The sequence below is a fragment of the Lathyrus oleraceus genome, chromosome 4, assembly GCF_024323335.1.
Source record: "Lathyrus oleraceus cultivar Zhongwan6 chromosome 4, CAAS_Psat_ZW6_1.0, whole genome shotgun sequence".
NCBI classification, from domain to species: domain Eukaryota; kingdom Viridiplantae; phylum Streptophyta; class Magnoliopsida; order Fabales; family Fabaceae; genus Lathyrus; species Lathyrus oleraceus.
In genome coordinates this window covers 423,086,263-423,158,351 of record NC_066582.1, presented here as the reverse complement: position 1 = coordinate 423,158,351, position 72,089 = coordinate 423,086,263, and the positions used below count along the sequence as shown (strand labels likewise).

The 72,089-nt window shown below is 35.7% G+C and overlaps 3 protein-coding genes across 5 annotated transcripts; 1 reads left to right on the top strand and 2 right to left on the bottom strand.

Moving 5' to 3' along the window:
- Positions 1–1,047: 1,047 nt before the first annotated feature.
- LOC127075822 (glyoxylate/hydroxypyruvate reductase HPR3) lies at positions 1,048–5,427 on the bottom strand. Its single transcript, XM_051017309.1, has 2 exons — positions 4,823–5,427; positions 1,048–1,713 (listed from the first exon to the last, which is right to left on the bottom strand). The coding sequence occupies exons 1-2, from the start codon at positions 5,273–5,275 to the stop codon at positions 1,189–1,191; spliced, it is 978 nt and encodes a 325-aa protein (XP_050873266.1). The 5' UTR covers positions 5,276–5,427; the 3' UTR covers positions 1,048–1,188.
- A 9,194-nt stretch (positions 5,428–14,621) lies between these two features.
- LOC127075821 (glyoxylate/hydroxypyruvate reductase HPR3) lies at positions 14,622–41,016 on the bottom strand. 3 transcript variants are annotated; one of them, XR_007786677.1, is made up of 3 exons: positions 40,360–41,016; positions 39,617–40,192; positions 14,622–14,733 (listed from the first exon to the last, which is right to left on the bottom strand). XR_007786677.1 is itself a non-coding variant. In XM_051017307.1 (3 exons), exons 1-3 carry the CDS (start codon positions 40,858–40,860, stop codon positions 14,791–14,793), a joined length of 1,020 nt encoding a protein of 339 aa, XP_050873264.1. In that variant the 5' UTR covers positions 40,861–41,016; the 3' UTR covers positions 14,740–14,790. The 3 variants fall into 3 exon arrangements, 2 of the variants coding, with proteins under 2 accessions (XP_050873264.1, XP_050873265.1); XM_051017307.1 differs by lacking the exon at positions 14,622–14,733 and adding an exon at positions 14,740–14,978 and having other exon boundaries at positions 39,862–40,192; XM_051017308.1 differs by lacking the exons at positions 14,622–14,733; positions 39,617–40,192; positions 40,360–41,016 and adding exons at positions 14,740–15,309; positions 17,149–17,692.
- LOC127137797 (protein FAR-RED IMPAIRED RESPONSE 1) lies at positions 40,939–42,511 on the top strand. Its single transcript, XM_051064218.1, has 4 exons — positions 40,939–40,950; positions 41,166–41,236; positions 41,645–42,051; positions 42,153–42,511. Exons 1-4 carry the CDS (start codon positions 40,939–40,941, stop codon positions 42,509–42,511), a joined length of 849 nt encoding a protein of 282 aa, XP_050920175.1.
- Positions 42,512–72,089: the final 29,578 nt, after the last annotated feature.

Sequence of the window (72,089 nt, the reverse complement as noted above, 5' to 3'; positions counted from 1 at the left end):
CACATGAGTACATGGGTAAGTATTCATCCACTACTCTTTATGGTCTTTCCATATAGGTTTTGTCGTAAGGGTGGCAAAACGAGCATGTTCGACGAACTAAGGTTTTAGACCCACATCTCTAACGTGTCTGCCTCATCCACATAAACTTTTGTAATTTTAGGTTTAAAAGTTACAATGCCCGCGAACCCGTTCCACTCTGCCCTTTTTTTTTGCGAAGCGAGACAAAGTTTTAGACTTACACCCTCAATTATTTCCGTCTCACCCTGCCCCATAATTTTTGCGAACTCTTACAAGATGGGATACCCATTTTCCACCGCTACTTTCTGATTGTCCATGAAAGACTCCAAAATAATAAACTATCCTTGCCCAGTATATGAGATGTACACGCCCTAAAAAAAACTCCTTCACCTTGGATTCATATTGAATACATAACTAAAACTCACCATCACACGAAACTACTTCACTTTGGCTTTAGTAGTGAATATAAAGCTAGAACTCACCATCTTATCAAAGAATAAACCTAGCCTCGTGTCTACATAGGCTATCATCATATAAACAAAATGTAAAATATTAATGAAAATAATGTTAACATTCATATTTTTTCAATTTGTAAGATTTTTCAAACATAGTTTATGTCTCTTTTAATGGCTAAAGGAAAATTCTAAATTATTTATACAAAAAGAAATATATTTTTTAAAATCTGAAACAACCAAACTTTTATTCATCGCATATAAAACCATCAAAACTCAATAGTTATTGATAATTTCTCAATTCTTCTCGCATATTTTTGAATCTTTCACAATAGTGAACCGGCTATCAAAAGCTACTCCAAAAATATGTCATATTTTAGAGACTAAAAAGTCATCTTATTCCTTAAGATTATTGCATCCCATTATACCAAAACATCAGGATTGTCGCTGAGATAATTTTAATATATATATATATATATATATATATATATATATATATATATATATATATATATATATATATATATATATATATATATATATATATATATAATTTCTTAAAATTCTCATTATAAAATTGAAACAACCGCAAAAGAAAATTTAGCATAACAATTGTACAATTTTGTGACAAAATATAATTGAAATAAAATGAAAAACAAATTAAAATCTTTGGCTACATAAACCTCATACAATCATAATCCCATGAGAAAATAAGTTACTAACCCAACATCACTGGAGTAATTAATGGCTTATTCAAGAAGAAAGCTTCTAAATTCTCTGCCGCAACTTCACACAATTTCAACATAGCTTCACCAGTGTAAGCAGCTGCATGTGGAGATAAAACCACATTATCCATTGCAAAGAGATCTTTATCAACATGAGGCTCATTCTCATACACATCCAAACCAGCACCTCCAATTTCTCCTTCCTTCAAACACTTGATCAATTGCTTCTCATCAATGAGACCACCTCTTCCAACATTGACAATAAACCCTTCTTTTCCTAAGGCCAAAAGAACATCCTTGTTTATCATGTGTCGTGTTTGGTTATTTAGTGCGCAACACACGACAAGTGCGTCACTAGAAGTTGCAAGATCGATAACGTTGGAATAGAAAGGGTAAGAAATTGATGGTTTTTGATGTTTTGAGTGGTACATGATGGTGCAATTGAATGACTCTAATCGCTTTGCCACTTCAATGCCAATATTTCCCAATCCAACAATCCCTACTCGCTTGCCTGATAACTGAAATAAGAAACTCATTCGTCTTCATACATGTATGTATCTAGAGTTGTAGGATAAAATGAAGGATTTGAACCTTAAAATTGCAATTATATTTATGTTGGTATTGAAGGGTCATTGCAGATTTGCAGTACATATTTACCATAAATAATTTCAATATTGAATATATAAAAATTCTTACTTACAGTTTTAATAGCATGATGTTTTTTTTTTTTGAAATTAGAAGCTGTTGTTGTGTGACTCACATACTCTACAACAATTCTAATAGATTGTTGATGATCATATTATAATATCATTTTAAAAATCTGTTTGCAGTTCATACAACAATCAAACAGTGAATATAAGTCACCTTTTGCATAGGATTTGTTCTATAATTATTAAACTCTCACTGTTTATATTCTTTGCTTTTTCTTAGTAAATATCATTTTAAAAACTATATTGGTATATTTATGAATGGTCTAAAAGGGGGCGACGTGGGGAAGTCTACGAGATAATATCTCGCCCACAATGCTTTCCTTATCGTCCGTTTTCTAGATCGATCGTCCATTTAATAGAATTGACGTCAATATCTCAAATATATCGCCCATTTCTTGAACAACTCGTCTAAAGCGTGAGAATATGGGAAGTGATGTGTCATCAATCCACAATGGTACGGAAAAGGAGTTAGAGAAGTTAACCACACACTCCTGAATAATAAGGGATTAACTACCCCACTCCTCGAAGCGGTTGTTACTTCTTGGCAGTCTAAAATGCAGGCCTAAGAACTCTAATAAATACCCCAACACTCGGGGGTGAAAAGAAGAATCTCATTTACATAGATATCATATATACATAATTTATCACCTCCCAACGTGAGTTACCTCTAAATCCTACAATAAACTCTAAAGTCTCTGACAATCCTTAATCGCTATGGATTGTTACGTATTGTACTTTTAACAAGTCCAATTGACGATCACCATGGAGCCCGATAAAACTGACTCGAACCACCATCACCGCATCCAATCAGATTGCTCTCCTTCCGTTCAATTCCTCTATCCATCATGGTAAACAAGAGAGTAGCAATCTAGAAAGCACGAGCTACGACACAAACACCACACAAACACCTGGACACTAATTCTCTGACACTATATATGACACTGACACTACTACATATTTCCTGAATCCCAAATTATAAGACATTATGTATCTTTCATGCAAATTAAGAAACATAATTATTATTGTATGGGAAAAAGAAATTATGCACGATTTTACAATATTGTCATTCATTTATTATACTCCCTCCGTTTTTTATTATAAGTCGTTTTTGACTTTTCACACGTATTAAGAAATGTAATAATTGTGGTATAAAAAAGAGAAATTATAAAGGATTTTACAAAATTGTCCTTCATTAATGATATTGGAAAGATAAATTGATATAATTGAAAAAAGAGAAAATAATAAATATTTAAGGGTATAATAGGAAAAATAACATTAATGACTCATTGATATTATAAAACGACTTATATTGTGTTACAAAATATTATAATAAAAAACGGAGATAGTAGATGAAAGAGATATTTAAAGAATTGGAAGAATAAATAGTAATAAATAATAGAGGTATGTTGGGAAAAAAAGTCATTAATGTTGCATAGGAATTGTATAATGACTTTAATTTGAGACAATTTATTTTGACAAAATGACTTATAATTTGAGACAAATGGAGTATATGATAGTATTTGAGTTTCATTTATCTATCTATTATTTAAAGAGTTAAAAATACTTTAATCAAAATTAATGCTTTTAAATCTTCATTGATAACATTGCTTCAATACATGTTTAACCCTTTTAAATGTATGTGAGATTTGTTCGATAAATGTATAATGTGTGTTCAAGGAAAGAAAAAAAATAATTTCTTATGAAACACTTGTCGAATTGTCCGACACGTGTTGTATGAGTGTCGGACACCGATTTAAAGAGTGTCAACTCAAATAAAAAAGTCATTTCTAGGGGGAACACTTGTTTGATTTTTCTGACTCTTGTCTGAATTTTTCAACATGTATCATACAGATGTAATACAAGTATCGGACACCGACGCATATCAGACACCGCAACACACCTACTTCTAAGAGTGTTCGTGCTTCATAGGCAGCAACTATGACTAATAGTGAATTTGATAGCGAGAAGGATGTATTGGCAGAGATGCGAGCTGACATATCGCTAAAATCAAACTTTGGAGCATAACGTTCTCAACATCCAGCAACGCCAGCAGAGGTCGATCCTACAAAAGAGGTTGAAATATTGGACTCTCATCCTCTCTTTGATGAAATATGGGAGACTTTGATACCCGAGAATTTTAAGCCGTCTTTATTGGCTAAGTTTCATGGGTGCAACGACACGTTTGAACATGTCGTCTCCATCAACACAGAGATGATAATCATTGGAGCTCTTGACTCCTTGAAATACAAGCTTCTCTCTGGCACTTTCAGAGATGCGGTCCTAAGATGGTAGATGGACTTGTCTCGACTCTTCATCACCAGCTATCAAGACTTGATGAAGAAATACTTCTCCTATTTTTAAACTTACATTCCATATTCTTCATCTTACTTCTACTTAGATGAAAGTCATGTGTTTCTAAATCTGGTCTCCAAGTCTTTAACCTCATTTAAATCCTTCTTTAACTCTCTAAATACTATTATATTATCAGTAAGAAGCATGCATACTGGTGCTAGTTCTTGAATGTGTTTTGCCGGTACATTCAAAATTAAAATAAAAAAGTAAAGATTTATGACTACACCTTAATACAAATCTATTGTAATGAAAAATCTTCTATCTCACAATCTTGTGTTTATACTTCTTATAAAAAAATATATTTAATTTTAATAATAAAATAAAATATAATGACGTTTTGTATTTTTTAGCTTAAGTGTTGTAAAAATATTTTAAAAAATTAAATATTTATTAATTATGAAAAAAATAAATTTATATTTCATTTTATCTTTGAAGATAAACTTTTAAAATTAATAATTAAATACAAAAAAATCTTGTAATTTAAAATTAAAAAATGAGCTTTTTTTTACTTATAAACTAGTGGGACAAAAAAGTATAATAATATTAAGATAAGAAAAATCCAAACCTTGTTGCCAAGTGGGAAATCCCAAGCGTCAGAATGGTTTGGCCGCGTTCTCAAATATCTATCAGCCGCTGTAATTTTCCTCATTACATCAATAAGCAACGCCACCGCCGCATCAGCCACATCCTCCGACAAAGCCCCTCCAGATCCGGCAACCTGAATGCCGCGACGACGGCACTCTTGAAGGTCGATGCGGTCAGTTCCAGCACTAGTGCTGACAATGAGACGGAGCGACGGGAAGAGACTGATGACGTCGGCGGAAACGAGAAATAAGCCACTACAGAGTATTGCGGAAATTGTTGATGGGTCGTGGTGGTTGGCGAGCATGAATTGTTGCAAGGGAAGTCCTGAGGATTTGGGGTTCAAGAAATTGAACTTGTGAGAGTAAAGTGGTTCGAGAGTTGAGAAGCAGGTTGGTGGACCAAGAACAAGCACTATTGGAAGCTCTTTCGCCATTGAAACTCAAAGCAAATGCGTAGCTAGCAGTAGCAGTACATAAAACATCTATCTTGTTTTCTTTTCTGAGAATTTAAATTGATAAAGAATAAAAATATTGGGAGAGTAATTTGGCCCGAAATTATTTACATCAGACATTTTTTTTACATTTGGATATGTAGCTAAAATGTCATAATCTTTATTGGACACGTGTGACCAATTAAAAGGTTGATTTGTTGTCAAGTTTTAAAGATCAATTAATTAAACATCTATGACTTAACCAACGTGATGGAGAGAGCAAGATGTGATAGCAATTTATAATCTGCATGTGTTAAGCATTGCTTTAGGTAGCACTTTTTATATATATATATATATATATATATATATATATATATATAGAAATGATATTCCTACGCCCAAAAGTTATATCTACATCGTATTTCAATATTCACCAAAAAGATGAACAGTATAATATTATAATAATATATTCTTTTAAAAATAAAATATAAAAAAATATTATTTTTTATTTTTAAATTAAATAATATTGATATAAAATTATGTGATTAATCAATTTTATAATTTTATTAATCAACTTTTTATATTGGATTAACCAATTTTGATGTTTGCTCAAAATTTATTTGGATAACTAAAAGTTTATTAACTAACTTTATAATTTTATTAATCAATTTTTTTATTTTTATTAATCAATTTTGGTATGCTAATAAAAATTATTTTTAATATCTACACGCGTATTAACTAACTTCATCACTTTATTAACCAATTTTTTACATTTCATTAACCAATTTTATTTCATTAATTTAAAGATACTATTTATGGTTACTATTCACGGGTATTGTTCATACTCTGTTCATGTACTGTTTATACACCGTTCACGCACTGTTTTTTTTTTAATTTAAAAAAAACATTGTTCACCGTATTTATACGATTTATGTATTTTATGTAAGATGTGGTGTATGAATAGCAGTTTTGCTTAATACCCCTTCTGTTTTTAAAATGAATGTATGTTTAAGCAAGTAGTAACATTTATTTTTAAATGATTATTTTTGTCACTTTTTCATATAAAAATGATTGTTATTTTTTATACATATTATTTAATTATTATTTTGTATACTATTTTTAGTATATTTATAAGATTAATTTAATAAAAGTTTAATATTTTACGGCAACATTATTATATTCTTTAATTTGTATGCAAAAATTTTAAACCACAATTGTTTAAAAAAAAGGTGTATTATTAATATTTTCTTAATTGAGAGAGTTGTCATTCAAGTAATGTGTCTCTCTATCTCATTGAAATAATTCATATATATATATATATATATATATATATATATATATATATATATATATATATATATATTATATATATATATATATATATATATATATATATATATATATATATATATATTTTGTATATTTAAGTTAAGTTATCTTTTAAACATTTTTAATAAATTAAGTTATCTTTTACACATTTTTAATAGTGAGGGGGACATAGCCCAATCTAAGAACTATACTAAATTCTTACAGGGGTAGAAACCCCTAAATTAGCTAACAGTTACTCCCTCCGTTCCTTTTTAAGTGTCATTTTTTGACTTTTTATAAATACCAAGGAAGCTAATCATTATTGTTACTTTTTAAATAATAATTCTTCTTTTACCTATAATACCCTTAATTATTTATTACATTCACTTTACTTTTTCTCTCTCTGCAATCATTATCTAAAGGTAATTTTGACAAAATTGCAATTAATACTACCTTGAATTTTACAAGTGACAATTAAAAAGAAATAATTTTTTTGCAAGAAAATGAAACCTATAAAGGAACAGAGAGAGTAATAAATAGTATGAATCATAGAGACATCATATCACTAGTATCTACGTGAATCCTAAATTTGCTATAATCCCAACACGACAATCCCTTTTAGGGTGGGAGGGGAGGTCAAACATTTGAGTTAAGGGTTAAAATCATCATTGTTTTTAGCATGCGTACTACTGCACAAAATTCAAAGTTTGTAATGGTTAAATAGAGTCTAATAAAATATTTTAATATCAAATTGTGATTGAATATGATCTTATTTTATTTTGTTATGATTAAACTGTAACTACTGACACAGAACCTTCAAAAATTTGAAATGACTTTGATTATAAAAAGGAGTTGAAGGTGGAGGATTCAAATTTTAAAAAAAGTATAAATATACTAACAATACTAAATTAGGATTTTAAGATTTTGTTTACTCCTAAAATAAAAATAACGCAATTAATGAAAATACAAATAAATGATATTATTCTCTTACATCAAGCTATCAAGTGTGTGACAAATGCAAAATTTTGAAAATTAAAGTTAATGAGTTGTAATATAAGAAAGAACCATTAGATGAATGATAGAAAAGAATTAATCCCAAGGTTGAAGGAGAATTGCGATCCAAAACGCAGCGGAAATTAAAATTTTCTCCTTTAGAGATCCTTACGAATGGTCATGATCAGTGATAGAATATTTACCTCTTGTGACGATTGAAACCTTTGGTGCAGATCTCTTGTGACGATCAAAACCTTTGATGCAGATCCACGGAGCGATCACGAACGTTGAACGATGACAACGTCTCTACTCAGTCCACACGAACGGATTCCTTCAATCTCAGTGCTAGCTGGTACGAATGAAGGCTTTGAGTGAGAGAGAGAGAGAGTGAGAAAACGAAAATATTGCAACCGCAATAAATGCTTCTGCACAAGGGTTCTATTTATAGAACCACTTGTGTGGGCTTCAAGCTAAAAAGCTCACTTAAGTGTATTTTGGCCCATATCTTATAATATGCCCAAAATCACTTAAGCTCATGGTACCTTACCATATTTCGTATTCTACTTAAGTACACCGTACCTTTACAATGTTTTACAATTCACTTAAGGGCACCGTACCTTACGGTGTTCCTTAGTTACTCTATCTCTCATCAATCTGTCCTTTGTGTGTGACCCTGTAGGTTTTCGCGGCATTGGCAATTATATTAAATCATGTATTTAACATAATAAACAGTGAGCGGTATCTAGCAACACATCATTGCTACCCAAGACACGAAAATGTCATGTGATCTGACAATTCCTTCTGTGATAATACTTATGTGTATAATTATCCTTTTGCCCTTATGTCTATATTGAACACAAGGCATAGACTGTGTCATCCTTGTCCAGTTCAATATTGGGCCCATAGACATTTATCCTGTTATAGAGGATGGGCAAATTCCATCTAGGTCACTCATGTCCCTCAGCATGCTTCGTGGAGTATCCATCAACTGTCTTTATGGTTATCCAGTTACGGACAATGTTTGATCAGCAATAAAGCACTCGACTCTACATCTAGGGTCCATAGTGGTTTCAGGTCGAAGAGTGGTATACACCATTATCACCATGAGAATAACTTATGACACTTTGTATAACTTTCTATATAGTATTCTCATAGCGGGTCAATCTGGTATAAATATTACTCATAATATTCATACCTATGTTTAAGACTTGATAACTCTTTATCCATGATCCATGAGATGTGATCATCAGTCTACAAACATAATAGTCTTAATGCTTTAATGTTATCCCACTTCACACTAAAGCTCGACTACGGATACTTTAAGAATAGTGTCCTTATGTTTAATGTGATCTCATGATTAAGTCATACTTGATACATTAAACAGACTAGCTATTCTAGGGACTTTATTAAACAAACGTAATAAAGAAAAAGCCTTTTATTATTAATAAATAATTCGATACAAGTACCAAAAGTATTAGCCTCTAGGGCTTACACCAACAAAGGTAACCATGCATCATTCTAATACTGAAGGATCTAAAATGATTTAAATACCAAAAGTTTAGATTTGATATTGCCATGCATGTGTGTTTGAAATACAAAATAATTGGTAGTGATAGTTTTGGTAAGAGTCTCAATTTTGATATTGAATTGTTTGTTTGTTGAAGGTTTAAAATAAAATTTACTAAGTATTAGTCAAGTTGTACGTGTAACAAAGGTAATGAAGTTGTATTTGATATTTCTATATATAGGGTCAAAAATTCTGAAAATAAACAAAAAATTATTAGTCAAAGATTTGAAATTAACTACAATGTCGGTGTATAATTTATTATGCTATTTGACATCCCTACTTTTGTCACTTATCTTGATCAAAAAGCCATTGCCTATGCCAAATGAAGTATGAGTACAAGAATGGAGTCCAAGTGCAGAAAGGCACCAGAGAATTGGGAGTTCTCGACGTCAATAAGCTCCAACTCAACAGTGTGTAGGCTCATCAAACCTGGAGGATTTCAATATGATATTTCTCAAACTCCGTCAATTGAAGCTCTCCTCAACACCATTATCAAAAACCAGAAAGTTCACCATAGAATAGTAAATTAGATAAATGCCAAAGTTGATTATGCGGCTTGGAAGCTTGTTGAAACCAAAATTCCTCTTCTACTTGGGATCCTTGATGGTGATGATGATGACTCTTAGTAGCTTGTTTCTTTGTTGTTTACCTTGCTTTCCTTTTTTTTAAACTCCTTTTTGTAATTATATCTCTTATGAATGATTAATGTTTGAATTAAAATGCATGATCCTTCTTTTTTTATTTTTTATGATCAATCTTCCAAGTTTGTTTGCTCTTAAATTTTATGTCTCTTTTATTATGATATATGTGTTTGCACTATTTATTTTCCAACCTTTTTGATAATGTAAAAAGGTGATAAGTATATTCTTAGTGGGAGTAGAGTATACTCTCTTTATTTGTGAGGGAGAGTTTAATTACTTCAAATATTACCCGTCGTTTTCCTTGTTTAACACCTCCTTGATAGATGTATTATCATCATCGAAAACAGGGATAATTTGTATTCATTTTCTTGTGGGTATAATCGTCATTTAGTTTTGATGGTGATAATTGATAAAACAACTTTAAAAATGAAAACTCCATAAGGCAAATAACTTTTAGATGTTGAGACTTTTTCATGACAGGGGTGTTGATCATAACTTTCAAGTAAGGCTCCTGATGGTGGCACTTGATCAAGAAAATATGTCAAACATCATGAGTCATACAATTGAATATTTCAATTGAAGTTCTAATCAAGTTGATGAATCAATCAGATGATATTGAATTCTAAAAGAGAGAAAGTGTGAAAGTTCGCATGCTCGCGCGCTTAGCATCTTAGAGTGATCAGTTTAATTGTAAAAGGTCAAGAGTAAGTCTTGAAGTACTAAGACAATCAAACACATAGAAATTTTTTTCAAACCCTCTCGAATTTCATAAAACTTCTTTAAAACCTATCAAGGTTTGTATGGAATTAGTTAATAAGTGTTTCTAATCAATTAAGTAAGTTTTCATACTACCAAATCGATAAGGACTTTGTCAAGTTGATTAGAGAAAGGAAAATGAATCATTAATCGATTAGAAGAGATATTAATTGATTAATACATATATCCGTTTTAGGGTTCCTTTTTGGGATTAGGTTTGCCTTATTTTGAAAGCTTTCAATCAATTAACTGCTAGGGTTAATCGATTAACTCAATTAATTTGGCCCGTGTATCATTTCCTTTTTTAGCCAAACATTTTTTCATATATAAAGGAGGTTTCTCCTCATTTCGCCAATTTTAGAATAGAAACTACTTTATATATCTTATACTCTCTCTCTATTTTCAAAATTGCTTTTTCACGAGAATTATCTTAGTGTTAAAAGATTGAAAAGTCCTTGTGAGGTTTGTGTTATAATTGGTGTTATGATTAATTTTCCTCATTCAATAGTGTGACTTTATTGTGAATTATTTTGTAAAGGAATTAAAAAGTTGCAAGTTAAACCTGATAAAGGATTTTTTGTAGGGTCTTGAGGTTGACCTGTGTAAAAGCTTTGGTTGTAGGTTCTTTAGCTTGACTTGTGTAACAATTTTAGGAGTCATTGAGGAAAAAGATGAAAGCACCAATGATAAGTGGGTTATGCAGCTATTACCCAAACTAGGGTTTCACCATTAGACTTGGAAAACAAAATAAGAAACAAATAAAATAAAATTTTAAATGTTCATATCCTATTAATGTCATCCAATACACTTTAAATACTAGGTCAAACTTAATGGATCTAGTGACTAATGGACCAAAGAAAATAACAACTAATGGACCTAAAACCACTTTGAGAAATTCAAACAAACGTGTGCTACAATAAAATGGTTCATGAATAATTAAGGAACAAAATTCTCTAGTCAAAAAAATCATCTTCTGATTCTTTTGTGCCCAATCTAATTGCTAACATAAATCTACTCCAAAAAGCATTTTAGCCCTAAATACCAACAAACCCTCCATCCAACTAGAACATTCATTCAAAGGAGATCCGAAAAACAGGTCGGGCCAATCGGACGGACTTAAAAGCCCGTACAAAAATTCGAGTTTGAAAAAATATTAGAGCTTGTTTATTATTCGGATTTTTAAGCCCGACCCATTAAAATCTCAATGTTTAAGCGAGCTAATCCGATCAGATAGCGGTAACCCGTTTATTTTTTTTAATGGATTTTATGGATTTTAGGCCATATTGTTAATTTAATTTGTAGAACTTACCGTTATCATTGAGAAATTCACTTTCTTTTGAATCTTAATTCAAACTAAGTGAAATGTTATAAGTTGCATTTTGGTGTGTACAGTACTATTATTTTCTAAGTGAAATGAAATGTCATAATGTTGCCATTGATACTATAATAGAGAGTATGATGTGTACAATGAAGTAATGGTATCATATTATTTTTTTAAAATAAAAAAACTCACTTTTTAATTTTATAAAATAAAATTATAAATATAAATTGGGCCGATTCGAAAAACCGTAGCCAGCAAAGAGTTATACTTAATCAATTAAATTGTGTAATTAAATTGTGTCACGTATAAAAATTTGGCTTTTTAGTTTGGCCGTACAAAGCCCGAGTCCGTCATGAGTCAGTGTCACACGCCGGATAACCCATTTTGCACTTTAAAATAACCCTAAAAAACCCTAGGGTTCATATGATGAACCATAACCCTAATTTTATAGAAACCCCCAAATTTCCTTAATTCAAACCCTAAGCCCTGGGCCAATTCGTAAATCGGCCTTCTCCAAACCCCAATTCAACCCTCGATTATCAAAATCAACCCATAACCCCCAAATTAAACACAATTTAAATCCACAAAATATCAACGCAAACAACAGTTCAAAGCAAAATGAGAGATTATGAAGGTCAACCTATAGAATGGAGGCTTATTCCGATGACGAGGTAAATTCCGTGTTCTTGTCTTTGTTCGATCTGATTGTTTCTTCTTCCCCTTTTAACTTCCTCTTTTGTTTCTTTTATGGAAGGTGTTTGATCGATCGTGGCTTAGCTCAAGAGTGTTAGGGTTTAGATGTTAAACCTTAACCTCTATTTAATGGGAGCTCTGGTGAGGGTTTGGTGGATTGCGGGAACAAGAATTATGGGGATTCTTTTAGGGTTTCTTTTTTCTCTCCATCTGTTTTAGATTAAAGTTTATATATATATATATATATATATATATATATATATATATATATATATATATATATATATATATAATATATATATTATATATATAATATATATATATATATATATATATATATATATATATATATATATATATATATATATATATATATATATATATATATATATATATATATATATATATATATATATATATATATATATAATATATATATATATATATATATATATATATATATATATATATTAGTTTTTTAGGTTAGGATTTTAATTAGATTAATGTAATTAGGGAGATTCAGATTTGATTGTTATTATGATTTGATTTAGTTTAGAAATAGATTAGGGTTTGTGAATTATAACTGATATTGTAATGTATTTGGTCCAATATATGCTTTGTAATTCTTGTATGAAATTAGAAAGTTTGGATTGAGTTGAAATTTGTTGGTTTTTGATTTGTTTTGATTTTCACTATTGTGCACCCTAAGGTTTAGAGGATGAAGACGATGGACCTGGATCACACTTGACCCGGTTCAGGGAGTGGGTCCTGGGTTTGACCCAGCTGACCTTCAGATTATTCAAATAACCCAGTTAAGAAACAATTCTGGACCAGGCCCAATTTTAATTTCAAACAAAATCTAAACAGACCGAAAATGGTGATAAGAGGCCCAATAATAATAACTCCAAGATACAAAACAAAAGAATAAAACCTGATTAAAAAATAACTTAACTCTAATATTCATTAAGTAATAATAATATTCTAATAACAATAATAAAAAATAATATTCATAATAATAATAATAATAATAATAATGTTAAAGTTAATATTTTAATAATGAATAATAATAAATAATAATGTTGATAATAATGATAATAATAATATATAATAACGTTGATAATAATAATAATACCATTAATAGGTAATTAATAATAATAATAATAAATAATAATATTCATAATAATGATAATATAATATAAAATAATATTGATAATAATAATGATAATGTTAATATATAATAATTTTAACCCTTGAAAATATAACTATTAAATTTGAATAATTGATCAAAATTAATTAATTTTTAAAGGATCCAATTAAAATACCAACTTCAACCCAAGCCCACAACTTAACATTCTAAACGAAATTGTTAAAAAATAAATTCAATTAATGTTTAAATATTTATCAATAATCGAAGTCCATCCTAGCCCTAATATTATCCTTAAAATCTGATTTAAACCTAAACGAACAAACATAAAACTAAAAAATCTCATAAAAAGTCAAAAATATCCTCCTTTAACTTTTTGTTATTGAGATTGACTTGATAAAAATAAAAAGACTAAGTGATCAAAATTTGGATTCCGAGAGTCATATTATCACCATAGATGATATAATAAAGAGTATGATGTATACAAAGAAGTAATGGTATCATATTATTTTTATAAATAAAACAACTCACTTTCTAATTTTATAAAATAAAATAAATAATATAAATTGGGCCGGTCCGGAAAACCGTAGCCATTAAAGAGCTATGCCTGATCAATTAAATTACATCACAATTAGAAATTGGCCTTTTTAGTTTAGACGTCCGTCATGGGCCAATCCGTCACGGGCCTGATAGCCCGTTTTGCGCTTTGAAATAAAACATAAACTAACTAAATTGCATATTACAACTAGAGGATAACTTGAAATGAAGGATTTCAAATTGCATACAATGAATGTTAACTTGGAGTAATAAAGAGGTCATCATAGCTTCAATTTTTTTCACATATAAATATACAGATGAAAGACTCAGAAGTTAAGACTACCTACTTTATCCAACAAATAGAGAAAAGGGAAAAATAAGAGTCTATCTGAGAGTTGAGAGAATTTCTCATAAGAATCACATTGAAAACTATTTTATTTAAACAGCTTATTGATCACTGACCACACGAGCATGGCCTAGAAACATCAAAAGAACAAACAGGTTCAGGAGGACTTAACAAAAGTGCAACAAAATATGTGAATAAACAATTCAACCGAACTATAGAACTGGAGTAATCAGAGGCTTATTTGAAAAGAAGGCTTTCAAATTTTCTTCCACAACTTTGCTGATACCATTGAAAGACTCTGAAGTTAAGACAGCTGCATGTGGTGACAGAACAACATTATCCAAAGAAAAGAGCTCTTTAGGAACATGAGGTTCATTCTCAAACACATCCAAACCAGCACCTCCAATCTCACCGTCAATCAAACACCTTAACAATTCGTTTTCATCAATGAGACCACCTCTTCCAACATTCACTATGATTCCTCCTTTTCCCAATGCCAACATGACTTGTTTGTTCACAATGTGTCTTGTTTCGTCATTTAGTGCACAACAGAGAATAAGTACATTGGTGTTAGTTGCAAGCTCTAAGACACTTGAATAGAAAGGGTGTGAAATTGATGATTTTTTGTTTCTAGAGTTGTATGATATCTTGCAGCTGAATGCTTCAAGCCTCTTTGCTACTTCTGAGCCAATTTTTCCCATACCAACAATTCCAATCTTTTTTCCTGTTAACTGAAACACCGTGACATGTTTATTATTAAAATTCTTTAAATACTGACAGCTAGCATGAATGCAAAATAAAAATAATTTAACCAAAAGAATAGAATCATTTTTTTAAACATTTGTTTCTCTATTCTAATATTTGTTTGATTTTTTTTCTATATTTATTTAACCTCGAACATCAACGTGTATCAAACACTATGCACTTATTTCGTCGAAATCGCAATTTGTTATCCGCAATTATATCATACCAACGTGTATTTACACATTTATTTTGTAGATATGTTCGTGTTTCATAGGTGATTAAAAAACAATTTGTTACCCGCAACTTATATATAAAAAAAACACCATATTAGTTTGGTAAAAAGGTTCAGATTATTTAAAGATGAATGTTATGTCTGTTTCATAGGTGATAGTTGGATTCAAGATGAATGGTTAAATACAATGGACTTTGAATAAACAAAAGATATATAAGCAAAATGATTCATATATTTAGAGCCCCTTTGTTAAAAAAAAGTAGATTTTTTGTTTTTCTTTTTAAAACAAGATTGTACAAAATTGTTTTTCAAAATATTAATTTTTTTTGATATATTTGTTTTTTTAAAATTCAAAGACTAAATTAGACTCCCTATCACATAAACCTACGTTATTGAAGCATAAATTATAATTAAAATCACAATTTTTTTTAAAAATTGTATTTTAAAAATTATTTTTATGAAAAATGATTTAAAATAGCTTTAAAATTAAATAATTTTGATATGAATTTTTTTTCCAATAAAATGATAAAATATCTAAACTAATACTTTAATAATAATTATTCAAATCAAATTTTCCTTTGAAGTCTTTATAAAAAGTTTATTTATAAATTTTATTTACAAAATTATATTATATTATAAAATCATTTTTAATAAAAGTCAAAACAAACGGATATCCTAGTCTATAAAACACGAACATCGGAGGTGTGTCACGACATTCGACACGCTTGGTACCTAACATTTGTATACTATTAATATGATAAGTGTCGAAAAAGTCAAATAAATATTCATAAATAGACAGTTTATTTTTTACATTGACACCCATTTGAAACTCATACAACATTTGTTAACTAATTTTGACAAATATTAAAAAAAAAAAAAATTCTTTGCTTCATCACTCCTTATACATTTTAAAGGCAAATCTCACTCATCTTAGAGCTTAAAAATATATTGAATCAATTTTATCAATGAGAAATTAAATCAATTTTATCACAATTAAACACAATAATTTTAATTAAAATATTTTTAACTCTTTTAATCTATATAACATCCACACCTCTAAATAAATATATGTGTCTGAATTTTTATCAAATGCCTACCGTGACACTTGTAATTACATTTAATTTATTTATTTTTGAAATTATTATCAGAATTGAATTGTTAGTCGTGTTTGAGGTATATGTGTAATAGATAGATAACTAATGTGACATTTGTAATTAGATTTAATTTATTTATTTTTAAAATTATTATCAAAATTGTATTGTTAGTTGTGTTTAAGGTATATGTGTAATAGATAGCTAAAATGAAATTCAAATATTATCTTGTATTCAGCAGAATCGGTGTTCTTGACATTATCGATATCTATATCGAAGTGTGTATCGTGTCCAAATGTACTTCATTAATAGAATAAACAATTTCCAAAAAGTTAAACAGAATTTTATAAACATGTCAACGAAGATTTTATGCACAATTTATACTATAATTAATCTGTTTCACGTGCTCCTAACATTTATCATTGACCTAAACCACATTTTATAAAAATTAAGTATTTCTTTAATAATTTAAATTTTAAAAATTAAAATAAGAAATTGCAGACCTTAGAACCAAGTGGAAAATCCCAAGAGGAAGGTTGTAACTGCGTTCTCAAGAAGCGATCGGCGGCGGAAATTTTCCTGCTGACGTCAATCAACAAACCAACAGCCATATCAGCGACGTCCTCGGAGAAAAGATTTCCGATACCGGCAACCTGGATTTCCCGACGGCGACACTCAGAGAGATCAACGTGATCAGTTCCAGCGGTAGGGGTGAAGATGAGACGGAGGGAGGGGAGAAGTTGGAGGAGGTCGGCGGTGACCGGGTAGACATTGCTACAGACAATTGCGGCGATGGAGGAGGCGTGGTGAGGATCGGCGGCTATGAATTGGTGGAGAGAGGGAAGGCCACCGGGGTTTAAGATGTGAAAGTTGTGTGAAGGATTGGGTGGGAGAACGAAGGAGAATTTGGGTGGAACGTGAAGGAATACTTTTGGGAGGTTGTTGTTGTTTTGAGATTCTTCATTGCTGCTATTGCTATTGTTTTGTTCCGTCATTGGAGTTGGGTAAATAACTATAACTTTATTGAAAATGAATTCCTTAGGAGTAAATTAGTGTCATTCAAGATAAGATATATAGTTTTTTTTTTAAAATAACCAATTTTTTCAAAAAAAAATACGAACCATGTTTTCAAAAAAAAATATCAAAATAATCAACTTTGGTGAGGAAGCGTCGGGGGAGTTGGTGCACCCCCAAAAAAAGTAAGAAGAGGCATCAGATGCATTGGCGCACATGCGTTGGGCCTCATGAAGAGGCGCTAATGTGTGTGGCGCCTGCATGGCCCTCCAAGAGGAGGCCCAAGAGGCAATGGTAGGGGTGTTTGCGGTGCGGTTTGGGCGGTTTTTGCGATAAAAATCACCCGAACCGCAAGAGAAAAAAGCATGCGGTTTGGTTTGGTTCGGTTGACTTTTAGAAATAAAACCAAACCAAACCAAACCAAATCAATGCGGTTTGGGTTGGTTCGGTTGGTTCGGTTTTTTATAATATTTTTATTGAGCCATATATACTCCTATAAATAACGACATAACTTTGTGTTTAGTCATTCATAAATTACTAAATAACATCAAAATTCATCATATTTAGACAAAAACGTTTCATTCAATATAAAAAAAACCAGATTAGAAAAAAGTGGAATAAAAGACAAATATAAATAGTAGCATAAAATAATATCAAAGACATTATAATAAAACATAAAAAAAACATATGAGATGAGAGATTAGAGAAGATGAAAAAAATAACATAAGAGATGCGAGATTGAGAAGAAAAGTGCAATAAAAACGTAATTGGAAGAGAAAATAGTAACATAAAAGATAAAAAAGAAAGAACATAATAGAGGACTTATTATAGTAGAATAGGCGAGACCTACATGGAAAATAAGATGAGAAGAATGTGTGATACTACTATGAGAAATTTAAGAAGGTTGAAATTGAAACCCTAAGTGTGATTAAGAGAAAATCGTTTGTAATTGTAAGGTTAAGGCATACTAGGTTTGAGGTTTGGGTTGGATGTGGGATAAGTGAACTTTGGGTTGTAACATAATGCGGTTTGGTTTGGTTTAGTTCGGTTTGAAAAATACAAACCGCAAACCAAACCAAACCGTGCGGTTTTGTTAAAAAATGACCTAAACGAATCCGAACCAAATGCGGTTTTTTGCGGTTTCGGTTTGGTTTGGTTTGGTTTGCGGTTTTCTATTGGGTTGGTTTGGTTTTGAACACCCCTAGGCAATGGCGCCTGTGTGTGTTTGTGTGCAAGGCGCCAATTTTTGTGGCGCCTGTGTGTGTGTCATGTGGGTGCCAATTCAACTGGCGCCTACGTGTTTTGTCTAATTCATCTTCCGTCTCTATAAATATCATCCCCCTTGCATACAATTATTTTCACTCAAATTCATTTCCTAGTCTAGTTCAACCATCAATTTTAATTTTCTTTGTTTCAACAATGTCTGCATACATTCAGAAACGAAATGTTGATGTAATATTTTCTGCCGTTGCGGCTCCGATACAGGTTCGACTTTGGAACACAGATACGTTTGAACGTCTTAATCGGACGTTATATAGTTGGTTAGAGGGAGAAATTGGAGAGGGTGAACGGATTAGAAGAATACAATGACTTGTGTCCACGTTCAACCAAAACGGAGAAGTGCGCGAATGAGTGGATATTAAGACCGACCAAGACGCTCGTAGGATGATGCAGTACATGTTCAAAATTGTTTTGATGGTTGTAATCGCATAATTTTTGTATTCTAGTTGTTTTAATTGTTTGTGTTATTTTTTATGAACAACTGTCTTTTCGTCACAGATGTCTACTATGAAGTAAAATTAATTTTCCATATATTACAACAGAGGTACTTTGAAATAAATTTAAGTTTCCATATATAGCAACAGAGGTACATCTGAATTTATCTGGTTGTGCTCGTTCCAACACTAGGACAGTTATTACGGTTGTGACCTGGTTGACGACATGAACTACATAGTCTAACCATTTTGTTCGCCGTATCCATTTCGGTTTGAATCCGGGTGCTGTTAGGGCGACCCTTTTTCTTCCTTCGCATAACTTCGTTGTGCCAGACGATGTCCCCTTGATATTCTGGCCAATAATCCTCTTTTGTCAATACTGAAAAACTAATTTTATAAACATTTGAAAGGCTGACGACTTTGTAAACTTCAGATAGCAAGTAGGATGGATCCCTTCGAACCTTTGAGCATGCCGCAATGACATGGGAGCAGGGGGTACGAAAGGCTTGAAACCTTCCGCAGTCGCACCAACCTCTATCTAATTCGACTCTATAATGTCCCATTGGCATGCCCTCATTGTGATCCATGGACTCGACAACACTAAACCAACCTTTAGTTCGGTCAAATACCGTAACCACGTGTGTGTTTGCTTTGGCAGCTTCATGTCTGATGAATTTCATTGAAGCATCACTGAACAACTGTCCAGATTGCAACACGGAACTCCATTTTGAGCGTCTGGTTTCAAACAACGCCCCTAGCCTGAAATATGTAGCTTGCACCAAAGCGGTTATTGGTAGGTTACGAATTCCTTTGAAGACAGAGTTCATTGATTCCACAAGATTTGTTGTCATGTGGCCCCAACGTTGTCCGCTGTCGTATGCCCTAGTACACTTCTCCAACGGAATACTATCGATCCACCAAACCTCATCTTCATTCGACAATCTTATTTCCTCGCGGTAGTGTTTGAAAGAAGATTCTGTTAATGCGTAACCTGCATTGACAACCTTCTTACGCAACGTCTTATCTTTGATTTCCCGCATGAAATTCTGAGCAATATGTCTAATACAAAACACATGCGTCGAATGAGGATTTTGCCAGCCATTGTCAATGTTATTATATGCACTGATGATTGAGGGGTGTCTATCAGAGATCAAACACAAGTTAGGCTGAGGTGCAACGTGCAATCGGAGATTTCTTAGGAAAAAAACTCCATCCCTCAGCAGTCTCCCCTTCAACTAGGGCAAAGGCGATTGGAAAAATATTGCTGATCCCATCTTGTGCCACTGCCATCAGTAACGTTCCTTCGTATTTTCCATACAACCATGTACCATCAATTTGTATAATTGGTTTACAGAAAGAAAAACCTATGATACACGGTTGATACGCCCAAAATAGACGGTGAAATATTCTATTTCCAACAGCACACGTACCATCTGGTGTATATGCGGGCAATGTTTCCATCTTGAAAATTGTCCCGGAAGCATAGTGTTTTAGAGCCAACAGGTATTTTGGAAGTTGTTTGTAAGATTCCTCCCAATTGCCAAACACTTTTTCAACAACTTTTGTTCTAGCTATCCATGCCTTCCTAATTTACGATGATCTTGCATTGGGTTTGTCAGCATGCATGTGTGATCTGGACCCATTGATCCAATCTCCCAAGACTCGCTCTTTTTCCGGTACGAAGCTGACAACTTAAAAAGGAAGTGCTCATACGAACAATAAGCTTTATACCTCGATGCGTCAGTTCTGTCAACTCTGAAATCTGCTGATAGTTGCCATTAGAATTTTTTAATGGCTTTTACACATTCCTCTTTTGTGCGAAATGTGTCTCCTTGTTTCAGAGATCCTTGCATTTGCATGTAAGGATTGTACCATACATCTGCCGAAGGTTCATCTGAACCCAAATTTAACCTTGTCATGTGTTGGGGTGGGCAATATACATGACTTACTTGTATTGGCTCCTCTTCCTCTTCAGCATTCACCATCAAATCAACCATGATCTCAGGTTCCTCTTCTTCATCGTCTGGATCATTCACCTCAGCTTGTTCGTCATCGGTCTCACAAAACACTTGTGACTGGTCAATGTACTGAGACTCCTGTTGTTTATGTGGTAATATATACAACTCTATATTATTGAAACCAGATTGTTCGTGACTGCCAAACATATGTTGAACATCATCATCATCTCGAATCTTCTTCTGATAAAATTTTACCTAGTTTTCTGCAAAACAAACTGGATTTTTATAGATGATCTGACCCACATTATTGCACTGCAATTTATTTTCTATTCTTTGTTTCAGATGTGAAAAATTTGATCGTCGATTTATTGTAAACCGAGTCACCTCTGTGTCTCGAAAACAAAAACCGAACAACTGATGATCAAATATTTCACCTTCGACATGTGCACTGATCATATAATGTTGTGTGGAAGACATTGTGTTGAATGGAATTGAAACTGAATGCATTGCTAAGTTGTTCAACTGCACAACATAAATAGTTGGTTAATGCATTGATAACTTGGTAATTGTCTGTACAGACTTGACCATGCATGCAGTTGAAGGAATCCAGCACGCAGAGAAAAGATTGAAAAGAATACACAAGCGCTAGGGAATCAAAGAATCTCTGAGGTATGTGCCCTAAGATTCCAACCTAGGCGCCCATTTCCTAGGCGCCATAAAGTAACTGAGGCGCCAAAGGCTTGGGCGCCCCTTCACAAAACAAGACAAAGGCGCCACTAGGAAGGGCGCCCCTTCCAATTGCGCTACACTAAGGCGCCAAGAGGAAGGGCGCCTCTTCCTTGCATGTGAGAAATCACATGTAGGCGCCAAACTCAAGGGCTCCTCTTCCCTTGCATGTGATTTCTTCACATGCGCCAAGAAGATTCCTCACATGCTCTTCCATGCTGAATTTTGTCATTCTTGTCTCCTCTTGCCTTTTCATGCAACCAATCACACTCTTTTTAGGTTTCCAAACCTACTCACTCATTCATCTATAAATAATCTCTCATATCAACAATATCAAATCATATTCATTAATACTCAAGTATTTTCTTCTACCACATTTCTTTCATCTACCAAACTCAAGCTTTGTAAATTCGAATCATGTCTTTGTTAACTATGGGCGACGAACACAGAGGCACAATCGAGAATATCTCGGCATTTGTATGTTATCTCTCTCTTTTAGTTACTATTTCTGGATTACTTCTAATACATATCTTCTTTGTGTTATACCTTTGTAATCTCTCCCTTTTTAGTTTCTATTTCTGGATTACATCTAATACATATCTTCTTTGTGTTATACCTTTGTAATCTCTCTCTTTTTAGTTTCTATTTTAGGATTACTTCTTATAGATGTGTGTTTGTTGAGTATGTATTTCTTCTTCTAATTGTATTTTCTAATTTTTTTGTTATTAGGATCCGAAGCGGTTTAGATGCCGTGTACATGAATATGTACCCCACGATCCTTTAATAGAACCATATATTAGAGGTCGTGGATTTGGAAATCTACTAAACATTATTTCGTACTCGGTGGACTACAAGTTCATTCTGGCTTTGTAGGTGTTTAATTGGCTGCATTGTATGGTAAAACACTAGCTGGATTCTAATGTCTTGACTGATGTCATGACATGATGTGGAGGTGTTTGTGTGACTGCATTATAGGTTAGAATACCTATCTGTACTCTGATGTCTTGACTGATGTCATGACACACTTGAGTAGTTTACTGCAGGATTAGCTAATACAGGATGTATTGAATGTCAAATTGGATGTTGTGACATTCATCCCTGTCAGCAGATACTGAGGAATAGAACAGGTGGTGTTCTGTTAGAACTCAGTATTTATTGTCAGTCTGGTTACCAAGGAAATACCAGACCTGGCATAACGCCTACTTCTGAATGTCAACCTGGATGTTATGACATTCATCATTGACAGCATATACTGAACAATAGACAGAGTGGTGTTTTGCTACCCTTCAGTATGTTTATCAGTCTGTTCTTCAAGAGGATAACAGAACTGACTTAAGGCTAAATGTGTAAATGTCAAATTGGATGCTTTGACATTTATTAATGTAAGCTGTTACTATAGAATGGACAGATTGGTCCTGTACAGTTCAGCAAATTTGTACAGTCTGTTTTCAGGAAAAACAGACTTAGCATATGGACCTTGATGTCAAGCTGAATGTTGTGACATTCATTCCTGACAGCATATGCTAAATTGTAGGTTGTTTAGTTTTTCTGTTTCAGCTTTTTCTCAGGCTATTCTTCAGGGATTCAACAGCTGAGAGAAAATCCAGGAAATCAACAACCAAGCTACATTTAATGAACCTAACAAATAGCCTATTTGTTAGTAACCTAGATATGGAATTTAGGGGAACTCGCGTGTCCTTAAATTCAGGAGAATACAAGTACAAGGCCCAAGTACTGCAATATAAAAGGAAGTCATTCCTTCATTCAGAACTGGGGATTTTGAGGCGTGAAGATTTAGTGTGTCCATCATACTTCACTGCTGTATTTTTGTGAGTCTTGTATTAGACATATCTTGTAAGCCAAGCTATTATCACGTAGATGATTGCATTGGTATAGGGTGTTCATTGATTTGTAAGTGTTGTGTCACTCTAAGCTTTTAAGCGTGAGTGCTGTGTATCTTGATTAAAGCTGTTAAGCACAATCAAGAGTTGTTTGAAGTGTGACTTCAAAATTGTCTTTAATATTGTTTAAAGGTAGTAATCACTGAGGTGATTGAGGGGGAGTGAGTAGGAACTCTGATCTTAGTGTAAGATTGAAATTGCATTGGGTAGGGATTAAGTGAAGAGTTGTAAACGGGGGAGTTTAGCTTTGAATTAATACTACTAATAGTGGATTTCCTCCCTGGCTTGGTAGCCCCCAGACGTAGGTCATGTTGGACTGAACTGGGTAAACAATCACTTGTATTATTTATTGCACTTACTTTTAAGTTCTGCATAATTCTTGTCTGTGCAGAATTGGATGTCATAACAACCCGTGTGACATCGAAAGTCTGATAACTAGAATTTCAGGCTTTGTTGGAGAGATGGAGACCCGAGACCCACACATTTCACCTTCCGATTGGTGAGTGTACCGTCACACTTGAGGACGTGTACATGTTGTTGGGTCTTCGTATAGATGGAAATGCAGTGAATGGGCAAGTTAACCAAGACAACAATATATGCAATGAATTACTGGGTGCCCCTTTGTTAGATGACGAAACTGAGGGAGACACATCCGGTCAAGCAAGGGGGCAAGGTATAAATTTAAAATATCTTAAATAATATTATGCCAGTATAGTATTGTCCGACGATTCAACCGAGTATGAGAAAATAATAAAAGCTCGGTGTTATATTATGATTTTATTTGGTAACTTTTTGTTTCCAGAAAGTACAGGTAATTCTGTGAATATAATGTATTTACCTTTATTACGCAACATCAATAAGGTAAACACTTATAGTTGGGGTTCAACTGTGTTGGCCCATCTATATAGTGCAATGTGTAGAACTGCAAAAAAGAATACCTGTACTTTTTTTTCATGTGCTTATTTGCTTCAAGCTTGGGGGTGGTCTAGGATGCCGTCGCTCGCCCCGATAAATGAGCGCCCATTCGTGTTCCCCTTTGCAACCAAGTAAGTCTAGCACTTTACCATTCACCATTTAGTTAATTATGTTTATTATTTAAATTAACAGTAAATAATATTTTTCACTTCTTTTTATTATCTTAGGTGGTTAGTAAGGGGAATGAACTACAATAGGTGTCTGAAACACGCTATTGTAGTCTATCGAAATCTATTGGACCACATTGGACATGATGATGTAATACTCCTACCAAACTATATTTTAATTTAAAAATACTTCTCAAATTATTTTCCGTCTAACGATTTGGTATTTTTTTCCAGTTTGTTTGGTGGTCATATCTGGGTCTGAATCATGATGCGAACCATGACGATGATGCAGTTTGGACAACGAAGACACCGATTATCCGATTCACTACAGTTGAAATACACCAAAGTGACCGGGTCAAACTGTAGTTCGGAATGCTACAACATATTCCAGAATCTCCCACGTGTTTGGGGAATTGGCATAAAAAAAGGGTCGATGCACAGTGGGATTATTCTGACTGGAGAGACTTTGCAAAAGACATGTGTCGTCAATGGAGGAATCGACGACAACACATCTTGAACGAACTAGTCATCCAAGGTGCAAGGCTGACTCAACAATATATGGCATGGTTTAGGTCTATAACAACTCAACAATTTGTATCTGAGCCGCGATATTTGATGGATCCGCGCCAACTTGCTTCGTCATCGTATGCCCCACATCAATTAACCACCCAACACCAATGTGAACCCACCCAAACTTAATAACCTACCACACAACATCAACCGACCACATACACAAAACAACCACACACCCAACATCGCAACCCGTTCATGCCAACCACCCAACAACGAACCATCCAACGTCGCAGTCCATTCATACCACCCACCCAAACACAAAACCAAGAACCAAACCCCGCAACCACAACCATCTATAGCCCAGGTGATTCGTATGGGTCACGTCATCGTAGCCCCCCACCAATTAACACCCAACAACTGTTTAACTATAGTATGTCCCAAGAACCATTGCTTCATTTTCAAAACGACTCAATGGCCCAATTTGGGCAACTATACCGTCCCCAATTCACCCAACCCCAACGCCCTAACTACGATGACATGGGCACCAAACTCCATTACGGAAGCGTCGTTGGCCAGAGCCCCTCCGGATATTCGGAGCAAATGATGACACATCTGTCAAATACCGCCGGAACTTCTGCCGGATCTTTCAACCAGCCATCGCTCGATCAGGTTAGCACCCAAAGACCACAAACACCTCAAGAAAATCGTGGGAGACCTCGGAGACAACCTAACGCACCGGGATGTGGAACCGGGGGACGTTATAATCGGGCGGGTCATTAGGTTTTTGGTCTTTCCAATGTAACCAATTATTACATATTTAATGAATTTATTTTATTTTCATATTTATTTCTTATGTATTAAATAATAAATATTAAATATTAAAAACAAAAAATATTTTTAAAAAATAAATAACTAAAAAAAAATTTAAAAAAATAAAAATAAAAAAAATACTAGGAGGGGGTGTATGTGCCAGATGTGGTGGCGCATACACCCACCACACAAAGGCCACATAGGCGCCAGATGCATGGGCGCCTCCTCTTGGAGGGCCATGCAGGCGCCACAAGCATTGGCGCCTCTTCATGAGGCCCAATACATGTGCGCCAATGCATCTGACGCCTCCTCTTAAAGGTGTTTGGATGCGCCAATCCCCCGGTGCATCCTCTCCCAAAGTTGGTTATTTTGGTTTTTTTTTTTAAAACATGGTTATTTTCGTTTTTTTTTTTTAAAAAGTTGGCTATTTAAAAAAAAATTCAAATATATACATAAAGAAAATAAACTGCACTAAAATTATATTCTATTAAAGAATATCGATAATAAATATAATAACATTTTACACTTTATTTTAATATTTATTTAAAAATAATTTAATAAAATTATAATAAACTAAGTTAAACTAATTCAAATCAAAATTAAAATAATATAATATAATAATTAAAATAATTAAAAATATATAAATTAAATAAAATAAAATTCTAAAAATAAATAATATAATATATTTCATTAAACAAAAAAAAATTAAATTGAATTACGACAAATAAATTTTAGTTGATAACAACAAACAATATTGATTTGAACGATAATTAATATTGAGTTGAATATCGTGACTATGTTTCACCGAGACGGCGTGATGATGATGAAGTCTGGTTGAAAGAAAAATTAGAATAAAGTGACAAAGTTTAAAAATTTGTATGGTTGTAAAAAAATATGATTTTTTTTTTGTGATTGAGAATGTATGTTAAGTTTTAATATTGACACATTAAAATTTATAAAAAAAAATAATTAAAAAGTGGCCAATTTGATAAATTTTTTTGAAACAGATGATTTTACAAAACTGGCTCCGATTCTTTGGTTCGAAATATTTTGGACGGTTCAATCTTATTTTTCCGATTTTGATCCCTTAGCGGTTTTAAAAGGTTGATCCAACCAGATTTATCTTCGGTTCCCGATCCAACCGGTTGAGTCGGTCGATTAGCTCGGGTTTTTAAAACATTGACTTAGACCATTGATAAAGAAAACTATATTTTAGATAGTTAGAATAATTAATTAAATAATTAATGTATCTAATTTGTATACGGTCTAAATACATTCTAGATAAAAAGAAAACTTTCTATTATAATAAGAATCAAGCATATTAAATAATACACGAATTGAAAAGAGTGCGATTTCATTTATCATTTTTTTTTCTTTATGTAATTGTGTTTTGGGTCGTTTGCAGGGTTTGTATAAAAAAAAGTCCAAGAGCAAGCTTTGAGTTGAAAGGGAGTACATAATAGGTATACCTTCGTTATAATCAAAAATATATAATTTTGCCCTCCAACACATCAATCATTGTTTGACTCAATCTGATGGTTGTTTGTACAACACGTTGTATCATGTGCAAGGGGTTTCAAACGTTTTTGGTATATAAGGGTAAAACACATCATGTTAGGTATTCAAATCCATTCTCACAAACACATTGATTTGGGCGTTATAGTGTTAACTTTGCAGGTCCATCATGTTTCATCGCATCAGAAGTACTGCTCCACCCCCAACAAGACACAATTTCACCATCTCATCATTCATTTCTAGTTCCTAACTGAACATTATGAATCAATTTCTGATCTCTCTAATATCCATAAAAAATCATTGTTTCTCCACCAAAGATACAGATCACTAATCTTCTTTCTTGAACTTTCAATATCTTCCTCGTATAGATCTGTCATTAGATTTATCAAGCATGATGGCATCAAAAGTCATTCGATTTTTCGTTTAGTGACAAGTTGTTGATGCAGCTGGTGAAGTTGCAAAAGCTCAGCCTCTTCCTCCTCATCCTCTAACGGAAGATGATCTAGTTATAGTGAAATTTCCATCTAACCATAAGCAACAAGCTTATGCTCTTCCAAGAGTTTACCAAGGAGCGTTTCAATCTTTCTCGTTCTTCAAATCCACACAACAACCTCACCGGGTCTAACCTTCACACCAACCTCTTCCAATACCTATTATAGTTGGACAGGAAATGCATCCAAGCCTTCAACTATTGGAAATGAATCTTTGAGTATAGGGAGCCACTAACTTTCTAAATAGCGGATACAACTTTATACACCAGCATAACTCACAATCTCTGGTTGAAATCATACTCATGATTGAATAGAACCTTCAATACGCTCAACTAAGGGACACTATTTTACAGGAGGCAGCCTCCCCGAGATATCAGTGTGTCATAGCTACGGGTGGCAAACGGGCATGCTTGTCCCATTTAGGCTTGCACCAGAAAAGCCCGCAAAAAAATGGGTTGGGACGGGGCTGACATAGTTGAAGATGCGGGCCTAAAACCTTAGTTTGCCCCACACTAAAATGCGGGCGAGGCGGAGTTGGCCCGTGTACATTGCACTTTTTAAACCTACAAATGTATAAAATTATGTTAATACTCATGCCCACAAAAACAACGAGGCAAACGCATTAGATGGTGAGGGTCTGAACCATTGGCCCGCCCCACACTAAAGTGCGGGCAAAACGGGCATGTCCAACGGGCCCATTTTGCCACCCCTCCCACACCAGATTCGATTCCACTGGGCACAACTATGCCACTAGGAAAAGTCATGAGGTCACCAGCTCGAGAGCGGCACCAAGGACATAGAAGTCTCCACTCAATTGTGAATGAAGGACCGATAGTCATACTCCTCTTGAGGGAGCCTATAATTTAAGTGATTTGTTGAATAGGTGTTTACTGGTATTTTTTGTAAACAATCACGAGTTTTATTTCACTTAAAAGATTAAACTCGAAAATACCTCAAGGAAAATTTGTGAAGAAAAGTGCAACGAAAAATGTTTGTGATTAGATCTTAAATGTTTGAAATGTTGACAAAATGAACATAAATTATAATTCAGACAATTTAAAATTTCTTTGGAAGAATAAAATAGAAAAAAAGCATAATAAATGTCATAAAAGTAAATATTTTAGTTGAAAATACTTCAAGAATTTAAAGAAAGGACGCAAACATACAATTTCTCACAAATTGTTTTTCTCTATGACTTGGATACTTTAGTTCTATAGAGAATATATGAAATTTGCGACCCCTATTCACAAAAATGAAATTAACTTATATACTAATACAATGTTAACTGTCGACAACAGTTATTTCCATAGGATATGACATGTATCCCCTTACGTGGATTTTAAATCCTAATTTTCTTTCACGCGTCTTTAAGACATTCTTTCATAAAAAATAGGTATTTGACGCGTTCACGCGATTGCTAGGGGCTCAGGATATTCTTAACTCCAAAGATTAGGTGTTTGGAAGGAAAATTCTCTCAATTAAAATCTGTAGGCTAACAAATGCCCCCCAAAAATTCCACTTTCAATCATGTACAAAAGATAGAAGAAAGGTGGTGTTTTAGTAACTGGTCAACATTATTCAAACTAGCCTACACACGTCAAAGTAATTAGATATTTTTAGTCATCATGACCACTTTTCATCAAATCGTCACGTCAAAGATGTGCGTGTAGATTGTCATCATCACTCTGATTTTCCAAGACCATCATGGGCTACAAAATTAAATCATATTAAAATAAACCAATTAATTTAATTATTTCCCAATAAATTAAATGTCAATTGTCCATTTCGAGAAACCACTTATCCAACTCTTTAGAGGAAAACTGAAAAGCTTTCTCCATATGACTATACAAGAAAAAATCTATAATTTGGTTCTCTCAGGTACTAATCCCTTACTCTATTGTTGGTATTATTCATGTTTTCATGGGTCATCTATCCAGGTTAAACAAGAAACCTCAGAACTTGGAGAGTTACTTTTTTTGTCTTTCATCATGCAAACCCTTTGTGTTTGTGGACAAAATTTTTGATTTCAGTTTCATGAGAAACCGTGTATTTCGTTCTGCCCCCTCAATCAACAATGCCTCTTACTTTAACAGGCTGGATAGGTTTCAACAAAAGAAAGAAACTAGAAAGAACATGGTATATTTGATCTGATACAACTCTCCCGAGTTGGCCCTAAGTATAACCCTCATATGTTAGTCGCTTATATTTTCCACTAGGAAACGTTGACCAAGACATTTTATCTACCATGTGGGGTGGTTATTGTAACGCCTGAAACTCCTTTCAGGATGACTGATTGACCACACAAACTAACAAGAGCCTTTTCAGCATGCTTTGTCCTCACTCACACGCTTTCTAGTAAAATTCCTATAAGGTTACCCATTCAAATAATACTTCAAGTCAAGCATGATTAACTATGAAGTTCTTATTTGTTAGGCTACTAAAAAAAGATGCATTTTGTTGGTATAGGTAGTACCAATCAAGCCTTATAATCCTTCCTTCAACCATGCAGTCTCATACTTGCACAACCTAAGGACCCTCTCATTTTGATGTGAATTCGGGAAACCACCCCCCGCTCTCTTCAGCCTCGGGTGTTACAGCCATTCCCCATCCTCTTCGGCCTCGGGTGTTATTTTGTTACCCATATGTTATTCAATCTAGCAGCAATTGTTGGCCTTCAACCAACTAGGGAAACCTTTGACCCCACTATGAAAACCAAAAATAAGCCCATCTTCACCTTCTCACATGCTAGTTGTAGTGATTTCATCAAAGATCATCATGCATTTACTAACAACATTGATGCTTAGGAACACATAACCTTCGTGACCCTCTATCTTTCCCACTTTGTCTTTTTCTCCAGTTCCCTTCAAGTAGCTAAGTAGTTTATCCCCCTGGCAACCCATCTTCATGACAAGAGAAATATATGCCTAAGCAAACTTATTTTGGGTAACTTGTACAAATCCTTGGGAACTGCCTCTCATGACCTCAAGGAAAGGGAGGATCCCGAGGAAAATTATCTGGTCTCTGGCCCCATTTGGCTTTTGCAGTTGTTGCTTAACGCCACCTTCCAACCTTTTCTCAATGCTAATATTTCATTTGGTCTAGAGAGGGGAGTTGAAGGCCTACGAATTACCATGATCACACCATTACATCTTCGAAAAGTAATTATACATTTTACACCAATACAAAACATTTATCTCGACTATGGCACCCTTTGTTAGTCCAAGCTACGAACCATATTGGCTCAGGATAACCTTCCCAACCTCTTCTCCTGAAGACCAAAGAGAAGACCATGACACTTGGATGGAAGTTTTTAAACCTTCCATCTTGTCGACCAGAATATCTTCTGCCAAAACAGGTTTTGAGGTGACTACTTATTGTCCAAATTTATCCATGCAGTTTGGCTTCAACTAATGTTTGCCTATGTCCTTTTTTTGCCAAAGAAGAGTCAGTCTTTTTGGCTACTGCTGTGCTATATGAAAAATGGTATAAATAGTGCTTAAACTTTTATACCAAAAAGTTTTACACTTGAATCCTTTTGAATTTTCACCTTCTTTCCATTGCACCCAAGATTTTGAAGACCGGTGGTTTGTCTACTACTGTGGCGTGACAAACCTTTTAGTTATGGTTTAATGTCTATAATATGCCCTTTTGTTTCTACAAAACCAAATGAATAAAAGTAGAGGTACGCACATCAAAGAAATTCAAGATTTCCAGTGTTATTTTGAAACTGTATATAACTCTTATGAACTTAGTTGAACCATCTATGATAGAGTTGTTACTTTAAAACATAAATTTACTTTAAAATTCCAAATTTGAAAATTTCTCCCTATGTAGAAGATACGTATAATTTTGCTTTAAAAATTTATTTTTCTAAACTTCCATCATTGCCTACCTGTGAATTTGGCACTTTTCGACCACCAATTAGAGACTGGCTTATTTGTGGCTCTTTATTAGATTTAAGTAATGAACTAAATTTTTTTGTCATGGTCTAGTTTCGACTAAGCATCACTTGGACAAGTATATAGGTCTTCTTCATGTTGATGTCAAACATTTTCAATTCTTATCCCCCATCTCAGTAGGTGAAATGCAAGACTCTTAGGAAATTTTGAACTTTCCTTTATGTTACTCTTTTACTCACTTGTGTTGAACTATTTTAGCCATACCCATTAATCTAAAGGAATCAAAGAAACAAAATTAGACAACCAACGATGAAGACCAACCGAAGGAAATAATACAAGTAAACTTCTATACCTTTGTCTATTAAGAGTATATGCCTTTTTGCATAACTTCATCTTCTTTGCTTTATCTTCTAGGGTCGAAAGAGAGAAAGTGCTTCCACTACTGCCTCACCCCTACAAAGAAAGCTAATATGAACACGGGGAATGAAGTTCCTTAGTCTGCACAAAGGACTCAAGAAGGGAGGAAATAAATGGAATCCATTGTTGAGAGAGACGAAAGCTTGATTTTGACTCAGCTCATCCCTACCAAATATCAAACCAACGTGGATATTATATTTGAAGCAGAGAAGAAGGGAAAAGTCTTTGCTAAGACTTTTGAACATCACTATCTTAAAAAGAAAAATAAAGCAAAGAAACATAACTCGTGGAGATTAGCCGACGGGGAATATGGAAAGTGGCGTTGTCTGATCGAGTAAAGGGTGGTTGTAGTGGTTCATATGAAGGAGAAAGTGTCAAATCAGAGAAGAATGAAAAGTGTTGAGTTATAAAGTGTATAGTGGAACCCAAATGTGGTGTGTGTTGGTTGAAGTGGCGTGGAGGTTAACAGAAGTTGTTATGAGAAGAGGTTGAGGTGCAAAGTGTCTGATGAAGTAGAGGTGAGAGGTAGACAAAATTTGCAGGCGGGGTGTGTACGAAGGTCGATGATGGTGGCGTATTGGAGAAGATGAGAGAGGTGAGGTCGGTTTGTGGAAGCAGTCGTTATGTCAGTGAGAAAAAAGATTAAAATAGGGAGAGTGAGGTTTGTCGTCGGTGGAACAATGAGAGGGAGAGGAGGAGGTTTGTGGTTACAGTGGAGGAAAATTGAGAAGAAAATGGTGGTCTCAACGAAGAAGAAGAACGCCTTATTCTTTTCTTTCTTTCTGTTTCCACTCATTCCTTTTTTCTCTTTATTTATTTATTTTGAAATGAGGTTGAGAGACTGAGGACGACTGAGTCCCTTTTCCATTGATCACAAGTTAAAATTTGTACTATAAATTTAGGGTTGTCAATTTTATTCAAATGCTAACATTTCCCTTAAGCCTAAATTATGTGATAAATTGGATCTAAATGGATCACAAATATTCTTAACAACAACAAATAAAATCAAACTAATTAATTAATTTATTCTTATTTATTTTTATTAGTTATTTTAATGAAAAATGAAATAAAAAGGAATTAAATTGAGTCAAAAGCAGACGCGTGTGTAGCGGTAAATTCATAACCATCAAACTATGGATAAGCTAGACGTCAATAAAACCAGAGTCGCCACCGTGCTTTTATTGTTTCCAAGGGAAAAGGGAAAAGTACGAACAAAACCCAAAAATAAGAAGTTTTCAAATCAAAACTAATAAAATTCCAGAGATTACAGGTAAGGGGGTTGGTTACACAGAGGGAAGGTGTTAGCATCCAAAGTGTCCTAGGTACTCCTATGGAGACCTTTCTTGTGTGCATATGTGTTTTTGTACAAAATGATGTTTGCAATAAAATGGAGTGGAGAGATGAGAAAAGAATTCATTAATTATTTTTGTGTTTGACAAGACCTTCGGACTTGTGCCTACGTACCAACATAAAAATAAGGGATCAAAACCTCAGAGTTCGTGGTAACAATTTCAAAGTGAGTGGATTGCTTTTTAATAAAAAAATTAGATTTGAAAAAGGCACAAAAGGCCCAAAAAATGGTATGAATGAGTGTTAGTTCTTTTTGGCTTTTGAAAATTTTAAGTCAAGTATAGTTAAGTTCATTTACAAGTTTATTTAAGAAAAGAAGTTTGAAAATACAATGGCATAAGGCCAAAGTTTCTAGTTTGTAATATGGTCAAAGCTTAGAAAACAAACACAAGCAAAGAAGATTTTTTTTAAAAAGGGGGAGAGATTTTGAAATCAAAGAAATAGGGAGGAGATGAAGAGACTAATCCTAAGCAAAAATTTAAAAGTTGAGAGTTGAAAAGATCTGACCAATGGGTTGCAATCCAATAGACAAGAATGTCATATAGAAACCCAAAATTCCCTTGGACTTTAGAATAAAGCAATATCAATACACAAGTAGCAAGATGAAGAGCAAGGCATCAAATAAAGATAGCCACATCCAAGCTTAACAACTCCATGATCTTCTTCAAAATTCCATGTATCAGATGACTTCAAAGATGACATTAGACACAAGTTCAAAATAATAGCTTCAATATGAACATGTTACAGACGAACTCAAATGGATCTTCAATATTATATCAGATGAATGTTCACTTCACAAGCGCTTGGTTTCATGAAAGTTGGCATTGGCCAAGTCCTTTGCATAGGGAGTGTTGCCTAAATTCTAAGTCCAATAGTCTCAGATCAAACCAACAATCCACACAAAATATTTTTAGGGTTTTTGTTCTTATTATGCACATTAAAGTCAAAAGACCAAACAAACAAACAAGTATACACAAACACATTATATCACAAAATATGGCCCAAGTGGGCAAAGGGAAAATAACATTAAAGTAAACAAATTGAATGGTATGAATAATGGAAAATGAAGTAAAAGCTTAAAAATTGAAGTGCATAAAAGTAAATGACTTGAAATTAAATGTTAGTTGTTAGTTGATTAGAAGTTAGTATTGCTTTTGCTTTGTTTTATTTAAGTCATTTTTTAGAGAACACTCAACCCACTTATCACAAGCATGAATCCTTGAACCAATACATCTCCCAAAAGAAGGAAAAAAAGGCCAAGTTTCCACACAATACCATGAAAGAGAGGAGACTTACAATCTCACTAACTAGAATGCTATGCCTTTTTGTGTCAAAAATTTAGCGCTATGTTAAGCAATCGTAATTGGACTTATGTAAAAGTCACAACTATTTGAGGTCGGGCAATAGAATTTTGGTGATAATGCATGTTAGAGACATAATACAATGGACTATGCTCATGAAACATACCACACACAAAAAGAATATGCAAAGAGGTTGACCTAATCTCATCCATACTCATGTTGATTTTACAATCAACTAGTCTTAGGATATAGAGATATCATAGGTCCATGACATGGATGAATAAAGAAGGAGAATGAGATGAAGAGGGAGGGGGAATGGATTCAACACAAATTGGTCAAATGAGGATTTTTACCAAATTAAGATCATTAATTCATTTTGGGAGATGGAATATACATTCCATCAATCCCCTAAATCCAATGATCTTGACTCAACAAAGTCAAATCAACCTTGACCAAGGCCCAAAAACACAAGTCAAACTCAACAAGTCAATTAAAATGGCTCTACACAATTAATTTGGCATTTAAACAATTTAAAATAATAAAAATATGTGTTAAATTAAATAATGGTTGGTCAATTTCTTAAAACCTTATCAAAACACCAAAGAAATGGCCATGAGATTTATCATAGGTCAAACAAGGTCAAAAGACCTTAGAGAAAAAATTTCATAATTTTTGGAAACTTAAAAGTATTTTTAAACAATTAAAAATATTCACAAAATCAATTAAATCATGACAAATATTAATAATGATCCAAAAAATAATTTTAATTCAGAAAATGAAAGAGGATTTTATTTAAATTTTTTTGGTGAAACTCTCATATTTTTTGGATCAATATTAAAATTAATATGAATTAATGAAAATAAAGGAAATAAAATGAAATTCAAATATTCAGAAAAAACGTGGACCACTTGATCTCCCTCATTAATTGAGGTGGCATATCAAGTGGATCCAAACGCGCGTTCCACCATATACACGAGTCAACGCGCCACAATAATGGTATTTAAAACTAACGCTCGTGATTAAAACATAATGGAATGATCATGTGGTTCTGGACAGTCCAGTTGATCATTGGTGCAAAACACCGGTCACCTCCTCAGGCGACCTTGACCGAAGGACATGATTTTAAAGTAAAAATGGCACTGATCACGAATCTGACCTCAATTCATCCTAACTCCAAGTATATTGAGAGATACATGGAGTTGAAATTTGAGGTACATGAATTGAGTTGCTTCGATTTGACCTCAAAGCAACTCAATCTTCTTGCCTGCATTGGTAGGACTTCAGACAACCAAGGATCCAAGAGAATTGATGAGAATTGAGAGAGAATCGAAGAGAAGGAAATTTTTGGAAAATACCTTCAATGCTGTGTCGAACTCGATTGCTTTTGCTTTGATTCTTGCTTGATCTCACTCAGGAAGCTTGCAGAAGTGGTTTAGAATTAAACAAAAGCTTTGGATCCCTATAGTTTTGAATCTCCAAACAGTGAGATTCAAACTCAATTTTCAAATAAAATTCTCATGTTTCTCCTTTCAAATGTGAGGGTTTGAGGTATTGGAGCAAAGCTGACGCGCAAGGGTCCTCAATTCCGATGCTAGAGGCCTCTATTTATAACTGTAACTTGTGATATTTGCACCTTCAAGTTCAATTTCCAAATTTGGCAATGGATGATGAATGCTTGCATGGGCGTGTACAGGCCCATGAAGTCACTCAATTAGGTCCAAAATCAAGTGTAAATGAGTCTGAATGTGAATTGGAATACAAGGAAAATGTGTACAACTGTTTGAAGTTTGATCTTTGCCAAATGATGATGCCATGTTCAAGCCATATGCAGACCCCTCAAACCTTGTCCAAAATGGATGAAATTGGACTCTTTGGAAAGGTTAGATCAAGATGAACAACTCTTATGTTGAACACTTTTCCATTTGAGGCTTGTATCATGACGAATTTTGAAGTGGAAGTTTGAAATTTTTAATATATCAAAAAAAATTCTAAGTGTCAAGCAATATGTTCACTTATTCCACCTTGACTAACTTTTTATGTGAGCTTCAAATGAGAAAAGTGTCTTCATCAAAGTTGTAGCTCTTTCAAAATAATTCAGAATGTTTACCACTTTGACCTAATTTGGATTTGATATGAATGAGTTATACATTTTTGATGTTGGGGAAAATCACTTGTTCAATGGTCTTGGTCCAAAATGACCTATAATGTATCCTTATATCACATGCTCATAAAAGTTGAATTAGATATTCCCCCAAACATAAAATTTGAAGTAGACACCTTGAATTTGATTGTTAAACTTGGAAAGCTTTCATCTCATAAAAAATGAGCAAGTTATGGCCTTGGGAAGTTGACCTCCAAATTAGGGTTTAGACAAAATGACCTATAATCTTTCACCATAAAAAGTGACTTTCCAAGCAAAAATAGCTCTAGACCTTAACATGAAAGTTGTTTAGAATGTAATTTAGAGTAACTTTTCTCTTGGAATAATTTTCATATGATAAAAATTGTAGGAGATAGGATCTAGGGGGACCCTAGTTTCGATCAGATGAATTCCTCTAGTCAACTACCATCAACCAACTTGCTAACTTCCAATTCTCTTGACTTTTGAGACTCATGGGAGATCATATATGCATAAGATGATGAAATTTGAAGTACCCCTTGAAATATTTGATCAATTGTTGAAGAAGCTTGGTGAAGAAGTTACACAAGATACCCAGATGAACAAGGGTTTCCACTGCAAACCAATTCCAAACTCTTGAAAAATTCTTGATCATAATACCATATAAAGATCATAGGGACTCATATATGATGCCTAGAGCCATTGTAGATCATTTCTTGATTGAGCTCATTGCATTGAGGGTCTTAAACCCTAGATATGAACTTGATGAATCAAAGGTGATCATGTGCCCTATCTACAAAAGAGTTAGACAAATGCAAAGACATATTTTTGGTATTTTGGTTAGTAAATGATAAAATATAAAGTATGATAAAATCACATAGTGCTTGGTGATCTCTCCCAAGACAAACCCAATGGATGAGGGGTAAGGAGGGTGCCAAGTTGTGAGCACCCAATAAATGAGCACACCATATTAACTAAGCGAATGTAGTTCAATAAAACAGATAGTTGCAAGCCCAAAAACCTGAAAAATGTTGTTCACTGGTTTTACACTTGGTTAAGAAATTGATTCAACCAATCTGTCTTTAAAATCGAAATTTTATTCTGAGCGCAACAAAACAGGTTACCTGAAAGTTTAAAAATGTCTGAACAAAATAGGTGTGTGACAATCATAAAAACCAAAACCAATAATATTATAACTTACATAACACATAAAATCAATATCAGTAACCTAGAAACAAAAAATGTGTGTGTGACGTGTTTGTGTTACCCCAACATCTTAAGAGTTACTCTTGCTTAATTTACACTACTGATCCAAAACAAACAAAATAAAATCTAAAGCACATTATTAGGCGAGCTTTCATAACTTCGGTTTCTTTAATATTGATCTTTACATTTGACTATCTTTTCTCCTCTACGCCGAAACTTCTTTAGCTTTGCTTTCGATAACTTCAATCTTTAATGATGCTCATGATTAGTTCATCAAAACCAGAATAAGTAATATTATAACTTGTACAAATACATAGAACCAATATAGTAACCCAAAAACAAAAAATGCAATGCATCAAAATCATATAATCAAGCAAAAGTGTACTAATTTGTTTTGAAATGTGAAAACAAGAGATGATTCGAACAATATTTGACCTAAAATAGTTTAAAGCAAAATGATTGGATTTAGAGATTTAGGGATTGAGAAAACTCAAATATTAAATCCCGGGGAAGAAGAAGAAGAAGGGTTTCATTTGTTAAAGGTGTATTTCCACTCTAAAAATTGGAGACCTCAAAAACATGAACATGCTTTGTGAGACATTTTTATCCTTTCAAGAATTTCTGAGAAGGTTAAAGGGTGGGAGTAACATATCGTTAATCAAAGCACGCATGCATTAGAGCTGATTGAGAACTTGAACTTCACAAAAGTGAGGCTGAAATCTACAATTTTAACTCAAAACACCACCATACCATCCCTCAAGCTATAACATTTATTCAAAGCATCATATATATAACATAAACTAAATAAATTGAGAAAAGGGAAAAACATGAGCCTAAGATGCTCAGAGTTGAGAGAATTTCTCATAAGAATCACATTGAAAACTATTTTATTTATACAGCTTATTGATCACTGACCACACGGGCATGGCCTAGAAACATCAAAAGAACAAACAGGTTCAGGAGGATTCAACAAAAGTGCAACAGAATATGTGAATAAACAATTCAATCGAACTATATAACTGGAGTAATCAGAGGCTTATTTGAAAAGAAGGCTTTCAAATTTTCTTCCACAACTTTGCTGATACCATTGAAAGACTCTGAAGTTAACACAGCTGCATGTGGTGAAAGAACAACATTATCCAAAGAAAATAACTCTTTAGGAACATGAGGTTCATTCTCAAACACATCCAAACCAGCACCTCCAATCTCACCTTCAATCAAACACCTTAACAATTCCTTTTCATCAATGAGACCACCTCTTCCAACATTCACTATGATTCCTCCTTTTCCCAATGCCAACATGACTTGTTTGTTCACAATGTGTCTTGTTTCGTCATTTAGTGCACAACAGAGAATAAGTACATTGGTGTTAGTTGCAAGCTCTAAGACACTTGAATAGAAAGGGTATGAAATTGATGATTTTTTGTTTCTAGAGTTGTATGATATCTTGCAGCTGAATGCTTCAAGCCTCGTTGCTACTTCTGAGCCAATTCTTCCCATACCAACAACTCCAATCTTTTTTCCTGTCAACTGAAACACCAGTGAAATCGCATGTTTATTATCAAAACTGTTTAAATAATGGAAACTCGCATGAATGGAAGTTATATATATATATATATATATATATATATATATATATATATATATATATATATATATATATATATATATATATATATATAAGAAAAATTGCAGACTTTAGAACCAAGTGGAAAATCCCAAGATGCATGCTGAAGCTTTCGTCTCAAGAAGCTATCCGCCACAGAAATTTTTCGACTGACATCAATCAACAACCCGACAGCCATATCAGCAACATCCTCTGAGAAAGTATTTCCGGCATCGGTGACGTGGATTCCCCGACGCTTACACTCAGCGAGATCAATGTGATTAATTCCGGCGGTTGAGGCGCAAACAAGGCGGAGGGAGGGGAGAAGGTCTAGAACTTCTGCATTGACGGGGAAGAGAGTGGTACAGAGAATGGCGTGGATGGAGGAAGCATGGTGAGGATTGGTGGCTATGAATTGGTGGAGAGGGGGAAGACAAGAAGGGTTTAGGATGTGGAAGTTGTGAGAAGGATTTGGTTGGAGGAATATGGAGAATTTGGGAGGACCGTGAATGAATATATTTGGGAGAATGTTTTGGGATTGTTGAATGCTACTGCTGGTGGTGCTGGTCTTGACGTTTTGATTTGCTGCCATTGGGTATTGTCACAGTCTAGTGAGGTTGGGTTGATGTGTGGCTGAGAGTTTTAATTGGAAACAAGGACGTAGAAGATAATGCGTCGTTGCGTCTGCTTTGGAAATACGTACCAAGATAAGCATTGTTGCGTCTCCTTTGAAAACAAGGACAAGGAACTAACGGCCACTCTAAAGGAAAATTCTAAATTATATATTTTTTTTTAAAGTGATAATTGGCAAGGAATATGTAACTCATATTTATTAATATTGCTAAGGTATTTGTGTTTAATATAATGATTTTAATTTCTTATATGATTTAATTTTAGGAATTAGGTTTTATGATTGATGTTTTAATCAGTAATTGGATTTCAAGTTTAAGGACTCCGATTTTCAATTTGTTAGTTGTCAATTACTTTGAATAAAATTTATTTCAATTTGCGAATTAGTTTTTATGATTGATGTTGTAATCAATAAATGAATTTCAAATTTAAGGACTCCGATTTTCAATTCTGAGTTGTTCATTACTTTGGATAAGATTTATTTCAATTTGAGAATTAGGTTTTATTATTGATGTCACTGCCTTTATTTGGATTTGTTAGTTACTCAATATGTTGGTTAAGATTTCATTTCAATTTGAGAATTAGGTTTTATGATTGACGTTGACTTATGTTGTGTTATATATTGGCCGATTTCAAATGGGCAACTCTAGTGATTTTGTTGGGGTTGATTTGAACAATGTTCATTACACTGATTCATCTGATGCTACATATAGTTGTGATTAAGATGTTGATGATGTTGTATTTAGTGGACATCAAACTTCAAATGATGACGATGATTATGATAATGACGATGAAGAGGAATCGGTTGGAGCAAAGTGCTCAAATAGCCAAGCAGTTGTAGGTGATAGATTTGTGAGTATTAATTCCATTACTTCAGATGAAATTCGTGCTATGGAGTTTAGAACTGTGAGTGAATATTATAACTTTTATTATAGTTATGGAAAATATAAAGGTTTTGCCATTAGGAAAGGCGATGTTAGGCGGAGAGGGCCCGAAGGTAGTGAAATAGTAGTAATGAGACAATATGTATACAACAACCATGGGTTAAGAGACAATAAGCACTTAGTTAGGGTAGATAGGAAAAGAGATCACCGATGTTTGACTCGTACAAGATGCGCACCTAGGCTCTATGTGCATTACAAAGACAAAAAGGGTAAATATGTAGTGTCAATGTTTGAAGAGACTCATAACCATGAATTAACCCCATCAAAAAAATTGCATTTATACCCATTCATCTTCAAATATCTGAAGCAGATAGAGCTCAAATTGATGGTCTTCAGTCACAAGGAATCATAACGTGTCATATAATGGGATACATGGTTGCTCAAAAGGGTGGATATAATGATGTTGGTTTTACAAAGAAATATTTGTACAATTATTCTGATAAAAAAAAGGGTGTTGCTATTAAAGATGGTGATGTTGGTGTTACTTTAAATTTCCTCAATGTGAAATCATTTGCGAATCTTATGATGTATGCAGAATATTGTGTCAATAGTGAAAGAAGATTGAAATCACTTTTTTGGGCAGACGATACTAGTAGATCATATTATTTCGGTTTTGACGATGTTGTTGTGTTTGGCACAACTTCAAAGATACAGTTATCTGTTGGTTAAATTTTCTGGGTAACCACCTGTCATACGGTGAACTGACTTTATGTGTTTTTGCTTTGGAAAGCAAATGTCGCGGTTAGCAAAAGTCGCCACCGACTTTTCTTTTATCCAATAAGGAAAGGTGGAAAAGAACAGGAAAGACCTTAATTTGATTTTAGGTTCGGGAGGTACATTATACAAAGGGAAGGTGTTAGCACCCTTTGTATCCATGGTTATCCATGGGCTCTTAATTGCTTGATCACTTATGTTTTTCTTGTCTGAAAAAAGGTGTTCGTGAATTGTTTAGAAAATGTTTTGAAAAAGAGAATTTAACTTTGTAATGATTCTCGTATGAATGTATACAAAGTGGTTATCTCGTTTAGTTTTGAAAATGGTTTAGAAAAATATAACTTAGTAATGATTCTAGTATGAATGTATACCAAGTGGTGATTTTCTAGTATTTGTGAAGTGTGAAAAGTATTTTTAAATTATGAGTAAGCAATTAAGAGTTATACCTACCCAAGGTCTTTATGGGCATTTCCTATCCTTATGAGGGTAAAACTGTCCTTACTATTGAGAAGTAAGTAGTTTTATCCTTTGGATGTAAAAGGGTCATCGAAGGGTCATTGATTGGTCATCGAAGGCAACAGTTGTGAGGATACCTTAGCATTCGAAGGGACTATCATCATTTAACCGTAGGCTACACCGAAGGGTCATCGAGGGACAAAGGCAACATTCGAGGGACTATGATGATTTAACCGAAGGGTCTTTGCTAAGCGCCTCCCCACATTCGCGGGACATGACCGTAATACTATAATCGTAGGGTAACAAAGAGAGGTCCGAGATCACTTATTTAAAGGCAAAGTTTTACAATTAATTAGGTAGCCGTAATCACATAGGTAATTAGGTCCACATTAAAATTAATACATTAAGACCAATTAAGCCATTAGGGTGGATCTTCGCCATAAAATCAATACATTAAAATCAATTGAGTAATTCAGGGTGAATCTCCATAAGGGTACCCCACAAATAAAGCGGGATACCTAACAAGCCATCCTTTCCTGGGGTATGTGATCCTTTACAAAACTCAACAAAACATGTCAGAACACCAAGTCAGGGTGCAATCGAGGATTACACCACAAGGAAAACAAGATCACAACAGTAAATAAGGTCGGATAAATGATGCATGATAAAACATGAGTGAAAAATCAGAACAGAAAAGTCAGCTACTGTCACGTTCGCTCCTGCCTCGCCTAGCGAAGGCTTAGCGAATACTCGCTGCATGCTCGCTTAGCGATGTGCTAGCGAGCGGCTGCGGATTCTGGTTTTGATATCAGTACATTTTCAACCAATTTTATGCCTTATGGCTTTCATTACCGTAATTATATGGTTAATCATTTAAGGTATTCAGGTACATACTAAAGTTCACATGCCAAACTTAAGCTATTTTCATAAATCTAATCATAAAGCCATATGCAAATTAAGAACATAAGGCAGTAATAGCAATGTAAACCTGTTTGCAACTGAATTGCGACTTCGAATCGGCAAATCGGATTGAATTGGGCAGAGGTAAACCTTGATGCCGCCGAGTTCCTTCAGGGTATGCCTCCCGTGAGTGTTAGGGTTTGCTTGCTAGGGTTCTCCTTTCTCCGTTTTCGTTTTCCTTTTTCGTGACTGAAACTTGGCTATTTATAGTGATTGTGATGACCTAATGGGCTCAGAATGAAGCCCGAAAATTCTGATATATCGCAAGCTTTGCTAGGCGAAGGAGTTGCTCGCCTAGCGAGCAAGCTAGTTTGGGCCTTTTTTCTGGATCAGGTGCTTCGCTGGGTGAGTTGCATAACGAAGGGTTCGCTAGGCGAAGGAATTGCTCGCCTAGCGAACAAGCTAGTTTGGGCCTTTTTCTGGAGTGGGTCTGTTGTGAGCTGGCCTTTTGTTCCTTTAAGATCAGTGCCTTGCAGAATAAGTCGGAGTGTCTTGAAAAATGCCTCGTAATCAACGGGCAAATTTTGGGGTATGACAGTTGCCCCTGTTTAATATTCTTGAACCGAGAGAGTTAGGATGGTATGTACACCATTCGTGGTCTGGAGGTGGAAGAATATTAAACACTAGAATGCCCCAAAAATTTGCACTTGTTAGTCAGAAGTTATTCCTGATGGAGATGGGCTTAAAGATGCCATCCGGGAAGTTCGATGATGGAAACTTCAGAGTGCGTCGTACATTAGACAATATCTGAAGCCATGGATGTCATACCGGGTCATACGCTAAACCGTATAGTGAGTTATCCATTAGGCTGTTGACTTTGCTGGGGAGTCAGGGTGTGCTATACGCTGCTGGGGATAAGGGATCAGAATGAATCATACGCTAGACCGCATCTGAATCCCAGAGTGAGTTGTTCATTGGGCGGATGACTTCGCTGGGGATGGAAGATCAGAATGAATCGTACGCTAGATCGTATCTGAGTTGCAGAATGAGCCGTACGTTAGGCTGTATCTGACGAAGGTGGAATCAGAATGGATCGTACGCTAGATCGCATATGAGTTGAAGGTCCAAATGGGTCGTACGTTAGACCGTATTGGAGTTGCAGAATGAGCCGTACATTAGGCTGTATCTGAAGGAGAAAGTAGTTGTACGCTAGACTACACCCCGGAATGTACCGTACGCTAGGCAGCATCTGAGGATTTGAAGGTCCAAATGGGTCGTACGTTAGACCGTATTGGAGTTGCAGAATGAGCCGTACGTTAGGCTGTATCTGAAGGAGAAAGTAGTCGTACGCTAGACTACACCCCGGAATGTACCATACGCTAGGCAGTATCTGAGGATTTGAAGGTCCAAATGGGTCGTACGTTAGACCGTATTGGAGTTGCTGAAAGTCAGAATGGATCGTACGTTAGATCGTATCCGAGTTGAAGGAGTCATATGTTGGGCTGAATCAGAATGAACCGTACGTTAGGTTGTATCTGATAATATTTGTTGTATTTGCAGTAAATGTCTGAGATGGGCTTAAAGATGCCATCATTAGGAGAATGTCAGAGAGTTTGTCACATGGATTATATCCGAGAGCTGTATTCGAATCTTGAATGTGATCAGGAGGATAATTAACCTGAAAGATCAAGTTAGTTTCATGCAATGTCATGGTGCATGAGATGTTTTATGCCTGCGAACATGGTATGCATGTGCATGCTATGAAACGATGTAATGTATATGATGCGGAATGAAATAAATGTGAACATTGTATGCAGGTATGTGATGTGAAATGATGTAATAAATGCACTATGCGTCTGAAACGTTCTTCCAGGGGACTCTACTGGGGAAATAAATCTAGTCTTCTGGTCGGAGATATTTGTATTGATGACCCTGTCTCAGCTGGGGGTATTTGATTTCTGTCTGATGGTAGAAACATTCGACAGAGTCTGGCTGGGGATAGAAGAGATGACCAATTCGTCTAGTGATGCCAATTTCTTCTAGGGAATAACCGGCTTAGCCGGGGAATAGAATTGGCAACGGATTCATTGGAAAGCATGGTTAGACCTTCTCCTCGATCCTGAAGTCTTGTAGTAATTGCTATTTCTATTTTATGCATGCATTTTTGGTAAACATCGATCATATTCAAATGCACATATTAATTCAAATTAAATCAATGGACGTTTACGCAAACAAAACAGAAAAAGTGAGAACAAAAGCATCTTTTTTGGAGATAAAATTGTATTGATTTTGAAAGAGGGCCTATAAACAGGCAATTTGTGTACAAGGAGACAGAAATCCTAGTAAGAGGAAATTGTCAGGCAAACAAAGAGAAAGCTATGCAGAAAAAGTCCTATCGATTCTAATTCCACCACTGTCATTATGTCTTCAAGCATCTCATCTCCTGCTGTCGGATAGAAGTGATTGGCTTGTTCAGTCCCTTGAACTTGGTTGAAGCTGACAGAGAACGGGGCATAGTCATACGCTTTAATCCCTAATTTTTGCCTGGACCGCCTTTTCAGATTTTCAGTCCACCAGGATACCCATTTCTGCCCAAGCCGCCTTTCCAGGTTTTCGACTTGCCGAGTGTACATTTTTATATGTTTATCCCTAATTTTCGCCCGACCCTTTTTGGTTCGCCGGGATGCCCTTACTTTTGCCTAGATACATCGACCTAGCGGGTCTCTTTTATGCGTAGTATTTTTTGACTATGTCTGCGTTCACGGGATGCGGGAAGTCTTCGTCGTCCATTGTAGCAAGTATCATGGCTCCACCAGAGAATACTTTCTTAACTACAAATGGCCCTTCGTATGTGGGAGTCCATTTGCCTCTGGGATCACCTTGTGGTAGAATGATACGCTTTATCACCAAGTCGCCAACTTGATACACCTGTCTTTTGACCTTTTTGTTAAATGCCTGGGTCATGCGCTTCTGATATATCTGCCCATGACAAACAGCCGCGAGTCTCTTCTCATCAATCAAATTTATCTGATCGAGTCGGGTCTGAATCCATTCATCTTCATCTAAGCCCGCCTCTTTCATGATTCTTAGAGAGGGAATATGAACTTCCACTGGTAAAACGGCTTCCATTCCGTAGACTAAAGAGAAAGGAGTTGCTCCTGTCGAAGTGCGTACTGAAGTGCGATAACCATGGAGAGCAAACAGTAACATCTCATGCCAGTCTTTGTACGTTACTGTCATCTTTTGTATGATCTTCTTGATATTCTTATTAGCAGCCTCCACTGCGCCGTTCATCTTTGGCCGGTACGGAGAAGAGTTATGGTGTTTTATCTTGAACTGCGTGCAGAGTTCAGTAATCATCTTGTTGTTCAAATTAGTGCCATTATCAGTGATAACTCTTTCAGGGATGCCATATCGACAAATAAGATTATTCTTGATGAACCGGGCCACCACATTCTTGGTAACAGAAGCAAATGAGGCTGCCTCTACCCACTTCGTAAAATAATCAATAGCAACAAGAATGAAACGATGTCCATTAGAAGCAGTAGGTTTAATCTCTCCAATCATATCAATGCCCCACATTGCAAAGGGCCAAGGGGCTGTCAGCACGTTTAAAGGAGTAGGGGGCACATGTACTTTATCCGCATAGATCTGGCACTTATGACATGTTCTGGAGTGATGGTGGCAATCAGCTTCCATGGTAGACCAATAATACCCTGATCTCAGAATCTTCTTGGCCATCGTATGTCCACTAGAATGAGTCCCAAAAATACCATCATGTATGTCTTCCATAATCTTTTCTGCTTCCTTTTTATCCACACAGCGAAGCAAAGTCGAATCATGATTACGTTTGTATAAGACTCCATTACTCAAAAAGAATTTAGCGGAGAACTTCCTCAGGAATTTTCTGTCATTGATGGATGCCCCTTCAGGGTATTCCTGAGCTTCTAAATATCTTTTTACTTCGTGGAACCAAGGTTTCTCTTCTACTTCAGCAACGTTAAGTTCATAACAATATGCTGGTTCATCTAGTCGTTCAATGGTGATCCTGGGAGCTTCATTGTCCCATCTGACTCTGAACATAGATGACATGGTGGCCAAGGCGTCGGCCAACTGATTCTCCTCTCGTGGAATATGTTCGAATGTAATCTCTTCAAAGTATGGGATTAATGTCAACACTCGCTCTCGATAAGGGACGAGATTCGGATGTTTTGTGTCCCATTCTCCTTTGATCTGACTGATTACCAAAGCTGAGTCTCCGTATACGCTTAAAAACTTGATTCTCAGGTCTATAGCAGCTCTGAGTCCCAAAATACATGCTTCATACTCGGCCATATTGTTGGTACAGTCGAAACATAGTCTAGCAGTGAAAGGCGTATGGAAACCCTTGGGAGAAATAATTACAACACCAACACCATTACCCAACGCATTAGAAGATCCATCGAAAACCATAGTCCATCGGGATCCCGGTTCGGGTCCTTCATCCGGTCCAGGTTCTTCATAATCAGTAACAAGCATGACATCCTCGTCTGGGAACTCAAAATTCATAGATTGGTAATCATCCACTGCTTGATGAGCCAAATGATCGGCTAGCACGCTTCCTTTGATTGCTTTCTGGGTAGTATACTGGATATCATACTCTGTTAAAATCATCTGCCATCTCGCTATTCTTCCGGAGAGGGCAGGTTTCTCAAATATGTATTTGATGGGATCCATCTTAGAAATCAACAAAGTGGTATGATTCAACATATACTGTCTTAGTCGGCGAGCAGCCCAGGCCAAAGCACAGCAAGTTCTCTCGAGCAGTGAGTATCTTGTTTCACAGTCGGTAAACTTTTTGCTAAGGTAGTATATGGCATGCTCTTTTCGACCAGACTCGTCATGTTGCCCCAACACACACCCCATTGAATTTTCTAACATGGTCAAATACATGATTAGAGGTCTTCCTTCAACTGGTGGCATCAGGATCGGAGGTTCCTGGAGATACTTCTTGATTTTGTCAAAAGCTTCTTGACATTCATCATTCCATATCATCTCTTGATTCTTCCTCAGTAGTTTGAAGATGGGTTTACAAGTAGCAGTTAAATGGGAAATAAACCGGGCGATGTAATTTAAACGTCCCAAGAAACCTCTGACTTCCTTATATGTACGGGGCACTGGCATTTCTTGAATAGCTCTCACCTTAGCCGGGTCAACCTCAATTCCTTTACCACTGACAATAAATCCCAAGAGTTTATCGGATCTTACTCCAAAGGTGCATTTGTTCGGGTTCAATCTCAGCTTGTATTTCTTCAACCTCTCAAACAATTTGTACAAATGATCGAGATGTTCTTCTTCAGTATGAGATCTGGCTATCATGTCATCCACATATACTTCTATTTCATGATGAATCATATCATGGAACAAAACCACCATAGCACGCTGGTACGTTGCCTCGGCGTTCTTTAAACCGAATGGCATTACTTTGTAACAGAAAGTGCCCCATTGCGTCACAAACGTAGTTTTCTCCATGTCTTCAGGTGCCATCTTAATCTGGTTATAACCCGAGAATCCATCCATGAATGAGAATACCTTGTGTTGAGCGGTGTTATCTACCAGAACATCAATGTGCGGAAGTGGAAAGTCGTCTTTGGGACTCGCTTTATTCAAATCTCTGTAATCGACGCACATTCGTACCTTACCATCCTTCTTCGGTACCGGTACCACATTAGCAACCCATTGAGGATAAGAAGTAACAGCCAGAAAACCTGCATCGAATTGTTTCATAACCTCGGCTTTGATTTTCTCAGACATTTCAGGGCGCATGCGACGAACCTTTTGCTTAACAGGACGACACTCTTCCTTCGTTGGCAAACGATGCACTACTATATCAGTGTCCAGTCCTGGCATGTCTTCATAAGACCAAGCAAAAATCTCTACATAGTCATGTAACATCTGAATCAATCTTTCTTTGACGCTGTTTTCCAAGCCTGCTCCTATTTTGACTTCTTTCTTGTCTACTTCAGTACCCAGGTTTACAATTTCGATTGACTCTTCATGCGGCTGTATAGTCCTTTCTTCTTGCAGTAACAGTCTGGCAAGCTCTCCAGGTACTTCACAATCTTCCTCACTTCCATCCTCGGCTTGGTAGATCGAATTTTCAAAGTCATAATGAACAGTAGTAGAATTATTATCAACAGGATCCAGAGTGGATATGGATCTGCAATTTTGTTACGTGAGTGTGTGTAAGAAAGCATAACTTATTTGAAAGATGACAGGAAAGATAAAGAGCGCAATATTTGAATGCAGAAAGTCCATTGATTTATTGAATGTGAATATGCTTATGAAAATGACAAAACCCTTAACAAATTAGCTATTGTGCCCCGGGCATAGACACAATGCTTTAAGAAGTTCAATTGTAAAAAATTAAAAATTTGCAACAATAATAACAATTACTCCTGACTAAAGGTAATCGGGATAGTGTCTTCAGCCTTCCAATTATTGAGTCCGTCACCAATTGTTGGGAAAATCCAGCTATCCAGGTCGCAATCGCTATCATCATCTTTTACAGCATTGATTTGGTCTTTGACCATCTTTTCGGAGTTAAATCCCAGACCAGATTTATCAGACTTGTAGGGTACGTTGATCAGTTGACCCCACCCAGTACGACCACCATTTTCGACCACAGCTTGAGCATCTTTCAGAGAGATCATGGCGGGAGGAGCTCGAACAACCTCGGGCACAAGGAGAGCTGGCTTAAGGACAGGACTGGGCGGAGGAACCACTTCAAATGACTGAGACGGAGTCTCGAAGAATTCACCATCCATCTCAACGTATCTGAAGGTATGCACACTACTGACGATATACTCTTCTTCCCCACACACAGTGACGATCTTACCCTCTATTTGATATCTCAGCTTTTGATGGAGAGACGAAGCTACAGCACTTGCCCCGTGAATCCAAGGGCGTCCCAGCAAGCAGGAATAGGCAGGACGAATGTTCATTACGTGAAAGGTAGTGTCGGAGACTTGAGGTCCTATCTTGATAGGGAGAACCACTTCACCATGGACAACACTCTTCGCACCATCGTAAGCACGCACCACAATGTCACTAGGTTTCAGCTCAATGCCTTTACAGTCAAGTTTATCGAGCACGGCTTTCGGTAGCACATTCAAAGAAGAGCCATTATCGATCAACACATGAGACAAGATGATCCCCTTACACTCAATGGAGATATGCAGAGCTTTATTGTGGTTCTTTCCTGCTGGTGTCAGGTCAGCATTGGAAAAACCTAGGCCATCGTCAACAGTCAGATTAGCAAAATAGTTTTCGAACTGATCGACGGAGGTCTCCTGAGGTACATGAGCAGTCTTCAAGAATTTTATCAAGGCATGGGCATGAGATTCAGAAGATAACAACAAGGATAACATCGAGATTTTGGAAGGAGTATGCCCTAACTGTTCTACCACATCAAAATCACTCTTGCGGATGATTTTCAGCATTTCTTCCATTTCTTGTTTGGCAACATCTTCAGTAGTAGCTTCGATCGGTGTCTCTGACTGAGAAGGGTTGACTGGTTCCTTTCCTCGGTTTTCGGGAACTGGAGGTGAGATCTCTGGAGAGAAGATCCTTCCGCTTCGAGTAACTTTACTAGTCCCAACAATGTCATTAGGATTAGCAGAATTACCAACTTGCTTTACGCCATGGATGTAAACATCACCTCCATAATTCCACGGAATGGCTTTGCTTGAAGAATACGGTACTGGGCCAGGTACAGTAATGATTAGGGGAGCTACCTTGGACTCAGCAGTAATCTTCACGGGTACTCTGGGAGCAGTAATCTTCACTGGAACTTTGGACCTTGCAATCACAGATATTTCTTCAACAGTGTTTTCCACCTTAGGAATCCTTTCGAAGAGAATCGTACGATCATCTATCAGCTGTTGAATACCATTCCTCAATTTCAGGCAAGCATTGGGTCGGAGTATACAGAGATCGCAATTTTCCGCACAACCTGGAAATAAACCAGCTTGCCACAACTTCTTCTTGATGGCCAGGAGAGGAGATGCTAAGTCAGCTATATTAGAAATCTGAGAGTAGTTGTCATACCCCAAAAGTTGCCCATTAATCTTGCAAAACATTTCTCGAAGCAATCCAACTTATTCCGCAAGGCACTGACCTTAAAGGAACAAAAGCCCAGCTCACAACAGGCCCAATCCAGAAAAAGGCCCAAACTAGCTTGCTCGCTAGGCGAGCAAATCCTTCGCCTAGCGAAGCTTGCGAATACCAGAATTGTTGGGCTTCATTTTGAACCCATTAGGTCACAAATGGCCTGCTCGCTAGGCGAGCAAATCCTTCGCCTAGCGAAGCTTACGAATATCAGAATTTTTGGGCTTCATTCTGAGCCCATTAGGTCACAACAAGAGCATTATAAATAGCCAAGCTTCAGTCAGAAAAAGGAGGAACGAAAAGGCAGACGACGACGGACGGAGACCCTGGCATAGAAACCCTAAAGACTAGTCCAGAGAGGTCGAAGTGAAGAAACCCTGACGGCCGCTCATCCGCACCGAAGTTACCGCCGTCCAACTCCACCCGATACCAAAAGCAATCTGCCAGTTCAGTGTTACCATTCAGCTGCAACAGGTTTGCGCATCACCATTGTTTTATGCTTCCAAGTTGTAATCTCTAAATACATAATGCATCATAATCAAATTTTTGGATAGGTAGTTAGATTTTGCATGTGAGTTTAAGTATGCCTGCCTATCCTGAATGTTTGACCATATTATTGCTGTAATTGAATACCATAAGGCTTGCAGCATGCTGAGATTATACTGTTCTGAAATTCAAAACCCATAGCCGCTTGCTAGCACATCGCTAAGCGAGCAAGTAGCGAATATTCGCTAGGCCTTCGCTAGGCGAGGCAGAGGCGAACGTGACAGTCGCTAATATTTTGGTTGTTATGTCCTATGCTTATCTGATCTATTCTATGTTAATTCTGCGTTGTTTGCCTGACATGCATACTGCTGTGTTCGTTTTGCGGTGTAATCCTCGATTGCACCCTGATTTGGTATTCTAACTCGTTTGCTGAATGTTGCAAAGGTTCACACACCCCAGGAAAAGATTGCTGTTTAGGTCTTCCACTTTATTTGTGGGATGCCCTTGTGAAGATCTACCCTAAATTGCTTAATTAATTTTAATGTAGTAATTTTAATGTATTATTTTTAATGTATTGATTCTAATGTGGAGATTCATCCTAATTACCTAATTAACTTTAAAATATGGCCTTTAAATATGTGATCTTGGACCTCTCTTTTGCCTGGCGATATTACGGTATTACGGTCATGTCCCGCGAATGTGGGGATACACTTAGCAAAGACCCTTCGATTAAATCATCATAAAATAAATCATAGTCCCTCGGATGTTGCCTCGAATATATGATTTTTGTCCCTCGATGACCCTTCGGTGTGGCCTACGGTTAAATGATGATCGTCCCTTCGAATGCTAAGGTATCCTTACAATTGTTGCCTTCAATGACCAATCAATGACCCTACGATGACCCTTTTACATCCAAAGGCTAAAATTACTTACTTCTCAATAGTAAGGACAGTTTTACCCTCATAAGGATTGGAAATGCCCATAAAGACCCTAGGAAGGTATAACTCTCAATTGCTGGATCATAACCTAAAACATTTCCCATCCCTCACACTTTGCAAATCCTAGAAAATCACCACTTGGTATACATTCATACTAGAGTCATTACCAAGTTATATTTTTCTAAATCGTTTTCAAAATCAAATGAGGTAAATACTTTGTATACATTCATACGAGAATCATTACAAAGTTAAACTCTCTTTTCAAAACATTTTTAAGCAATTCACGAACACTTTTTCAGACAAAATATAAGTGATCCAGCAATTAAGAGCCCATGGATAACCATGGATACAAAGGGTGCTAACACCTTCCCTTTGTATAATGTACCTCCCGAACCCAAAATCTAAATTAAGGTCTTTCCTGTTCTTTTCCGCCTTTCCTTATTGGATGAAAGAAAAGTCGGTGGCGACTCTTGCTATCCGCGACATTACGATTAAAAGCAAAACACAAAAAGTCAGTTCACCGTATGACAGGAGTCATCCACAGCATTAACAGCCTTGTCATGATTAGGCATAGGTGCAGTGATGACATTAGGAGTCTCCGGAGGCTCGAATTCAATTTCCCCAGCGTCGATCATATCCTGAATTTTGTTCTTCAACAACCAACAATCGTTTGTATCATGCCCGGGGCTATCGGAGTGATATGCACACCTGGCATTGGGATTATAACGAGGCGAAGTAGTGTTGACATTTGCAGGGGGACCTCTGAGAGTGATTAAGTTTGCCTTTAGCATACTTTGCAGTGCTTGTGCTAAAGTCATATTGATCTTGGTAAACTGCCTTCTTGGTCTGTCTTGTCTGTGCTGGAAGTTTTGAGCTGGCGGGGCTGCTATTGTGACTGCTCCAACGGCATGGTCACTATTTTTCTTATTACGACTCTTCTGACCGTACACAGCATTTGATTCATTCTTCCCCTGATAGGACTTTTTGCTACTTGCTGAGGTAGCCGCCTGTATCTTTCCACTTCGAATGTCGCTCTCCACCCGTTCACCTGTCAGTATAAGTTCAGTGAAACCTGATGAAGAACTTCCCAGCAGATGGCTGTAGAATGGGCCAGTCAGTGTACCCATGAACATGTCTACTAATTCTCGATCCATCATAGGGGGTTTGACTCTGCCCGCCAAATCTATCCATTTTTGGGCATATTATTTGAAGCTTTCTTTAGATCCCATAGTCATATTCTGCAACTGTAGCCGCGTAGGTGCCAATTCAGAATTATACTGGTAGTGTTTGTAGAAAGCTGTCGCTAAATCAGTCCAGGTGTGGATGTTAGAACTTTCGAGCTGATAATACCATTCCAACTGAGTGCCAGACAGACTTTCTTGGAAGAAATGGATCCATAGCTTCCTATCGGTGGTGTACGGCTGAATTTTTCTCACATAAGCTCTCAGATGCATCTGAGGACAAGACGCACCATCGTACTTAGTGAAAGTGGGGATCTTGAATTTGCGAGGAATGACCACATCAGAGACCAATCCCAAGCTTTCGAAATCCAGACCGGGCGCCTTCTGACCCTCCATAGCTAGCATACGTTCTTCCAGCAACTTGTACTTGCCATCTCTTGGAGAGTACTGTTCCTTCTCATAGTCTTCATCGTCGTCCTCAGAGTTGAAGAGATCAACATCCTCCTCTCCTGAATCATTTTCTGTCTCCTCTTCTTGCTCTTTCGGAAGTCTAATCTTGATTCCTGCAGCCTGTCCTTTACGCCTCCTTCCCGGGTTAATGTAACTCACAGGTTTCGGGTCTTTCTTCTTCTCGAGCAAGAGAGCCTTCAGTTCTTCCTGCCCCTTGGATAAGCTCAGCATCATCTCCTGGAATTGAGCATTCTGAGCCTGGAGATCTTTGACAGTTTGTTCGAGAGCCATTTTTCTGTTTAAGAGGAAGACCGTGAGAATACGATCTTTTAGAGTACCTGTTATGCAATGTTATGTTATGCTATGCAATGTATGAAATGTTTTCAAGGACTCTTGGAATTTAACTTTGCGTAAAATACCAAAAAGAGAGGAACTTTTATTACTAATTTCTTAATCAATGTTCATTACAAAAAATAATAATAAAAATACAATGAAAGCTTAAGTCTCCCAGGGGCGGCTTCTTTTTGGGCGAAGATACGCATTGAGTCTTCGTTCCTCATTAAGTTGGCTGGTGAGCTCTAGTACTTTCTTCTTTTCTGCATTGAACTGAGCTTCGAAAGTATTCCTTTCCTCTCTCAACTGGGTCCAGGATCTCTTCAATTCCTCAACATCGGTAGGCATATCTGGATAAGGAATGATCTGAGAAGCACCTCCTTCAACTCCTGGTTCAACAATCAATGGCCTGACTGCAAGATATGGCATGACAAGTTCACGAGCTCTTGCGCGTACCCATCTGAGATAAGGCTCCATAGGAATAGAATTTTTCTGTCCTAAAGTGCTTCTTTTCACCATGTCCCAAGCTCCTACAAACCTTTGACGGAGGCCTTGAGAGTCATTGTCATAGTCAAACACTGTACCTTGAATAATTATTTCATGTGGACCATCTCTTCGCGCATACCCAAACTGACGTAGGGCTAAAGCTGGGTTATAAGTAATACCTCATCTTATCCCCAGGAGTGGTACGTTAGGGAATTCTCCACAACGGTCAATGATGATAACATTTTCTTTGAGATGAGGACACCAACGGATGTCTGAATGGGAGAGCGACATTATCCTTTGAGACCATTTCAGATTTTGCTCATTCTTCAAGGCTGATTGAGGATTGTGCGAAATAAACCACCTAGACAATAGAGGTATGCAGCACATGAGAGTCCCTTGCCTTTTCATAGTGCGAGTGTGAAGGGAATGCAGAATGTCTCCGAGCAAGGTAGGCACAGGGTTATGAGTGAGAAATATCTTAATAGCATTCATATCTACGAATTGGTCTGGGTTAGGAAATAGCACCAAACCATAGATTAGCAATGCTAGAACATCTTCGAAAGCATGGACATTCATATCCTTTAAGAATTCTCGGGCCTTATTTATCAGAAACTTGGCAAGTAAACCCTTAACTCCACTTCTTGTTACGCAATTGGTTTCAATATCGGACTTTGTCATGTGTAAAGCCGCGGCAACTTCTTCAGACTTCGGAATCTTTTCTAAACCACTGAAAGGTGTTTGATCAAGGATAGGTATCCCAAGCATCCTGGAGAATTCTTCTAATGTGGGTACCAACTGATAATCTGGGAAGGTGAAGCAATGATGTTTAGGATCGAAGAACTGGAATAGGACCCTCATCATATCCTCTTTGAAACCAGTGGTAACCAAATTGAGGAGAGATTGCTACAAGATTAATCCGAATAGTCCTCCTGGGAGCCATAGCCTTACAAAACAGAGCAAAGTTAAATCCCTAAGTCCTTGAAATGATGTTATGATGTCATGATGTTATGATGTTATGATGTTAGGTAAATAACACGCACAAGCAAGTCACACAACAATCATTCCTAAGTTTTGAGGCTTGCATGAGTTCCATAGGTAAGTACCCTCCCCACTGAAGTTTGGTTGGTTCAACCTGTCCTAGAATAGTAACCGGGTTCTAGAAGGATCTCCAATCATTGACCTTCCTTTAAGTCCACTTCAGTGCAACACCAAGTGGTTGACCAAAGCTTCCCTAAAGTCCAATCTCAAGAAGTGTAGTATCGAGTATCAACCAACCTCAGTCGGAACCGAAGCCAGTTATCTCACTACTTTCTAATGGCTAGGATGAGTCAATTAGGGTTCTAAAGGTCTGGTTAATGCTTTGATAACACCACGCGAATGCCAAATTTTTCCTCAAGTAAACATGAGGAACATCAGGACATCCAAAGTGTCACATTAACCGTAGCCATCATTTTAACCATTCCGGTATACGCCGGATAGTCGCGATGATCTATTGCTACTTACCTAAGGTACACTAGATCCGGGTGTAGGATCTTTCACTCAAGCGTAACATACCCAAGCAATCCCTTAAAAGTAAATCATACAATTTAAATAAGTGATCTTGTTTTTAAGGTAACCTCTCTGATGTTGTCCCCAGCAGAGTCGCCAGTTCTGTCATACGGTGAACTGACTTTATGTGTTTTTGCTTTGGAAAGCAAATGTCGCGGTTAGCAAGAGTCGCCACCGACTTTTCTTTTATCCAATAAGGAAAGGTGGAAAAGAACAGGAAAGACCTTAATTTGATTTTAGGTTCGGGAGGTACATTATACAAAGGGAAGGTGTTAGCACCCTTTGTATCCATGATTATCCATGGGCTCTTAATTGCTTGATCACTTATGTTTTTCTTGTCTGAAAAAAGGTGTTCGTGAATTGTTTAGAAAATGTTTTGAAAAAGAGAATTTAACTTTGTAATGATTCTCGTATGAATGTATACAAAGTGGTTATCTCGTTTAGTTTTGAAAATGGTTTAGAAAAATATAACTTAGTAATGATTCTAGTATGAATGTATACCAAGTGGTGATTTTCTAGTATTTGTGAAGTGTGAAAAGTATTTTTAAATTATGAGTAAGCAATTAAGAGTTATACCTACCCAAGGTCTTTATGGGCATTTCCTATCCTTATGAGGGTAAAACTGTCCTTACTATTGAGAAGTAAGTAGTTTTATCCTTTGGATGTAAAAGGGTCATCGAAGGGTCATTGATTGGTCATCGAAGGCAACAGTTGTGAGGATACCTTAGCATTCGAAGGGACTATCATCATTTAACCGTAGGCTACACCGAAGGGTCATCGAGGGACAAAGGCAACATTCGAGGGACTATGATGATTTAACCGAAGGGTCTTTGCTAAGCGCCTCCCCACATTCGCGGGACATGACCGTAATACTATAATCGTAGGGTAACAAAGAGAGGTCCGAGATCACTTATTTAAAGGCAAAGTTTTACAATTAATTAGGTAGCCTTTATCACGTAGGTAATTAGGTCCACATTAAAATTAATACATTAAGACCAATTAAGCCATTAGGGTGGATCTTCGCCATAAAATCAATACATTAAAATCAATTGAGTAATTCAGGGTGAATCTCCATAAGGGTACCCCACAAATAAAGCGGGATACCTAACAAGCCATCCTTTCCTGGGGTATGTGATCCTTTACAAAACTCAACAAAACATGTCAGAACACCAAATCAGGGTGCAATCGAGGATTACACCACAAGGAAAACAAGATCACAACAGTAAATAAGGTCGGATAAATGATGCATGATAAAACATGAGTGAAAAATCAGAACAGAAAAGTCAGCTACTGTCACGTTCGCTCCTGCCTCGCCTAGCGAAGGCTTAGCGAATACTCGCTTAGCGATGTGCTAGCGAGCGGCTGCGGATTCTGGTTTTGATATCAGTACATTTTCAACCAATTTTATGCCTTATGGCTTTCATTACCGCAATTATATGGTTAATCATTTAAGGTATTCAGGTACATACTAAAGTTCACATGCCAAACTTAAGCTATTTTCATAAATCTAATCATAAAGCCATATGCAAATTAAGAACATAAGGCAGTAATAGCAATGTAAACCTGTTTGCAACTGAATTGCGACTTCGAATTGGCAAATCGGATTGAATTGGGCAGAGGTAAATCTTGATGCCGCCGAGTTCCTTCAGGGTATGCCTCCCGTGAGTGTTAGGGTTTGCTTGCTAGGGTTCTCCTTTCTCCGTTTTCGTTTTCCTTTTTCGTGACTGAAACTTGGCTATTTATAGTGACTGTGATGACCTAATGGGCTCAGAATGAAGCCCGAAAATTCTGATATATCGCAAGCTTCGCTAGGCGAAGGAGTTGCTCGCCTAGCGAGCAAGCTAGTTTGGGCCTTTTTTCTGGATCGGGTGCTTCGCTGGGCGAGTTGCATAACGAAGGGTTCGGTAGGCGAAGGAATTGCTCTCCTAGCGAGCAAGCTAGTTTGGGCCTTTTTCTGGAGTGGGTCTGTTGTGAGCTGGCCTTTTGTTCCTTTAAGATCAGTGCCTTGCAGAATAAGTCGGAGTGTCTTGAAAAATGCCTCGTAATCAACGGGCAAATTTTGGGGTATGACACCACCACTCACAGACTATTATATTTGGTGCTACATTGGTGTCAGATGAAATAACAAAGACATATAAGTGGTTGTTGAGGTTTTTCTTAGAGTGCATGGAAAATAAATATCCAAAAGCAGTGGTGTCATACCCCAATTTTCCCCCATTCAATAAATCAAAACATACATCATGACATATGCATCATCTACACATCCTAGCGTTCATTTGAACTTGGATAATGCCTAAAATGTCAATTAGAATAAATTCTCGAATTTACAGACAGATCGGTCGAACTGATCCTCAAATGTGCGTAAAATTAACAGACGGAAAATTTTAAACTCGAGCTTGTAAACATCAATTTTATTAATTACGATTTGCGTAGTTTAATTTGGCGTGCTCGTTTTATTTTTTCGACTATTTTTTCGGTCGCATGTTGATCACTTTGAGTCTTTTAACCGATCATTTTTTATTTCAAAATTTTATAGAAACTTGTATGTTTCCAAAAAAATTATTTCACGCTGATCATTTTGGGGCATTCAGTTTAATATTTCGAACATTTTTACGCCAGATTTTTGTTCATTTTAATTCCTTTTATTTTTGTTTTTTGTCAAAATATTAAGAAAAAATAAATAAAAACAAATATGTGATCATTTGATTTTTATTTTCTTTTATTAAAAAAAAATAGAACTTTTATTTTATTTAATTTTAATTTTTTTTTATCACCAAGATATTTTGGAGGGTATTGTTGGAATTAGTATTTTTTTTTTTAAACCCTAAGGATATCATATAAATTCTAAGTGGTCATTGGCTTGAAAGAGGAGAGGAAACGGAGAGGACCAATACTCAGTCAAGCGGCGCCCATGAGCATATGTTTCTCTCCATTAAATCAAAAAGAAGAAAAAGATAAAAATTGGAGAAAATGTGGCAATGTGTAAGATTGATTTTCCATAGATAAAAGCATTCACCAACCTCATTCATTCGTCTCTCTCTCTCTCTCTCTCTCTCTCTCTCTCTCTCTCTCTCTCTCTCTCTCTCTCTCTCTCTCTCTCTCTCTCTAAGGATATCATATAAATTCTAAGTGGTCATTGGCTTGAAAGAGGAGAGGAAACGGAGAGGACCAATACTCAGTCAAGCGGCGCCCATGAGCATATGTTTCTCTCCATTAAATCAAAAAGAAGAAAAAGATAAAAATTGGAGAAAATGTGGCAATGTGTAAGATTGATTTTCCATAGATAAAAGCATTCACCAACCTCATTCATTCGTCTCTCTCTCTCTCTCTCTTTCTCTCTCTCTCTCTCTCTCTCTCTCTCTCTCTCTCTCTCTCTCTCTCTCTCTCTCTCACACACACACACACACACACACACACACACACACACACACACACACAGTTACACAAAAATGAAAAAATAGAAGAATTAAAGTGGCAACCAAACACATCCTTCTCTTAGACACATAACACAATATTTTCTTCTTTTAAAAAATACACGGTAACCCACTCATACACTTTTTTACTTCCTCGCGTTTCTACAAACCACATCTCTATATCTTTTCTCCACCATTCATATTAAATATTCTGCATATTCCATAAACCCATCCTCATTTCAATACACACCTTCTGTTTATCTTGGATTTAGGTAAACAAGCGCTAGTCTTTCAAAAATGATACTTTGGTTACTTATAGGATCGACTAGATTGATCCTAAGACATATGTGTATAGTTTTTGTTTAAAGTTTTTTCTACTAGTAAGTTTTTCGATGATAATATTGAATTTAAAAGTAATGTAAAGAAGATTTATGAAAAGTATAAAGAAGGAAAACAATTTCGACATGACTGTCAATGGAATGAAAATGACTTTAATGTAAATAGATTAACATTGAATGAAAATATGGTGTTTCATACGTACATAATATCACAAACTCTTTTCTCAATAACACTAGATACTTCGAGTGATTTTGAGTTTAGTATAATGTTGAACACCCTGAATCCTAATGCTAAGACTCTTATTTATACTATTTCGACAATAACGGTAACAAACCGTCTCTTCTCCAGAAAATGACAAGTTCTCGCTTGCATGTGTTTCGCCTCTCATGGCCCTCCACGCGTCCTTTTGAAGGAACGGATAATGCCAAAATATAGTTATTAGCCTCGTTTTTTAAGGAACGGGTAAGGGCAAAATATGATTATTAGCCTCGTTTTGAATTATCTTCGTCGAACTCATCTTCAAATCGTTTCAAAAACTTTTAAGTCCTATAATGCTATTTCGACAATAAGGCAACTTCTTTGCCAAGTTCTAGTCGAAAATTCTTTGTCTAACTTCCCGTCGAAGTCAACTTGGATTTTCCAAATATTTTCTTAAGTTTTATACTTGACTATTTGTTTAACTTTTTGAGTGTCGAAATTACAGCTAACACCTTCATACACTAATCTTCACATACATATATACTTTCTGTTTATATATATATATATATATATATATATATATATATATATATATATATATATATATATATATATATATATATATATATATATATATATATATATATATATATTCTCTTGATTCTTTTAACTTTATATATTATGTATGTACCTATATATATATATATATATATATATATATATATATATATATATATATATATATATATATATATATATATATATATATATATATATATATATATATATATATATATATATATATATATATATATATTATATATATATATATATATATATAAACTAATGGAATGTAATGTGAAGATAGGTTTCGGCAGATTTTTTCATTGGGATGTGGGATCAATGAATTGACTTCTGTATATGGCAGTTGTTGAGGATTAAATTGAGATATTTGTGGGATAGGGATAGTTATGAAATGTTAGACATGCATGACGTATGCAATATGCTAATGCAGAATGATTGATCTTTTGTTCTTTTTTTTTGTTTAATCTCTACTAACAAGTTCTTATCAGGTGTCATACCCCAAAATTCGCCCTACCCTTCGCATGCTTGTAAGACCCCAATTTTGACCCTAAGATCCCTCATGTTATCTCATCATATGCATTAGCATTGGGATCACATGTTTTCATTCTCCTTACCCCTGTTTCATTGGGTTTGTTTTGGGAGAGATCACCAAGCACCATGTGATTGTATCATACTTGTATATTATCATTTTACTAACCAAAATACCAAAAATAAGTCTTTGTATTTGCCTAACTTTTTGTAAGTAGGGCATGATCCTCATTGATCTATCAAGTCCACACCTAGGGTTTGAGACCCTCATGTGTAAGAGCACAACCAAGTATTGATCCACAAAGTCTCTAAGCATCATATATGAGTCCCCATTGTTGGTGTAAGCCCTAGAGGCCAATACTTTTGGTACTTGTATCGAATTATTTATTAATAATAAAAGGCTTTTCTTTATTATGTTTGTCTAATAAAGTCCCTAGAATAGATAGTTCATTTAATGTATCAAGTGTGACTTAATCATGAGATCACATTAAACATAAGGACACGATTCTTAAAGTATCCATAGTCGAGCTTTATTGTGAAGTGGGATAACATTAAAGCATTAAGACTATTATATATAGACTGATGATCACATCTCATGGATCATGGATAAGGAGTTATCAAGTTTTAAACATAGGTATGAATATTAAGAGTAATATTTATACTGGATTGACCCGCTATGAGAATACTATATAGAATGTTATGCAAAGTGTCATAAGTTATTCTCATGGTGATAATGGTGTATACCACCCTTCGACCTGAAACCACTATGGACCCTAGATGTAGAGTCGAGTGCCTTATTGCTGATCAAACATTATCCGTAACTGGATGACCATAAAGACAGTTGATGGGTACTCCACGAAGCATGCTAAGGGACATGAGTGACCTAGATGGAATTTGCCCATCCTGCGTAACAGGATAAATGTCTATGGGTCCAATATTGAACTGGACAAGGATGATACGGTCTATGCCTTGTGTTTAATATAGACATAAGGGCAAAAGGGTAATTGTACATATAAGTATTATCACAAAAGGATTTGTCATATCACATGACATTTTCGTGTCTTGGGTAGCAGTGATGTGTTGCTAGATACCGCTCACTGTTTATTATGTTAAATACATGATTTAATATAATTGTCAATGCCGCGAAAACCTATAGGGTCACACACAAAAGGAAGAATTGATGAGAGATAGAGTAATTAAGGAATACCGTAATGTACGGTGCCTTTAAGTGAATTGTAGAACATCGTAAGGTACGGTGTACTTAAGTAGAATATGAAATATGGTAAGGTACCATGCGCTTAAGTGATTTTGGCATATTATAAGATATGGGCCACATACACTTGAGTGGGCTTTTTAGCTTGCAGCCCACACAAGTGGTTCTATAAATAGAACCCTTGTGTATAAGCATTTGTGCAGTTGCAATTTCGTTTCTCTCTCTCTCTCTCACTCAAAGCCTTCATTCGTAGCAGCTAGCACTGAGATTGAAGGAATCCATTCGTGTGGACTGAGTAGAGGCGTTGTCATCGTTCAACGTTTGTGATCGCTCCGTAGATCTGCATCAAAGGTTACAATCGCCACAAGGTAACAATTTTATCACTGATCATGCTCATTCGTAAGGATCACTAAAGGAGAAATTTTAAATTCCGCTGCATTTTGGGTCGCCCTTCTCCTTCATCCATGAGCTTCACATGTAATTTTGATCATCAAATCATCAAGAGTTTGGAATTGGTTTTCCTTGGAAACCCTAGTTCATCTGGGTATCTTTTGTAACTTCGTCACTAAGCTTCTTAATTAATTGATCAAATTTCTCAAGGTACACTTCAAAATTTATAATCTTATGTATATATGATCTACCATGAGCCTAAAAAGTCAAGATAGTTGAAGGTTAGCAAGTTGGTTGATGGTGGTTGACCAGATGAATTCATCTGATCAAAACTGGGTCTCCATAGACCCTATCTCCTACAATTTTCACCATATGAAAATTATTCCAAGAGCCAATTTACTCTACATTACATTCCAAACAACTTTCATGTTGAGACCTAGAGCTATTTTTGCTTGGAAAATCATTTTCTATGTTGAAACATTATAGGTCATTTTGTCTAAACCCTAATTTGAAAGTCAACTTCCCAAGGCAATAACTTACTCAATTTTCATGATATGAAATATTTACAAGTTGAAAAATCAAATTTAAGATGTCTACTTCAACTTTGATGTTTGGAGTGAGAGCTAATTCAACTTTTAGGAGCATGTGATATGAGGATACATTATTGGTCATTTTTTACCTATACCATTGAACAAGTGATTTTCCTCAACTTCAAAAATTCATAACTCTATCATTCTAAATCTAAATGACATGAAATAGGTGACCATTTTAAAGGTCTTTGAAAGAGATACAACTTTTATGAAGACACTTTTCTCATTTGAAGCTCACATAAGAAGTTAAGCAAGGTGGAATATTGAGATATATGACTTGACACTTAGAAAAAATTTCAACATGTTGAAATTTCCAAACTTCCATCTCCAAATTCACCATGATCCAAGTTCTAAATGGAAAAGTGTTCAACATCAAACTTGTTCCCCTTGATCTAAGATTTCCAAAGAACCCAATTTCATGCATTTTGGACAAAGTTTGCTAGGTCTACGCATGGCTTTAACAGATCTGCATGATTGGAAGAAATCAAATGCCAAAAGTCACATTTCACATTGCCTTGACATCCAAGCCTCATTTGAACTTCAGAATGATTGTACATGGATCAAATTGGATTGCTTCATGGGAATGTACATGCCCATGCAAGCTTGTGCATCACCATGTCCAAATTTAGCAATTTTTCAAGTGTGCAAATATCAATCCCAATTTCTATAAATACAGGCCCTTGGAGCTCAATTCAAACACACCTTGCGCGCCAGCTTTTCCCCCCAATTGAAACCCTCATCATTCAAAGGAAAACCTGAGAATTTTCAACTTGAAAATTAAGTTTGAATCTCACTCTTTGGAGATTCAGATGCTCCAGGATCCAAAGCTTTGTACCATTGTTAAACCTCTCCTGCAAGCTTCTCAAGTGTGATCAGATCAAGGTTGAAGTAAGCAAGATCCATTTCTGCACAGCATTGAAGGTAAATTTCAGAAAACTTCTTGTATTCGATTCTGACTTAATTCTCATCAATTTTCTTGGATCTTTGGTTGTCTGAAGTCCTACTAATATAGGCAAGAAGATTGAGTTGCTTTGAGGTCAAATCGAAGCAACTCAGCTGACACACCTCAAAATTCAACTCCTCATATCTTTTTATATATTTCGAGTTGGTTGAAATTGAGGTCAGATTCGTGCTCTACGCCATTTTTCCTTTCAGATCATGTCCTTCTTTTTTATTTTGGTGATGGTTGAGGGTGGACCAGTCCGGTGAGGTCCACCGGAGAAGAAGACCGGAGCTCACGTCTCCCAGCCACAGGATCCATTCAAATTGTTTTAATCTTAGGCGTTGGTTTTGATTACCACGTGTGTGGTACGCTGACTAGGTTCCATCATGGAACGCGCGTTTGTGTCTACTTGATCTGCCACCTCAATTAATGAGGGAGATCAAGTGGCTCACGTTTTTTTGGATTTTCTGATTTTTGTTTTAATTCATTTGATTTTCATTAATTCATATTAATTTTAATATTGATCCAAAAAATATGAGAATTTCACCAAAAAAATTTAAATAAATTCCTCTTTCATATTCTAAATTAAAATTATTTTTTGGATCATTATTAATATTTTTCATGATTTAATTGATTTTGGGATTATTTTTAATTGTTTAAAAATACTTTTAAGTCTTTAGAAATTCTGAAATTTTTTCTCCAAGGTCCTTAGACCTTGTTTGACCTATGATAAATCTCATGGCCATTTCTTTGGTGTTTTGATGAGGTTTTAGGAATTTGACAAATCATTTTTAATTTAAATGCATTATTTTAGTATTTTTAATTGAATAAATGTCAAATAATTGTGTTGACCTCTTGTGCTGGTTTGTCTATGTTTGACTTGTGTTGTTGGACCTTGGTCAAGGTTGATTTGACTTTGCTAGGTTAATATCATTGGATTTAGGGGATTGATGGAATGTACATTCCATCTCCCAAAATAAATGAATGATATTAATTTGGTAAAAGTCCTCCTTTGATCAATTTGAGTTATGATCCATTTCCATCCCTCTTCATCTAATTCCCCTTCTTTATACATCTATTTCATTTGGTATATGATGACTCTAAATCCTAAGGCTAGTTGATTGTAAAATTGACATAAGTATGGATGAGATTAGGCCACCTCTTTTGTATATTCATTTTGTGTGTGGTATTGTAGCGGGAAATTCATGATCATTAAGCTATTGACAAACTAAAGATCAATTAACAAGAGTCGTCACCGCGCTTTTATTGTTTCCAAGGGAAAAGGGAAAAGTACGAATAAAACCCAAATAGTAAGAAGTTTTCAAATAAAAACTAATAAAAATCAGAGATCACGGGTAAGGGGGTTGGTTACACAAAGGGAAGGTGTTAGCACCCAAAGTGTCCTAGGTATTCCTAGGGAGCCCTTTTTGTGTGCATATGTATTTTGTACAAAGTGATGTTTACAAACAAATAGAATGAGGGGATGAGAAAAGAATTTATTAATTATAATTTTGTGTTTGACAAGACCTTCGGTCTTGTGCCTATGTACCAACATAAAAATGAGGGATCAAAACCTCGTAGTTCATGCTAAAAATTTTAAAGTGAGTATGTTGGTTTTAACAAAATTTAAGTTTGAAAGGCACAAAGGCCTAAAATGGTTTGAATGAGTTAGTTCTTTTTGGATTTTTGAAAGTTTAAGTCAAGTATTGCTAAGTTCATTTACAAGTTTGATTTAAGAAAATAAGTTTGAAAATGCAATGGCATAAGGCCAAAGTTTCTATCTTTTTTGAAAGTGGTCAAAGTTTAGAACAAAAGTAGTTCACACAAAGAAGGTTTTGAAAATGGAGGGAGATATTTTGAAATTAAAGAAATGGGGAGAAGATGAAGAGACTACCCTATGTACAAAATTTAAAAGTTTAAAGTTGAAAAGATCTGACCAAATGGGTAGCAATCCAATAGACAAGTATGTCAATAGAAACCCAGAATTCCCTTGGACTTTTAGAATTAAGAAACACACAAATGCACAATTGTATTGTCTTGAAGAGCAAAGGCATCAAATAAAGATGTCCTGTTTGTTGGTGTAAGCCCTAGAGGCCAATACTTTTGGTACTTGTATCGAATTATTTAAAGGCATTTTCTTTATTATGGTTGATTAATAAAGTCCCTGGAATAGATCGTCCGTTTAATGTATTAAGTGTGACTTAATCACGAGAACACATTAAACATAAGGACACTATTCTTAAAGTATCCGTAGTGGAGCTTTAATGTGAAGTGGGATAACATTAAAGCATTAAGACTATTATGTTTGTAGACTGATGATCACGTCTCATGGATCATGGATAAAGAGTTATCAAGTCTTAAACATAGGTATGAATATTAGGAGTAATATTTATACCGGATTGACCCGCTATGAGAATACTATATAGAAAGTTATGCAAAGTGTCATAAGTTATTCTCATGGTGATAATGGTGTATACCACTCTTCGACCTGAAACCACTATGGATCCTAGATGTAGAGTCGAGTGCTTTGTTGCTGATCCAACGTTGTCTGTAACTGGATAACCATAAAGACAGTTGATGGGTACTCCACAAAGCATGTTGAGGGACATGAGTGTCCTAGATGGAATTTGCCCATCCTGCGTAACAGGATAAATGTCTATGGGCCCAATATTGAACTGGACAAGGATGACACGGTCTATACCTTGTGTTCAATATACACATAAGGGCAAAGGGGTAATTATACACATAATTATTATCACAGGAGGTTTTGTCAGATCACATGACATTTTCGTGACTTGGGTAGCAGTGATGTGTTGTTAGATACCGCTCACTGTTTATTATGTTAAATGAGTGATTTAATATAATTGCCAACGCCGCGAAAACCTATAGGGTCACACACAAAGGACGGATTGATGAGAGATAGAATAATTAAGGAACATCGTAAGGTACGGTGCACTTAAGTGGGAGACGAAATATGGTAAGGTACCAAATACTTAAGTGATTTTGGGCATATTATAAGATATGGGCCAAAATACACTTAAGTGGGCTTTTTAGCTTGAAGCCCACACAAGTGGTTCTATAAATAGAACCCCTTGGGTAGAAGCATTGTCACTCCAATCCACTCAGACAGAAATTCAAGTAGAGACTTCGAATTTTGTTTCCCTCTTTCTCTCACTCAAAGCCTTCATTCATAACAGCTAGCACTGCGATTGAAGGAATCTGTTCGTGTGGAATGAGTAGAGACGTTGTCATCGTTCAACGTTCGTGATCGCCCCGTGGATCTGTATCAAAGGTTTTGATCATTATCAGAGATCTGCACCAAAGGTTTGAATCGCCACAAGAGGTAACGATTCTATCACTGATCATGCCCATTCGTAAGGATCACTAAATGGAGAAAATTTTAAATTCCGCTGCGCCTTGGATGGCTATTCTCCTTCACTCTTCCAATCTTATCCATTCCATGATCTTCTTCAGAAATAGCCCATGTAACAGATGAATTCCACAGGTTCAAAATGACAGCTTCATAATGATCATGTTGCAGATGAACTTAGAGAGATCTTGAATGATGTATCAGATGAATTCAAATTGCTAGCACTTGGTTCTTTAAAAAAAATTCAACATGTTGAAATTTCCAAACTTCCATCTCCAAATTCACCACGATCCAAGTTCCAAATGAAAAAGTGTTCAACACCAAACTTGTTCCCCTTGATCTAAGATTTCCAAAGAACCCAATTTCATGCATTTTGGACAAAGTTTGCTAGGTCTGCGCATGGCTTTAACAGATCTGCATGATTGGAAGAAATAAAATGCCAAAAATCACATTTCACATTGCCTTGACATCCAAGCCTCATTTGAACTTCAGAATGATTGTACATGTATCAAATTGGATTGCTTCATGGGCATGTACATGCCCATGCAAGCTTGTGCATCACCATGTCCAAATTTAGCAATTTTTCAAGTGTGCAAATATCAATCCCAATTTTTATAAATATCAGTCTCAATTTCTTAGAAGGATCAAGAGACAAGTTGACAAAATCTTCAGAACCTCGGTCTTCATAGTCTTGACGCAGTTCCTTAGAACCTGGTCTTCAGAGTCTTCATATCTTATTATTTAGAATCTTTAGAACCTGAGCACAGAATCTTGAAGGTTGACAATCCTTCAGAGGCTCTTCAATCAGAGTCACAGTCAGAAGCTTTAGCATAAACGTTCATCAGAATCTTTGTCTAAGAGCTTTCTAGAACTTGACAACATCCTGTAAAGAACTTGTATCTCTTCAAAGTCAGTGTGTGTTAATTCCATAATATGATGACGCCACGCGTCTATACTTCAAAGTCAGAACCTGTTAGCAAAAGCTACACACTGGATAAAAACCATTGGTGTACAAAATGTTTCTCTAAGAAATAATGCATTATTATCATCAAAACTAAATGCCAGATGCAGAACCAAATCTTGTTCTTACAGTCAACAATATTTAACTTCAGTCATCGAATGGGTTATCATGAATCCGCCAAAAGCCTTCATTGTCACCATTCTTTGTTTTCCTCCGTCCATTGAATCCTTCAGATTTTTGTTTGGAATTTTTAATTGTGTGTAACATTATTGGAAAAGAATTGTAAACTAGAAAAATGTATGAATGGCAGAAGGTCTATTTATTGGGTTATAGTTTGTTCGATCGAGATTTGAAGGTCCCTATTTTAAAGTCCATATTTTTATTATTTTAATATCTCAAATATGTATTAAATGTGATTCATCGGAACTCAATCAAATGAATATAAATCATTTGAATGTGTGATTGCGAAAAAGTTTGACACATGGGAATCCAATTTCATTTTGTTAGTTAATGAAATCTGTGTACAATGATCGTGATCAACTGTAGTAAAAACTTTATTATATTCACGCACTCATGATCTATAGCCGTCTGATTTAAATCAGATGGTTTTATTTGTGACTGCAACTTTCTGTTAGATGTATTTTGTATGATGTCAAAACTAGGATACTTTAACATTAATGTATATTGGACGGTATCCTCTAATTCTCTATGTGCATCTTAGTATTATGAAGCATAAAATTATTTGGAAACAAGTTTGAAAAAGGTTCCTGTATCAAAAATGCATCAAAAACTAATTTTGTAAAAAAAATTAATTATAGGTCGACACATGCATATCATAGGTTGACACATAGAAGAAATATATTTTATGTGTCGACACATCCGTTGTACATGTCGACTCATTTACTGCATTATTAAAGTCTATAGGCTCTGACAGATGTGTCACCTCTACAAGTCGGCACATAGGCAGCATATGACCTTCATAGGTCGATGCATGACCTATACAGGTCGGCCTATGCGTCGAACAGGTCCACACATGGCTTTCATAGGTCGACTTATGCAACAAAAATTCACATTTTTTTTCAAATCTTTTGCATTCCTTTTTCCTTCAAATATGCATGCATATAAATACTTCATACATGCATCATTTACCAGTAAGGTTTCTAGTGAATAAAACCTATACGAAATCAGGATTTCAAAGCATTCTCATCATCTTCAACCTCCCTCATATGCATACACACAATCAAACTACACATAATCATTTTTTATTGGGGGTCATCTAGATTAGGGTTGATAACGTCTAATTTAGGTTGATTGTGTTGTAAAATTGGGTTGAGAACTTTGAGGGTTTCAAATCAGAAAACCAAGGTGGGGTTTTCCTTCAAGATCTTTTAGGGTTTGAAGGTTTGGGACAAGATTACTCAATCCAGATCCGATCGAGTGAAGTCATTGAAGAACTGGAGGTTCTTACAAAGGAGTAGCGTGGGACGATGGATCGCATTGGTAAATCTGGGGTTTCAATAAGTGAGATTTTGAGATTAGATCAAGTGAAAGCTTTAAAGAACAAGGGGTTTATTGCAAAGAAGTAGCGTGAGACGGTGAGTCGAAGCGGCATTGTTGGTTACTTGATTAAGCATTGATAAAGGAAAGAAAAAGTGGTAGAATCAACATCAAGCCTAGGGCTTGTAGAGTTATATTGTTACATCTCTCTTGTATACATACATTTGCAAAGTAAGATATATTACATTATCCCAATTTGCATTTGAATTAAGGGCAGACGTACTCATAGCAAGGTCGATTGGGGAACTTCCTAAACAAATCCTTGAGTCCTCTCTCTCTCTCTCTTTTATTTTCGGTTTATAAATTCTCAATTTCATAGATCGTTCGATCAAATTGTTTGAATAATAACTTTTTATTACATTTTGAAATTGGTGTTGTTGAGTTGATCACAAACCTTTAGGTTCTGATTCGATTTTGAGATCAACAATATAACAAAAAACTCCAAACAATATTGATTGCACACTAAGTGTTCGATAAATTGCTTCAATTGATTTTTTTTTTTGTGAATTATCATTGGAAG

Bases quoted from the DNA above. Each gene is read 5' to 3' on its own strand.
- LOC127075822 (XM_051017309.1), bottom strand. From the start codon at position 5,275: ATGGCGAAAGAGCTTCCAATAGTGCTTGTTCTTGGTCCACCAACCTGC. The intron at 1,714-4,822 runs GTTTGGATTTTT...TTCTTATTTCAG, and splicing joins ATTTCCCACTTGGCAACAAG to TTATCAGGCAAGCGAGTAGG.
- LOC127075821 (XM_051017307.1), bottom strand. From the start codon at position 40,860: ATGGCAGCAAATCAAAACGTCAAGACCAGCACCACCAGCAGTAGCATT. The intron at 40,193-40,359 runs GTCTGCAATTTT...CTGGTGTTTCAG, and splicing joins ATTTTCCACTTGGTTCTAAA to TTGACAGGAAAAAAGATTGG. The intron at 14,979-39,861 runs GTGCTGGTTTGG...GTGAGATTGGAG, and splicing joins GATTGAAGGTGAGATTGGAG to GTGCTGGTTTGGATGTGTTT.
- LOC127137797 (XM_051064218.1), top strand. The intron at 41,237-41,644 runs GTTAGTTGTCAA...TGTTGTATTTAG, and splicing joins AGGACTCCGATTTTCAATTT to TGGACATCAAACTTCAAATG. The intron at 42,052-42,152 runs GTAAATATGTAG...TATCTGAAGCAG, and splicing joins GCATTACAAAGACAAAAAGG to ATAGAGCTCAAATTGATGGT.